This window comes from Chrysemys picta, chromosome 17 (genome assembly GCF_011386835.1).
Source record: "Chrysemys picta bellii isolate R12L10 chromosome 17, ASM1138683v2, whole genome shotgun sequence".
NCBI lineage: Eukaryota > Metazoa > Chordata > Testudines > Emydidae > Chrysemys > Chrysemys picta.
The window spans coordinates 19,615,121-19,685,324 of NC_088807.1; the positions used below are offsets into that span (position 1 = coordinate 19,615,121).

The 70,204-nt window shown below is 55.9% G+C and overlaps 1 protein-coding gene and 1 long non-coding RNA gene across 2 annotated transcripts; both read right to left on the bottom strand.

The window, feature by feature from the left end:
- Positions 1-18,152: 18,152 nt before the first annotated feature.
- LOC135976201 (uncharacterized) lies at positions 18,153-20,800 on the bottom strand. The gene is made up of 3 exons (XR_010593402.1): positions 20,754-20,800; positions 18,899-18,936; positions 18,153-18,602 (listed from the first exon to the last, which is right to left on the bottom strand). It is a non-coding gene; the product is annotated as an uncharacterized LOC135976201 (long non-coding RNA).
- A 1,079-nt stretch (positions 20,801-21,879) lies between these two features.
- Positions 21,880-26,957, bottom strand: LOC135976425 (immunoglobulin superfamily member 1-like). Its single transcript, XM_065571887.1, has 5 exons — positions 26,743-26,957; positions 26,598-26,633; positions 25,196-25,993; positions 24,316-24,600; positions 21,880-22,566 (listed from the first exon to the last, which is right to left on the bottom strand). Exons 1-5 carry the CDS (start codon positions 26,771-26,773, stop codon positions 22,094-22,096), a joined length of 1,623 nt encoding a protein of 540 aa, XP_065427959.1. The 5' UTR covers positions 26,774-26,957; the 3' UTR covers positions 21,880-22,093.
- Positions 26,958-70,204: the final 43,247 nt, after the last annotated feature.

Genomic DNA, 70,204 nt, shown 5'->3' on the forward strand with positions numbered 1-70,204 from the left:
ATTATTGAAGAGATTAACTCCTCAGAATGGGTTTCACCTACAGTGGTGATGCAGAAGAAGGGTGGAGGCATTAACCTTTGTGTGGACTGAAGGGAGCCAAATTAAACTATTGTGATTGACAGCCATCCTCTTCCTCACATAGAAGAAGTATTTGCAGAATTCCATGGAGCAAAGATGTTTTGGACTCTTGATTTGCAGAGCGCATACCACCAGGTTATGTTGCATGAAGACAGCAGAGACCTCACAGCATTTATTACCCATGAGGGACTATTTCGTTTTTAACCTGTTCCATACGGTCTCTCGTCAGGCCCAAGTGCCTTCCAAAAAATGATGTCATTGATTCTGAAGAATCAACATGGAGTTCAGTGCTATTTGGATGAGATTATCGTGTTTGGAAATACTACTGAGGAGCATGACAATAACCTGCAGTCTGTACTAAACTGCATCAACAAAGCAGGCCCCAAGCTCAATAGGTCCAAATGCAAATTTAGACAAACTGAACTCTCCTTTCTGGGGCATACAATTTCACAGGATGGACTAAATCCTGATCCAGATCGTATCCTGGCAATTTCAAATGCTCCTCCTCCAACAGATTTACAAACCTTACCTTCCTTCTTGGGTCTTACCTCCTGGTATGCAAAATTCATTCCCAATTATGCCTCTGTCATTGAACCCTTACGAGAATTACTACGGAGAAGTTCAACCTTAGTGTGGACAACGGATGCATAATTAGTTTCGAAATGGTGAAAGACTTGATTGTACATAGTCCAATACTTCCACTATTCAGTCTCACATTACCCACAATTGTAACTAATGATGCTTCTGATTATGGACTTGGGGCTGTCCTCACACAAATTCATGAGGACAACACAGAGAGGACTGTTGCATTTGCTTCAAGGACACTAAATAATGCTGAGAGAAAATATTCTGCAGTCAAAAAAGAAGCACTTGCTTGCGTCTGGGCTACTGAAAAATGGAGAACTTACCTGTGGGGCCGCACGTTCAAGTTACGCACAGACCAGAGCCCTTTGACGACGTTGCTCACCACGAAAGGACTGGGAAGAGCAGGATATCGTATTGCTAGCTGGTCTGCAAGACTACTCTCTTTCAATTATGAACTGGCAGCTCTCTCCTGGGTGGCACTGTCTGCTCCTCCCCCCTCACACCCCCAAACAATCCTGCCCCCCAGCTCTGACCTTTGCGGGGACCCTGTCTCCCCTCAAACTCCGGTCCCCATCCCGACCCTTCTGCCCTCAATCCCCTTCCTCACACCCAAACTACTTCCCTCAAACTCCTGGCTCCCCCCATCTGGCTCCCCCGAAAACACCCGCCATGGGGGGCCCAGAAGCGATGGCGGCTAAATCACTCTGCGCCCTGTTGTGTTCATGGAGATGCCATAAAGGGCCCAAGGTGCGAACATGCCCCAGCCCCTGCCCCACACCAAACAGGGTTAAACATGGGCCAGGGCGGAGTCCAGAGCCCGCAGTCTGCTCAGCCCCACGGCAAACCCCCCATTGACCCCTGGGACCGGCTGTTACAGACCCAGCAGAACAGGAACCAGGTGAGCCGTGGCAGGCGCCATGTGAAACGAGGGGATTGTTCCGGCCCCGGCCCCATTCGCTGGAGCGAGTCTCTAGCTGGAAAGTCCCCCGGGTTTCGGCATCTCCCTGCTGGCCCCAGAGACGCTAGTGACTGTCCTAGGGGGGCAGAGCAGCCGGCAGAGCTGGGCTGGAGCCGGTGTCACCACGGCTGCAGTTAAAGTCTGACCCCATTTCCTCCGGGTTGGGGGTTCAGCTGGGGGAGGGGTGATGGTGTCGGGGTCCCTCTCTCCAGCTGCTTTGCTCAGGACGTCTCTGCGGAGTAGGGTCCGGATGACCCGGGGGTCCCAGGAGATGGGGGGTGGCAGCCACGACTCTGAAGTGAGTCTCTTTTTTAAGTCCCATCACCGAAATATCCACCAATGAGGCCTCGTTTCCAACACCCCAATTTTGGGTCACAGATTTCTTCTCCCCCACTTCTCCCGCATCCCAGGCGGGCCCCAGCCCGGCTCGTGGGTTCTGTCCAGCAGCCGTTCGGGTTGGACTAATCCCGTCTTTCTGTCTCGCCAACTTTCTCCCCAGCGTTCATTCGTCCAGGTTCTTGTGACGCTGCCTGAACTTCTCACTCACTCACCCAGGAAGCTCTGGGGGTTTGTACAATAGAAATACAGGGCAGGGGAGGTCTATGGAGAAAGGAGGGAGAAAAAAGGGGCTGGGGTACCGCACTGCAGAGAGAGGAGGAGGAGGACAGTCACTGGGGGGGCAATAAGTGCCTTTATTCCAGCACCAGGGCTAGACGCAACACCCCACACACAGGGGCCAGGGGCTCTGACTCGGGGCACTGGGGTGTGTGCGATTCTGTGGGATGTGGGGGTCCTGGCTCGGGGCTGAGCGATGAGCTCTGGTGGTCCTGTGGGATTTAACTACCCAGTTGCCTGTTGGGAACAGGTGCAGCCCGTCACCAGTCACTGGGGTATCCATTTTCCAGGCCATTGGCTGGGGTCCCAAGTTCCTTCGCTGGTCCTCTCCCCTCACCTCGTTAAACCAGGAACACACAGGGAAACTGAGTCCCACTCCCTCTGCATGTAAACCATTGGAAAAACCAAGAAAATCCCCCACTTTGTCCCGGGGGGGCTCAGTGCTGGGGCAGGGGATTCGGGATCGGGCTTACCTCGGGCGGCTCCCGGTCAGCAGCGCAGCAGGGGTGCCAAGGCAGGCTTCCTGTTTGTCCTGGCACCGTGGACCGCACAGCGCCCTGGAAGCAGACAGCAGCCCCTTCTCTCGGCTGCCTGCTGTCTCTCCGCCTCTCTCTCTCTCTTGCTCCAGCAGCTTCTGCTGCCTCTCTGGGTATGTCTACACTACGAGATTAATCTAAATTTATATAATTCGAATTTGGGAAACAGATTGTATAAAGTCGAATGTATGCGGCCACACTAGGCACATTAATTCGGCGGTGTGCGTCCAAGTACTGGGGCTAGCGTCGATTTCTGGAGCGTTGCACTGTGGGTAGCTATCCCATAGCTATCCCATAGTTCCCGCAGTCTCCCGCGCCCATTGGAATTCTGGGTTGAGATCCCAGTGCCTGATCGGACAAAAAACATTGTCGCAGGTGTTTCTGGGTACAGCCTCACCCTTCCCTCCCTCCCTGCACGAAAGCAACGGACGGCAGATAACCATTTCACGCCTTTTTTCCTGGGTGAACACTGCAGACTCCATACCACGGCAAGCATGGAGCCCGCTCAGCTCAAGACAGCAGTCATGAACATTGTAAACACCTCGCGCGTTCTCGTGGAGTTTATGCTGAGCCAGGACCAGAAAAACGAGGCGAGGAGGCAGCGGCGGCAGCAGCGCAGCGACAAGCGTGATGAGGACATGGACATGGACACGGACACGGACACAGAATTCTGTCAAACCGCAGGCCCCGGTGCTTTGGAGATCATGTTGTTAATGGGGCAGATTCTATCCATGGAACGCCGATTCTGGGCAAGGGAAACAAGCACAGACTGGTGGGACCGCATAGTGTTGCAGGTCTGGGACGATTCCCAGTGGCTGCGGAACTTGCGCATGCGTAAGGGCACTTTCATGGAACTTTGTGACTTGCTGTCCCCTGCCCTGAAACGCCAGAATACCAAGGTGAGAGCAGCCCTCACAGTTGAGAAGCGCGTGGCGATAGCCCTGTGGAAGCTTGCAACGCCAGACAGCTACCGGTCAGTCGGGAATCAATTTGGAGTGGGCAAATCTACTGTGGGGGCTGCTGTGATGCAAGTAGCCAAAGCAATCACTCAGGTGCTGCTACGAAAGGTAGTGACTCTGGGAAATGTGCAGGTCATAGTGGATGGCTTTGCTGCAATGGGATTCCCTAACTGTGGTGGGGCGATAGATGGAGCCCATATCCCTATCTTGGCACTGGAGCACCAGGGTACCCAGTACATAAACCGCAAGGGGTACTTATCAATGGTGCTGCAAGCACTTGTGGATCACAAGGGACGTTTCACCAACATCAACATGGGCTAGCCGGGAAGGGTTCATGACGCTCGCATCTTCAGGAACACTACTCTGTTTAAAGGGCTGCAGCAAGGGACTTACTTTCCGGACCAGAAAATAACCATTGGGGATGTTGAAATGCCAATAGTTATTCTTGGGGACCCAGCCTACCCCTTAATGCCATGGCTCATGAAGCCATACACAGGCAGCCTGGACAGGAGTCAGGAGCTGTTCAACTACAGGCTGAGCAAGTGCAGAATGGTGGTAGAATGTGCATTTGGCCGTTTAAAAGGTCGCTGGTGATAGTTACTGACACGCTCAGACTTCAGCCAAACCAATCTCCCCATTGTTATTTCTGCTTGCTGTGTGCTCCACAATCTCTGTGAAAGTAAGGGGGAGACCTTTATGGCGGGGTGGGAGGCTGAGGGAAATTGCCTGGCTGCTGATTACGCACAGCCAGACACCAGGGCGATTAGAAGAGCACACCAGAAAGCGCTGTGCATCAGAGAAGCTTTGAAAACCAGTTTCATGACTGGCCAGGCTACAGTGTGAAATATCTGTTTGTTTCTCCTTCATGAAAACCCGCCCCCTTTATTGACTCATTCTCTGTAAGGAACCCACCCTCCCCCTTCCCCCAGCTTGCTTTCAAACCAAATAAAGTCACTATCGTTTAAAAATCATTTATTCTTTATTAGTAGATTATAAAAAGAGGGAGGGAACCCAGGTGGGGTTTGGGAGGAGGATCAGTGGGAAGGAAAAGGCCACTAAAAAGGGTTAAAAAAATAACAGCCTTTTGCTTGGGCTGTCCACTGGGGTGGAATGGGAAGGTGTACGGAGCCTCCCCCCCGCGTTCTTACATGTCTGGGTGAGGAGGATATGGAACATGGGGAAGGGGGAGGGGGGTTATACAGGGGCTGTAGCGGCACTCTGTTTTCCTGCTGCCGTTCCTGAAGCTCCACCAGACGCCGGAGCATGTCTGTTTGCTCACGCAGCAGCCCCAGCATTGAATCCTGCCTCCTCTGATCTTCCTGCCGCCACCTCTCATCTCGAGCGTCTCTCCTGTCCTCACGTTGGTCCCTCCTGTCCTCACGTTGGTCCCTCCTGTCCTCACGTTCACTAGCTTCTTTCCTATACTTTGAAACCGTGTCCTTCCTCTCATTCAGATGAGCTCTGTCACTGCGGGTGGATTCCATGATTTCTGCAAACATCTCGTCTCGTGTCTTCTTTTTCTGACGCCTTATCTGTGATAGCCTTCGGGACAGAGGAGGGAGGCTTGAAGAATTTGCAGCTGCTGTAGGGAGGGAAAAAAAGAGAGAATTTTTTTAAAAGATACATTTTGCAGAACAATGCTTATACTGTTTCACGGTGAACAAGACTATTCACATTACATAGCACATGTGATTTCTGTGCAAGGTCACATTTCACCTCTTAATATTGAGTGCCTGTGGCTTTGCTGCTAGAGATCACAGGTCCGGGCAACAGAATTCGGCTTGCATGCGGCCATGGTAAGCCATTGTCTTTCGGCTTCTGCGCCCTCCTTTTCCACATACCAAGCAAAGCCCGTTGAGTGCTGCAGTTTTCCTGTTAACATTCAGCAGCAGCAGAAAACAAACTAACCACCCCCCCCATCCAATTCTCTGGATGATCGCTTTATCCCTCCCCCCACCACGTGGCTGGTATCAGGGAAGATCCCTGCAGGAACCAAACTAACCCCCCCGCCCTCCCCTCCCGCCATGAATTCTCTGGGATGATCGCTGTACCCCTCCCCCCACCACGTGGCTGGTAACAGGGAAGATCCCTGCTAGCCAAACGCGAAAAGCTCAGGGCCAATTTCCCCCCCTGTGCTTGGCTAACTGCAGGGAAGGATTTCTTTTCAGCCACAGGCAAACAACCCAGTAGGAGCGGCCACCTCTGTCCCTTTAATTAAGTTCCCGTATTTCAACCAGGTTACCATGAGTGATATCACTCTCCTGAGGATTACACAACAAGATAAAGAACGGATGTTGCTTGAATGCCAGCAAACACCGGGACCATACGCTGCCAGGCTTTGTCAGGCAATGATACCAGATTACTTGCTGCAAGCATGGTGTGATCAAGTGTCCTACCATGGAGGACGGAATAAGGCTGCACTGCCCAGAAACCTTGTGGCAAGGCTTTTGGGGTACCTCCAGGAGAGCTTCATGGAGATGTCCCTGGTGGATTTCCGCTCCATCCCCAGACACGTTAACAGACTTTTCCAGTATCTGTACTGGCCGCGAATGCATCCCAAGTCCACAGGGCAAAGTAATCATTAAAAAACGCTTGCTTTTAAAACAAGTTTTATATTTTAAAAGGTAAACTCACCTGAGGTCCCTTCCATGGGGTCATGGTCTTGGGTACTGGCTTGGGAGGGTACTTCAGTCAGGCTGAGAAAAAGATCCTGGCTGTTGGGGAGAATGGAGTGCTGTGTGCTCTCTGCAAGCGCGTCCACCTCCTCCTCCTCCTCCTCTTCCCCATCCGCAGAATCCTCAGGTGTAGCTGATGAGACTATCCCCGACCCGGAATCCACGATCACAGGTGGGGTAGTGGTGGCAGCCCCCCCCTAGAATTGCATGCAGCTCGGCGTAGAAGCGGCATGTCCACGGCTCTGACCCGGAGTGACCGTTTACCTCCTTTGTTTTTTGATAGGCTTGTCTGAGCTCCTTGACTTTCACGCGGCATTGATCTGAGTCCCTATTGTGACCTCTCTCCATCTTGCCCTTGGAGATTTTTTCAAATGTTTTGGCATTTCGTCTTTTAGAACCAAGTTCTGCTAGCACTGAATCCTCTCCCCATATAGCGATCAGATCCAGTACCTCCCGTACGGTCCATGCTGGTGCTCTTTTTCGATTATCGGCCTGCATGGTTACCTGTGCTGATGAGCTATCTGTGGTCACCTGTGCTCTCCACGCTGGGCAAACAGGAAGTGAAATTCAAATATTCGCGGGGCTTTTCCTGTCTACCTGGTCAGTGCATCCGAGTTCAGATTGCTGTCCAGAGCGGTCACAATGGTGCACTGTGGGATAGCTCCCGGAGGCCAATACCATCGAATTGCGGCCACACTAACCCTAATCCGAAATGCTAAAATCGATTTTGGCGCTACTCCGCTCGTCGGGGTGGAGTACAGAAATCGATTTAAAGAGCCCTTTATTTCGAATTAAATGGCGCTGTTGTGTGGACGGGTGCAGGCTTAATTCGAATTAACGCTGCTAAATCCGATTTAAAGTCGTAGTGTAGACCAGGCCTCTGTGATTCAGCCCAGCGGCCAGGTTACAGCACGCTTTTCCCCCCATTCAAAGTCTCCCTCCGCACCGGGGTCTCAGGCAGTTTTCCCTTCACTGCCCAGCTAGTGCCACTCCCTTAGCGGCTGGCAGTGCATGGACGCAGCTGGCTGCTCTGGTGCCACGGCGGCCTCCGGTGGGCAAAAGGCAGAACTGCAGCACTTCTTGGGCAGAATATATTTTATGCATGAAAAATCAAAATTTATACGGGACAGATTAATTCTGCCCATTCGCAGATGCACAGAATTCCCCCAGGAGTAAACAATGGTGAATGGTTCCAACACTGGTGTGATGGTTGCCCTCCACTCTGGGGATGCCACCTGATGTACTGGGGTAACACTGAGCCCCCCCATTCCACCAGCCTGGGCTCCCTCATGCTGTCCTGCTGAGCCAGGCCCTCAAGCCTCCTTCAGCACACACACAGGTAGGGACACACCCAGCTGCAGAAAGACACAGACACTGAAACCAGCTCTGCGTGGGAAGGCTATGTTGCATGAAGATAGTAGAGACCTCTTTCAATTATGACCTGGAAACAAAAATGTGGTAGCTGATTGCCTTTCTCACCTGCCTTTGTCTTCACCAGATGGTCCACCGGAGGATGAGGATGTAATAGTTGAGCTTATTACAAACACTCTTACTTCAGTTACAAGAGAACAGTTTCAAGCTGTTTGTTCAGTGTGTCCAATTCAACAAAAACTACGGGAATTTCTGACAAAGGGATGGCCCAGTAACCCTAAAAACCTTGACCCAGTTTTCCTGCCTTATTTTAGAGTTCGGGGTGCACTTTCTTTGCTCGATGCCTGTGTGCTACGAGGAACACACCGGCTACTTGTGCCAGAAGGATTACAGTCAAAACTCATACAGCTGGCACACGATACTCATCAAGGAATTGTCCGAACCAAACGACGACTACGGGATCTGTAGTGGTGGCCAGGGATGGAGTCTCAAACTGAAGCACTCATAAAATCCTGTGTCACTTGCCAACTGCATGCTAAGACAGCAGTGACATGTACCCCTCCATTACAGCCTGTTCCTCCTCCTGAATCTGCATGGGAAAAAGTGGCGATTGACATTGTAGGACCCTTTGATACTGCTCCAATTGACTGCCGTTACGCCATCACTTTAATAGACTATTTCAGTAAATGGCCCGAGGTAGCGTTTACATCGCAAATCTCTTCTGCTACAATAATTAAGTTCCTCTCTTCAGTTTTTAGCAGGGAAGGTAACCCCAAAGAACCGGTTTCCGATAATGGTAGTCAATTTACTTCCCTGGAGTTTGAAACCTTTCTAGCAGAGAGAAACATTTTACACAGAAGGTCATCCCTATATTACCCTCAAGCCAATGGGGAAATCGAACAGTTGACCAGAAGTTTGAAAGAGAGTTTGCAAACGGCTAAACTGGAAGGGCGATTGTGGATACCCTTCACTACTGATTTCTTGCAAGGCTACACGACATGCCACAATGCAAAGATCACCAGCAGAGTTACTGCATGGCGAACAGATGAATACGAAACTGAACATTGCTGGATTGTGAAAGGCACGACCTGATGCCCCAACCGAAGATGATGTGAGAAAAACAGTTGAAGAGAACCAAGCAAAGTTAAGTAGTATCTACAGTGTTTCCAGTGTAATATTTCTGCGAATAGTATAGTCTCGTTTCCTATTTGTTCCTGTGGGTTAGAACAACAATGTTTATTTTAACTGGGAGAGGTTCTTACGAGAGGAGGGAATGTGGTGTTTAGATGCTGCTGTAATGATTAGAACTGGGAGCACTGGCTGTTGGGAGTCGGAAAGGAGGGGGAGGAGTTGAGGAGGCGAAGTGAGGGTTACAGGGGGTGCAGGAGCAGCAGTTTGGTAAAGAGGTTTCCACTGTAAAAATAAAGTCCTGTTGCAGTGTGTTAGTACCTTGCCTGGTTGATACACAATGTGATAGCAGACTCGGGCCACAGGGCAGAACGGAGGCAATGGGGACATGAGAGGACATGGGACGGGGGTGGGGTTGGGGGGATGTGAATGGGGGAGAGGACGCAGGCCAGGGGGCTGAGGGGCCCAATGCGTGAACGTTGGGGTCGGGGGTGAAGGACAAATCAGCTGGGGAGCCAGAGCTGGGGCATCTGCTGGGGGGGGGGCAGTTTCTCTTGAGCTCTGTCCCTGTGTTCTTCCCCCCTCCCCTTTCTGGGGGGCTGGTCGGCTGCCCCCTCCCCCCATCTCTCTTTTGCAGCATCCTGAGGTTGGAGAGGGAAACTCGGCTCAGCCGTCAACCCCTGTGAGCTCTGCCCTGGGCCCTCAGCTGTGCAGACCCACTGCCCCGGGGATGGGCTGGGGAAGGGGACACGGGGCCTTTCACCTCTAGGGGGCTGGCGCTAATCTGTGTCCTTTTCTCTAAACCAGGGAGAGAACCCAGGAGTCTTGGCTCCTAGCCACTCCCATGCCCCAATCACTAGACCCCATTCCCCTCCCAGAACTGGGGTATATAACAGGGTAGCTGCTGGGGCATCAGGTTTACACAGAGTTTCACTGGCAGTAGCAGAAACAGGAAGCGAGCGCTGGCTCTGAGCAGACTTCCCCTTTCCTGGATTTATTGACTGCTCCTTTAGCAACTCAGGATCTACATTTATCCCTCCCTCCCCCACTCGCGGGGGCCAGAAACCACAATGCCTCAAACCGCATCCTGTCTCTGTGCCACATCACTGAGCTAAACGACGATGCAGGGACACTACCTGGGAAGGAGGTTGGCCAGGCCCCTCCACCCTCATGCTCCAGGGTGGGCGCTGGGCCCAGCTGGGTCAGGAAGGAACCTCTGCCCTGCTCCATGGGAGAGGGTTGCTCTGTGGGGGGCACTGAGTGTTTGTGTGGGGAGCCTTCCTCTACTCTGAACTGCAGCTCCAGGGAGGCTAGACGGGCCTGTTGGAAAAGGTCAGGGCAGCCTGGGCATCTCTTGACACCTCCTGAGATTGCCCCGTTCCGAGCTTGTCCCCGGACTAGGTAGCTCCCATGTGGGCCTGGGAGGTGATGGGGGTGGGGTCCAGGCAACTGGGTGAGGGGATGTGGTTTGCTGGGCATTGCAAGGAGCTGGCTTTGCTCTGACCGTGGTAGATTTGGTCTCGAGATTGCAGAGAAACCATCTGATGGGAAGAAAGGGGCCGAGCGCATCACTGGCTTCCTGGGGCTGCAGCCCCCAGTGCCGTTCCTCATTCTGCTCACACTCTGGCTTCAGGCTCAGTGGAGCTCAGCACTGGGGTGTTGGTGGCAGCGCTGAGGGACCCCTACTGCCTCGTCATGGCGTCTGCTCTCACCATCCTCCTCCTCGGTGAGTATCAGAGACAGCCAGGGCGTGTGCCCATGGGGGAGGGATCTGAGACCAGGGTGTAAGATCCAGATGCTCTGGGATCTGGTCACTAATGAGCTGTCTCCTTTCCAAGCTGCTGACTGGCCGAGCACAGTGTGGTGTGGGGAGGTGGGGAGGACGGTAACATCAACGTCGGGGGAGGGGATGCATGGGGGGGGGAAGAGGAACGGAGCCCTGAACCTTCCCCAAAACGCAATCCAAACTCCCCCAGTGAGCTCAGTCCCGGCCCCATTCTTCTGTGCCCCCCACACCATGAAGTAACTAGGAGCCGAATGTGACTCCCAGGGTCTGAGGAAGCAGACAGGAACCATCCCGTGGTTCAATGTCCTGTCCCCCGAGGCTGTGAGGATCGGAGGGGGTGGGGGCGGCAAATGGATTTATTTCAGCTCATACAAATGCTAAGAGGGCCCGTCCATGGGCTCTAGATCCCATCAGGGAACCGAAACGTTCACGGTCAGTGCAGCCGTGCGGGAGAAACCCCCCAGATCAACCCCCAGATCAACCCCCAACAGCTCCCTCCCCTGCACTCACAGCCCCCCTGTTCCGAAGGCCTGGGGAAAGGTGGGTCTTGTGTGACTCCCATGGGTCACAGACTCTATTTCCAACCCTGGGGTGGGGGGCAGAGCTGCAGGGGGCTCAGGGCTCAGGCTCCCTGGCTGGCTTCAGGCGGGGCCGGGGAGGGCAGGTGATCTGTCATGCAGCTGGGACCTGAGCTACATCTGGGTGAACCTCCTGCCCCCAAGCCCCATGGGCAGGCAGTGCCAATCCTGGTAGGGACAGACTCCTAGAAAGGCCGAATGAACTGAATTGGGGTGGGGGGAGGTGGGGGGCTGTGTCTCCCCTGTTTAACTCCTGTCTCTTGTTGAAAGCTGGGTGAGAATACCCCAAACCCACCATCTCGGTGAGCCTCAGGTGGGTGGTGGTGCTTGGGGGAAGCGTCACCATCCGCTGTGAGGGTCGGTACCGATCCATGAAGTTCTTTCTGCGTAAAGCTGGACACCCGAACCAGCAGGTGCGGATGCTGCCTGATGGGACCGTGGCTGAATTTCCCATCCCCAGTGTCAACCGGGAAGATGGAGGGAGCTACACCTGCGAATACCACTCCATAATGGAACAGAATCGCTGGTCGGATCTTAGCGACCCTATCGAGATCATTGTAGGAGGTGAGGGAGGGGCCCAGCTCAGTGTCCCAGCTCCCAGCCCCACACCCAGCCAGATTCACAGGGGGTCTCTGCACTGATGGGATGCTCAGAGCCAGGCTCTGCCCTGATCCCTGGGCCCAGCAGAGGGGACGCCCGGCTGGGGAGCGGGGACAGAGTCACTGGGGGGCTCCCCAGCCAGGGGGGAGCAGCAGCCACTGGAGATTCAGGGCCAAGGGAGTTGGGATCCCGGCTCTCAGGGGGAGCTGCAGAGCAGGGGGCCTATCCCAGGGGATGCTCCCCAAGTTGTCCCCACTCTGGGGATGCACAGAGGAGTCCGGACTCAGGGGCTGCCGAGCCGGCACCATCCCCAGCCACAGACCCCCCTCCCTGGACTGACAGTAACGATCGATGCTGAGTCATGGGCAGAGGTGGAATAAGGTTTCCTGGGGCCCTGGGCCAGAGCAAGGGGGATCCCTCCCCACCCCTTCCACCTGCCTTGCCTCTCCTGTTCCGACTCCTCGGCCTGCAGCCCCGCCCACAGCCCCACCCCTTCCGCCCCTTCTCCGGGGCCCAGCCCCATTCCACCCAGAGTTCCGCCCCATTCTGTCCCCCCACTGCAGCCCCGCAACACACTTGCTCCTTTCTTCCCCCCCCACCGCGGCCCCAAGAACGGAGAAGCTCTGTTCCCACGCCCCTGCCCCGAGGTGCAGTGGGGAGTGAGAGCTCCCCCAGCGCTGAGGCCGCAGCAGGTAGTGAGAGTCCTCCCGTCCCGGGGCTGCAGAGATCCCGGTGCTAAGACTTCCCCTGCCCCCACCCCCCATGCCTCTGCAGGGACCAGGGTCGGAGTGGTGGGGCTTCTCCCGTCCTGCTCACCCAGCTGCCAGGGCTCTGGGGCCCCCCACTTGGCCAGGGCTCCTGGGCATGGGCCCCGTCGGCCCAGTGGCTGATCCAACAGTGGTTGGGGAGGGTGGGGGGTGATCTCTGAGTTGGTGTTTGAGGCCCTTCTCCCCCCCCGATAGATGCTGGTTGTTTACTTTTATCTTTTGCTTTATCAGTATATTTACAATAAATGTGGCATCTTTGCCTTATCCCTCTTAATAAGATCCTGCTGGTTTTTATTCTATTGGTATAACATAACATTGGCACTCCCCCTCACATGGATCACCTCCATGTCATACCCCTGGAGGAACAGGCTCCATCTCAGCAGCTTGGCATTAGCCCCTTTCATTTGATGCAGCCACGTCAGGGGTGAATGGTCGGTGCACACGGTGAAGCGCCACCCAAATAGATACGGCTGCAGTTTGTTAAGGGCCCACCCCATGGCCAGGCATTGCTTCTCTATGGCCGCATAGTGCTGCTCCCGGGGCACCAGCTCCTTGCTCAGGTACACAATGGGGTGTCTCTCCCCCTTAGTATCAGTCTGCATCAGCACCGCACCCGCCCTGTGTCTGAGGGGTTGGTGAACACCAGGAAGGGTTTGTTAAAATCCGGGTTTACCAGCACTGAGCCCTGGATAAGTGCCCCCTTCAGCGCACCGAGAGCCCTCTGGCACTGCTCAGTCCAGACCACCTTGTCCGGCTTTCCCTTCCTACACAGCTCCGTGAGGGGTGCTGCCAGGGAGCTAAAGTGGGGTACAAACCTCCAGTAGTACCCTGCCATCCCAATGAAAGCCTGGACCTGCTTCTTAGTCTGGGGAGTGGCCAAAATCCTGGATTGCCTCCACTTTGTTCGGCTCTGGCTTCAGGTGGCCTCCCCCCACCTTGTGACCCAGGTAGGACACCTCTGCCATCCCCACCTTGCACTTTTCAGCTTTTATGGTCAGTCCTGCACCCTGGAAGCGACCCAGCACCCTCTTCACCTGGGACACACGCTCTTCCCAGGTTTGGCTAAAGACACAGATATCATCAATATATGCCAGAGCAAAGTCCTCCATCCCCCTTAGCAACTGATCCCTCAGGCGCCTGAAGGTGGCAGGTGCCCCCTTGAGGCCGAAAGGCAGGATGAGGAACTTGAAGAGCCCTATTGGGGTGGTGAAGGCAGACTTCCAGTAACCTTTGGCAAGATCCATGCTAGTGAGGAACTGGGCGCCCCACAACTTATCTAGGATCTCATCGGTCCTAGGCATGGGGTAGGCATTGGACACGGTGATGGCATTGAGTTTCCGATAGTCCACACGGAACCGGATCAACCCGTCCTTCTTGGGGACCAGCACCATAGGTGAGGCCCAGGGGCTGGCGGACGGCTGGATCACCCCTAAAGCCAGCATATCCCCAACCTCTCTCTCCAGGTCCTGGGTTTTTTCCCAGTGACCCTGAATGGAACACCTGCCAGTGGACAGCCAGGTTAGTGAGCCGAGGCCGGTTGGAGAACAGCTGTCGGTATGAATGCAGCACCTCTCTGATCTCTGCCTGCTGGGCAGGGCTTAGCTGGTCTGAGAGGGGAATTGATTCCAGCGAGGGGTTAGCCCCAGACACAGGGAGGAGTCCCACCAGGGGGTCCTCTCCCTTCTCCTCCCACTGCCCACACACAGCCAGCACCAACTTCTCCCTGTCCCAATATGGTTTCATCATGTTGACATGATATCCCCAGGGGCTGTGTGCCCGGCTGGACAGTTCCACTAGATAGTTCACCTCATTTACCTGTCTGATGACCTTGAAGGGGCTGTCCCAGGCTGCTTGCAGCTTGTTCTTCCTCATGGGGATGAGGAGCATCACCTGGTCCCCGGTAGCATAGGCACGGGCACGGGCTGAGCGGTCGTACCAGACCTTCTGCTTCCTCTGGGCCCTTGCTAGGTTTCCCCTAGCCAAGCCCATGAGCTCCATGAGCTTTTCACGGAAAGTCAGTGCATACTCCATCAAGTCCAGGGGCCCCCTCACTCTCCTCCTATACAGCAACGAGGAAGGGGAAAACTCTGTGGATTCCTTGGGCACTTCCCTGTATGCGAACAGCAGGTGGGGTAAATACTTGTCCCAGTCCTACAGGTGCTGGTCCATAAAGGTTTTCAGCATCATCTTTAGGCTCCCATTGAACCTCTCCACCAGCCCGTTGGACTGAGGGTGGAAGGCCGAGGCCTAGGTGTGTCGGACCCCACACTTACCCCACAATCACTGGAGCAGGGTCGACATGAAGTTAGACCCCTGGTCTGTAAGGACCTCCTTGGGGAACCCCGCTCTGCTGAAGATGGTCAGCAGCATGTCTGCCACGGTGTCTGCCTCGATAGAGGACAAGGCCACCACCTTGGAGTAGCGCGCAGGGAAATCTACCACCACCAGGATGTATTTCTTCCCTGACTGGGTCACCCTGCTGAAAGGCCCCACTATGTCCACGGCCGCCTTCTGGAAAGGCTCCTCTATGATGGGCAAAGGTCTCAGCGGGGCTTTACACTTATCCCGAGCCTTCCCCACCCTCTGGCATCACAGGACCTGCAATACTGTTGGACAGCATCAAAGACCCCGGGTAAAAGTTCTGCAACAGCTTTTACCGGGTGCACCGAATACCCATTTCAAGTGTCTCCTTGCTACAGGCACCTTGACGGGGGGCCCAAACACTCCCTTCAGAGTCATGTAGGCATCGGGCACTAGCTGGTCTGGGCCCACCACCTTGGACCCCGCCAGCGTCACCTCTGCACCCATGTCCCAGAACCCTTGAATGCTCCTTCCCCCCACCTCAATGGGGATGATGTCACGATCGTCCCCTGGGGCCTGTCCCACGCTCACCCGGTGGAGTGAGTATGGGCACTCCGGACCTGGGGCCCCACCTTCCCCTGCTGGCCTGGCCTGGCGGTCCCCTCCCTCCGGCACAGCCCTCTCGACTGCCGCCTCCTGGACCAGCTATGCCCCCTCTCGGTTCCACCCAGTTAACATTCCGTGGGTTCTGCTTGGCCATTTTCTTCATCTTCAGGCATTGTACCACCTTGTGTCCCTTTTGGCCATGGTAAGTACATTTCAGGTCCCTCAAGTCCCATGATGGGTTCGGCCCACTCCAGCATTCCCAGGCACCCCTGAGTTGGGCTTCCTGAAGTCCCACCTTTGATAGGTCTCTGGGTGACTCCCCTTCTGAGTCCCCGATGTGGGTCTCCCTCTTGTCCCCTATCTGCTGTCCACAAACTCATCCGCCAGTGCACCAGCACTGCGCAGATCTTTGGGCTTCCGGTCCACTAGCCGCATCTTAAGGTCCGGAGGGCAGATGTCATACAGCTGCTCCAACCCCACCAGGTTATACACATCCTCTGTGGTAGTGGCCCCTGTGCCCTTCCCCCACTTGCGGAGATATTCCCCCAGCAGATTGACGACCTCCTTGTAAGTGACACCTGGGGTTTTGCGCACACCCTGGAATCGTTTCCTGTACGCCTCGGGGGTCAGTTCAATCTTCAGCAGCAAAGCCTCTTTGAACAGGTCGTAGTCCCCTGTCTCAATCCCATCCATTTGGCTGAATGCCTCTTTGGCCTTGGGACCCAGCACGGGGGTCAGGCAGCGAAGCCTGTCTGCGGGATCAATCTGGTACAGATCACTAGCCTTCTCACCCCCCCCTCCTTGAACTGGGGCAGCAGTTTGGTGGATCTGGAGTCTGTTCCTCAGACGGGTCATTCTCTACAAGCTGAGCAATCAGCCGCTCCTTAGTGAGCCTCCCCACGCTCAGCCCCCTCTCCCTGCACAGACGTGCCAGGTCCCTCTTACGGAGCTGGTTCTAGGCCATCTCCAGTCTTGTTCCTTTCAATTCCCTGGTTTTATTGCTAGCCACCACTCTCTGCAAAGCGCCTGCTACCACGTTGTCATGGACTCACAGATCGTGCGCACTCTTGGCCCCGTGTGGTCCGTGGAGGGAACCCCCTTCAGGGCAACAGCCCTTCTCGGGGGTCCACTCTCTCCCGGAGGTTAAGCCCCTCCATCTCCTCGAACCGCACCTCTCTGAGCCTTAGCATGTCTGTCTCTTGCCGTGGGCCCCCTCAGGTACTCCATTCACTCTGGACCTCTGGGGCCTCCACTCCCAGAAGGAATAATGCCACCCTGTTCTCTAGACTGGAGTGACTCTCAGCCTGTGTAAAACAGGAGGGGTTATTGAGCGTCTGAACACAGCACAGGAAACTCTCAGGGCCTCAGGCCTGGCCTCTCTCAGCCCAGCACATCCCAGTCTCCCTGCATCCAGGTGGGCTCTGCCTGCTCTCTCTCTCCAGCCCAGAGCCCCTCTGTTTTCCAGCTGGGCATCTGAGATCCCCGGCCCGAAGCCCCGCCTCTGTCCATTGTCTTCTCTCCAGGGAAACAGGTTGCCTGGGCCTCCTCGCCTCTCATCCGTCCTTTGTTCCCCACTGACTAGAACCAGCTGGTCAGGTTACCAGGGTCCTCTCTCCGCAGCCCATTCTCCTCCCACTGGCGAGAACTGGCTGCAACTCCTGAGCTGGGCCTCCCAGTCAGCCGTCGCTGGGGTATCCATTCTCCAGGCCGTTCACTGGCCCTCTGTAAAACAACCCCCCTCTTCCACCACCTCGTTAAACCAGTAACACCCAAGGAAATTGAGTCCCGCCCCCTCTGCATGCAAACCATTGGAAACAACAAGAAACCCCCCTGCTTGTTCACATTGCCACCAACACCCGGTGTTGAGCTCCACCCAACCTGAGGCCCGAGTGAGAGCGGAATGAGGAACTGCGCTGGGGGCTGCAGCCCCAGGAAGCCCGTGATGCACTCGGCCCATTTCTTCTCATCCCTGCAATCTCGAGGGCAAATCTACTTGGTCAGAGCAAAGCCAGCTCCCTGCCATGCCCAGCAAACCACAGCCCCTCCTGCAGCTGCCTGGTCCCCTGCTCCCACCATCACCTCCCAGCCCCACATGGGAGCTGTCCACTCCGGGGACGATCTGGGAAAGGGGGAATCTCAAGATATGTTAAGAAGTACCCAGGCTCAGGCTGCCCTCACCTTTTCCAACAGGCCCATCTAGCCTCCCTGGAGCAGCAGCTTAGAGCAGAGGAGGGCTTCCTCCCCACCTGTCCCCTGAAAGGAGCGACCCTCTCCTATGGAGCAGGGCAGAGATTCCTTCCTGACCCAACTGGTCCCAGTGCCAACCCTGGAGCATGAGGGTGGAGGGGCCTGGCCAACCTCCTTCTCAGGTACTATTGCTATAGATACTGTTCTTAGCACAGTGGTGTGAGACAGAGACAGGACAGGGGGTAGAGGTTTCTGGCCCCCACAATGGGACGGGGGAGGGATAAATTTAGATCCTAAGTTGCTAAAGCAGCAACCGAAATATCTGTGAAAAGGAGAAGTGTGTCCAGAGCCGGCACTCGCTTGCTAATTCTGCTACTCCCAGTGAAACTCAACATAAACCTGATTCCCCGGCAGCTCCCCATCTCCCCCAGGTGTGACACACTCCCCTGGCGCCGGGACAGGGGTTGGGGGCTGCCCGGGGGGGCTGGTTTAATGATCTGTGTTTATTACAAAGCTGGAGGTTAACAGGATGCAAAATAACATCAAAGCTGCCTTGATGCGTCTCCTACCCATCCCGGTGCTGAGCCCCCCCTTCCCCCCACATGTGGGTCTGCGTGGGGCAGGGGGACAGAATCTTGATGGGACAGGGCTGCAGCGCGGGGAGGGCAGCGTCCCCCCTAAATCTTCCCTAGATGCAGAGTTCTCTGGGGCTGGCGCTGTTGGGGCGTGAGGCTGTTGCCCCCTGGGGTCTGGCGCCCCATGGCTGCGGGGGGCTCTCACTCCGGGACTCCCTGGTTCACGTTGATCACACCATACACACTGGGCTGCAGCGTCTGGCCGTCCAGCTCGGCGTAGGTGTCGGGTTCGGGATCCTTGGGATGGGAGGGGAGAGAGTCATTCATGTGTGTGTGTGTGCGCGCGCACGCATGCACCAAACACCCCGCCACACACATACAGAGCAGGGCCCATCCCCTCCAACAAGGGGCGACAGGGAAACACACACGCACACCCTGCAATCCCAGCTGGTGATCCCATAAGCCCACCCTCCTCCCTATAGCCCGACCCCCACCCCAAACCACTGAGTGTTCCAGGAAAGTCTGGGAGGGGATGTGAGAGGCCTGCTGGGGCCCTTGGGGGTCAGGCCCATGGGGGAACAGGGGACACTTACCAGGGTCTGTGGCTCTTTCCCTTCGTCCATGGAGGCGTCTGCAGAACAGAGACACCGGCTGAGCTTCACCCCCGGCCGGTCCCGAGCAGAACCCCAAACCCAGCTCTGACGCCTCTGTCCAGCCAGTGCGGTCAGAGCCCGGCACAACCACCCCTCCTCCGCCCCACAGCATGGGCCAGGGTCATTAGCCCCATGTTACAGAGAGGGAAACTGAGGCACAGAGACGATGGCAGAGTCTAGGGCAGGGGTCAGCAACCTTTCAGAAGTGGTGTGCTGAGTCTTCATTTATTCACTGTAATTTAAGTTTTCGCGTGTTGGTAATACATTTTAACGTTTTTTAGAAGGTCTCTCTCTATAAGTCTGTATATAATATCACTAAACTACTGTTGTATGTAAAGTAAACAAGGTTTTCAAAATGTTTAAGAAGCTTCATTTAAAATTAAAATAAAATGCTGATCTTAAGCCGCTGGCCTGCTCCAGCCCACTGCCGGCCTGGGTTCCGTTCATCTAGGCCAGCAGCGGGCTGAGTGGGGCCTGCGGCCGGAACCCCGGCTGGCAATGGGCCGGCAGCCAGAACCCCAGGTTGGCAGCGGGCTGAGTGGGGCTGGTGGCTGGGACCCCAGCTGGCAAGAGGCCGGCAGCCAGAACCCTGGGCAGGCAGCCAGAACCCCAGGTTGGCAGCGGGCTGAGTGGGGCCGGCACCCCAGACCAGCAGCAGACTGAGCTGCTCAGCCCGCTGTCAGTCTGGGATTCCATCGGCTGGCTCCTGCCAGCCAGGGTCCTGGCTGCCAGCCCCGCTCAGCCCGCTGCCAACCTGTGTGGGGAGTGCAGGAGTCAGGGCAGGGGGGGTGGGGGGTGGGTATGTGTGGGGAGTGCAGGAGTCAGGGCAGGGGGTGTGGGGGGAGGGAATGTGTGGAGGGTGCAGGAATCAGGAATGGGGTCATGGGGGGATGAAGGGGGCTGGAGTGCAAGGGGGTGCAGGGGTCAGGGCAGAGGGCTGGGGGGGTGGGCTGGGATCAGGGGGGTGCTCCCAGCCCCCTGCCCTGAGCAGCTGGAGGCTGGAGCAGGGGGCTGGAGGGATGCGCTCTGCTCCTACCCTCTTCCCAAGGCCCTGCTCCTGCCTCCTTTCCCCCGCCTCCTTACGGGTCTGAGCAGCGCGGGCGCTGGGTCTGCTCTTCCCCCCTCCCTCGCAAGGGCCATCGGCAGCAGGGGGGGAGAGGAGGCGGGGCTCCCCGCACACGCTGGGGGAAGAGGCGGGGGAGGGGGAAGCTTGGCTGCGGCGGAGCCTGCCCTACAGCAGCAGCTGGCAGGCCCCCTGCTCCCGCCAGAGAGAGCGGTAGGCGGGGTGGGGGCGGAGAACAGTGGGCTGGGTCGGGCAGGATTTTTAATGGCCCGCTGCTGCCTGCCGGGGTCTGGCTCAGCCCGCTGCTGGGGTTCGGCAGCGGGCTGAGCGGGACCCGAGCAGGCAGCAGCGTGCCATTAAAAATCGGCTCGCGTGCCGTCTTTGGCATGCGTGCCATAGGTTGCCGATCCCTGGTCTAGGGGGTTACGGTGGGGTGGGAGGGGGGCTGGGAGTCAGGATGCCTGGGTTCTCTCCCCGGCTCTGGGTGGGGAGTGAGGTCTAGAGGTTAGAGCAGGGGGCTGGGAGCCAGGAGTGGATGGGGATTCCCTGTAGGTCACTGGCTGGGAAGATCCGATGGAGATTTGAAAGGGGGGACACAAAACCCCCCGGCCTGGAGGGAAGAATGGGGGGCACACAGAGGGAGACCATGAACTAGAGGGGGAGCCCCCAAAAGCCCCTCCCTTCCCCAGGGGTCATGCCCCACTCTGGTACCCCCTTGGGCGTGTTACTCACAGATGGGGTCTTCCTGAGCCGGGGCCTTCAACACCCCCAAAGGGCTGGCATTAAAAGAGAGAAAATCCCTTTGTAAATGTCATATCCACCCATCTGCAGGGAGATTCCCCAACACAGCCAGAGAGCCCCCCATCCTGCCTCACACTGAACCCTGTTCCCTAATTCAACCTTGTCCCAACCACTACACCCCACTCCCCTCCCAGACCAGGGAGAGTCCTGGCTCCCAGCCACCCTGTTCTAACCACTTGCCCCCACGCCCCTCTCCAAGGTGGGACAGAACCCAGGAGCCCTGTGACCCCGGCAGGCCGATCGGGAGGGGGAGGAGCTGGGTTCCTACCTGCTCGGTCTCGGTGTGGCTCCTTTTCCTGCAGAGGGAAACAAATCAGAATCCCCCATGAGCCGATCAGGATCCCCCAGTTCCAGTGCCCGGCCACTCACCCCCCACAGGGGAGCAGGGATGGAGGGCCTGGGGGGGTTCCCTCTGCTGCTGGTGCTGAGCCTGGATCCCTCCTGGGCTGGGCCAGACCATCAGGGGGCAGCACAACACCAGAGCATGCACCGGGGGGAGGGGCAGATTAACTCGGGGGCTTTTCCTGTCCCCAATCCTCCCTCGTTAGTGACTTGTTATAACAAACCTGATCCAGGCCGGTCGGTTCCCCTGGCACCCCATGTACCCGAGAAGCTCTTTATACAGGGACCCTTAGCCCGGCACTGAGACGCAGCCACCTCTGGGGTGGGACAGGTGCGTGTGTACAGGGATTACACATGCAACAGTGTCCTCTGCTGAGCCCCCCACACTCTTTGACCTTCCCTGCACAGTCCCCCATCCCAGCCGTGACCCCATCCCGCCCTTCTTAGTGGCAGGTTTAACCCTTCCCTCGCTGGGTGGGGCACTCACTGGCTCGGGTTTTTCTGAAGCAGACGAAGGCCACGAGGAGGAGGAGGAGGACGGCGGCTGCTGCGCTCACCCCGGCGATGATGCCGCTGGTCGGTGCCGGCGATTCCGATCCGCCTGGGAAATTGCAGCAGCCTGAGTGCCGGGAGCAGCTGGTCTGTCCCCCCCCCGGCCCCTCCCACCCCAGGTGGCGCCCAAGGGCAGCAGAAAATTTTATGGGGAGGATGTCAGGGGCCCTGAGGAATCAAGTGGGGTCAGAGCCAGCAATATTTGACGGATTTAGGTGCTCGGGACACTCGGGTGCAGGGGGCTCAGTAGGGGGCGCTCTCCCCCGGCAGTCAGGCCTTGCCCCAATGCCCCAGTGTGGCACTAGGGGGTGCTGTCTGAGTAACCATTTCCAGTCTCGTCCCCCGCACCTCCATGCTTCACGGTGCCATGGCACCAGTCAGGCCTGGCCACACCGATTCAGCTCTGGCTCTGAGCGTCCCGTCAGTGCACAGCTCCCGCCCCCCCAAGGGTGTGGGGCTGGGAGCGGGGACACTGAGCCGGGCCGCTCACCTCCTACGACCAGCTGCACAGGTTCACTGGGCTCTGAGGAGATGAAGGGCTCTGATCGGGGCCGGTAGCTGCAGTTGTAGCTCCCTCCGTGCTGCCGGCCCACGGTGGGGATGCGGAACTCGGCCCCGTCCCCAGCAGGGTCCATGTGTCGCGGCGGGTTCTGGTCTCCAGCCTTGTGCAGGAAAAAGCTCACGTCCCGGCGCTGCCCCTGACACCGGATGGTGACGTCTGCCCCTGGGGCGGTGACCCCAGTGGGGCTCAGAGATATGGAGGGTCTGGGTAAGCTGGGATCTGCGCACAGGAGACAGGCTGTGAGAACCAGACCTGGGCACCCACCCAGCCCCGGCCTCCCCGGCCGGCCTCAGCCCCAGGCAGATCCAGGGTCCCCAGACAGAGATTCTCTCCCAGATTGCAGAGTTCCCCCCACCCAGAATCCCGGCCCTGCGAGCTGGGCACCCAGCCCCACAGACAGCGAGCCGCAGCTCCCTAGTGCTTGGGATCCTCATATACCTGTATCTGATCCCTGCCTCACTCACTGCGTCTGGCCTGCCCTGGACAGAGCGACTCATGGGCTGGTCTCTGGCGCCCGGCACCGCAGGGCCCAGGGTTGCCGGTGTCCAGTTTTCAGCCAGAAAGTGGGTTGAAAAGGGAACATGGCAGTGCCGCTGACCGGACACTGTCTCATTCCCTGCAGTACCCAGCCTCTGCCACCAGGGGGCGGGAAGAGCAGCAGCTGCTGGAGCCTGGAGGAGCAGTGGAGCTACTCAGCAGGGGCCCTGCCCCCTCTCTGTCCCCCTCACCCCCCCACCGCCACAGCGTGGCTCCCCCTCCCTGCCACATTCATCCCCAGCCACCCCCTCCCGCACCCTGACCCACTCACCCCCGGAGAGTGGCTCCCCCTCTCCCACCATCCCCCCACCCTGCCCCACTCACCCCCACCCGCTCCCCCTCCCCACTCTACCCCCGCCCCCAGAGCTCGGGTCCCCTCCCCTGCCCAACTCACCCCCACCCCCAGCCCGGGAACGTGGCTCTCCCTCCCCTGCCCCTCTCACCTCCCCACCCCTGGAGCATGGTTCTCCCTCCCCCACCCTGCCTCACTCACCGCAACCCCCAGAGCCTGACTCCCCCTCCCCCACCCTCAATCCTGGAGCGTGGCTCACCTGGCATGGGGAGGGTGGTGGAGAGAGCAGCGAGTGACAGTGGAGGTGGGGGGGAAGAGAAGCAGGGGGCGGGACCTTGGGGAAGAGGCGGAGCAGGGGCTGGGAGAGGTTCCCGCACTCAGTGTCCGGTTTTCACAAATTGAAAAGTTGACCACCCTAGCAGGGCCTGAGCCTCCCATAGGAAGGGAGTCACACCCCTGGGAGGCAGGGAGGGGTCATTATCCAAATTCTACATGGGGGGAAACTGAGGCACAAACAGATTCACTTTCCTCAGTGAGCTCCCAGGGGCAGGGACTATCTCTTCACTCTGTGTTTATGCAGCGCCTGGCACAACGGGGCCTTGATCATGGCAGGGGACCTACATGCTCCCCCGACACAGGGGATCCCGCTCTATTGAGGCCAGTATTTGCAGAGGTCTCTACTAACTCTGGGCGTCTCGGTTTGTGGGCGCTCGGCCTGAATCCCCCAAGATTGAGGCCCCCACACAAGGAAGGACACTTTTGAAAACCGCGATGGGGTTCCATCACACAGTGTTTGTGACCACGCCAGGAGCTGGGCCAGATCTCCTGGGTCCCAGCCAGCGCCTGGTCCACCAAGCCACCGCTTCTCCTGCAGCCCCTGCCTCATTCAGCCCTGGCCGGGGCATTGCCTGGTGGGGCCTGGAGAACAGGGGGGATGGGATCACGGGATTAAATAGCGACTCACGGTTCCTACGAACAAGGGGCAGCGTTAAAGTTGCCTCCCTGCCCCAAACATCCAGGGGCTGCTGCTTCCCCTGGGCTGGGGAACCCCCCAGTGACTCCGTCCCTGCTCCCCGGCCGGGCGTCCCCTCTGCTGGGTCAGGGCTCAGGGCAGAGCCTGGCGCTGAGTATCCCATTGGCACTGAGACCCCGTGAGGGTCTGGCTGGGGGTGGAGCTGGGAACGGGGACGCCGAGCCGGGCCCCTCACCTCTCACCACCAGCTCCACGGGGTCGCTGGGGTACGACACAGCGAATGGCTTTGATCTGTTGTGATAGTAGCAGCTGTAGCTCCCGCCGTGCTCCCGGCGCACGTTTCTGATGGGAAACACAGCCTCATTGTCGTCTGTATCCACAGGTGGGAAATGGAATCGCTCTTTATTCAGCACGAACCGCACACCCCGGCGCTGCCCCCGACACCAGAAGGTCACGTCTCCCCCTAGGGAGACCCCCCCGCTGGGGCTCAGGGAGATGCTGGGTTTGGGGTAGCTGGGCTCTGCAGGGGGAAGCAGACAGGCCGTGAGACGCAGGCCCCGTCACTCAGTCCTGGGGCCCATCCTCACCACGCGGCTTTAGTGGTGGGTCAGACCCGGCGGCCCTGGGGATGGGCTCCTGGATGCCTTTCCACAGGGGCCAGAGTTTCCTCTGAGCCCTGGGCTAGCAGCATGAGACACGGAGCAACCCCAGCCCCTGGGGACCCAGAGCTCTGCTCCCTAGCGGGTGACAGGCCAGGACAGTCTCCAGGGTCCATTCACTCCCTGGTTTCTCTGCTGGGAGGGCTGGGGGCCAGGACTCCTGGGTTCTGTGCACAGCACCACCACTGACTTGTAGGGGACTGTGCAAGTCTCTACTATACACTGAGGTTTATAACCTTCAGCTCCGCCCATCACCCCATAACCGATGTGTTGCCTGGGAAAGGCCCCTCTGCTCTGCAGCTCCCTTGGGGGCCTGAATCCCTCAGCCCTGAATCTCCAGTGGCTGCTTCTCCCCCTGGATGGGGAAGCCCCAAATGACTCTGTCCCTGCTCCCCGGCCAGGCGTCCCCTCTGCTGGGCCAAGGGTCTGTCTGGGTGTGGAGCTGAGAGCTGGGACCCCCAGCCTGGTCTGGATCCGAGTCATGGGGATAATAGGAGGTGTTGCTGCCTCCGTCTGCCCGGCTCGCTTTGGGGATGGGAAATTTGATCCCAGCCGAGTCCCCGCCCGGCGCTGCTGCGTTCCTGGCCCCAGCCTTGTCCAGAACAAACTCCAGACCCCGGCGCTGACCCCGACACCGGATGGTCACGGCTCCCCCCAGGGTGACCCCCCCGTGCTGGGGCTCAGGGAGATGGAGGGTTTGGGGGAGCTGAGCTCTGCAGTGGGAGGGAGATGGGGCGTGAGACAGACCCCGGCACGGCCACTGTGCCCCGTCCCCAGCATGGAGCGTCAGTGATGGGGCAGAGACAGGGTCAGGGTCTCCCCTGGGATCCAGGTCACCAAAGCGCCACGGGGCTGAGATATCCCCCCTCCACCCAACCTTCAGTGCTTGGGCTGGACGTCCCATCTGCTGGGGCCTGGCTGGGTGTGGGGCTGGGAGACGAGGTGCTGGGCTGGGCCCCTGACCTGCTACAATGATCTGCACAGGGTCGCTGGGCTCCGAGTAGGCAGTTTGTATTGTTCTGTTGCTATAATGACAGGTGTAGCTGCCACCGTGTTCCCGTCTGGCGCTGGTGATGGGAAATTCAGCCATATAACCAGCAGGGTCTTTGTAAGTCAGATTGTTCTTATTTTTATTCTTGTAGAGGACGAACCTCAGGCCCAGATGCTGATGCTGACACTGGATGGTGATGTTTCCCCCCACAGGGATCACCTCACCGGGGCTGACGGAGATGGAGGGTTTGGGGTAGGACCCCTCTGGATTCACAAACAAACAGGCAGTAAGTGGGGGTGACACAAATCGCGTCCGTCTGATTCAATCCTCTGCCCATCTGTCGCTCCAGCGTTTCACCCCCGCCTGTCCCTGGGGTGCAGGCCCAGCCCCGCGGCTCACAGCCAAGGAGACACACAGCAGGGCGGAAAGGAGATTTCCAGTCTCAGATTCCTTTAGTCAATTCAGCCCTGCCCCCGCTGCAGTCACGGGGTGACTCCTGATTAACCCCAAAGAGCTAAGATCAGAACTTGTCCCTGCCCCTGCCCCTGCCCCTGCTCCAGTCAGGCAGTGGGGGGATTGGGATCTACCCTTTGGGGTTCCTGGTCCAAATTTGGGTTATTTGAGCAAGCGGTTCCCAGGACAGCCCCCTCAAGAAAACATGTTTACAAAATCCCCCAGTTGTTCTAACAGGTGCCCATCCCTCTAATGAGTGGGGCGAGGTCTCTGTCCCCACCTCTGGGTGTGGGAGGGAGCGTGTGTCTGACAGGATCATCTCTTTCGGGGATCTGTGCCCCTCACCCCCCACCCAGATCCCTTCTCCTTAAAGCGGAAATTCCCCCAGCTGCCCCATTCCCCACAGATACTCACGTCCCGACACCCCGCTCCGCCTGGCCAGCCAGCAGCCTGGAGAAGAGACGGGTCATTAGTGACCAGATCCCAGAGCAACTGGATCCTACACCCTGGTCTCAGATGCCCCCCATGGGCACATGCCCTGGTTGTCTCCGATACTCACTGAGGAGGAGGACGGTGAGAGCAGACACCATGATGGGACAGTGGGGGACCTCTCAGCGCTACCACCAATGCTATGGTGCCCAGCTCCACCCAGTCTGAGGCCCGAGTGTGAGCGGAATGAGGAACTGCACCGGGGGCCGCAGCCCCAAGAAGCCCGTGATGCGCTCGGCCCCTTTCCTCCCCATCAGATGGTTTCTCTGCAATCTCCAGCCCAAATCTACCGCGGTCAGAGCAAAGCCAGCTCCCTGCAACACCCAGCAAACCACATCCCCTCCAGCAGCTGCCTGGTCCCCCAACCCCCCATCACCTCCCAGCCCCACATGGGAGCTGCCCAGTCCGGGGACCAGCTGGGAACGTGGGACTCTCAGGAGGCATCAAGAGGTGCCCAGGCTGCCCTGACCTTTTCCAACAGGCCCTTCTAGCCTCCCTGGATCAGCAGCTCAGAGGATGCCCCCCCCACAGTGCCTCTACAGAGCGACCCTCTCCCATGGAGCGGGGCAGAAATTCCTTCCTGATCTGGCTTGGCCCAGCACCCGCCCTGGAGCATGTGGGTGGAGGGGCCTGGCCAACCTCCTTCTCAGGTACCGTTGCTGCAGACGCTGTTCTTACCTGAGTGACGTGGCACAGAGACAGGACAGGGAGATGGGGGTTGTGGTTTCTGGCCCCCGTGAGTGGGGGAGGGAGGGATAAATGTAGATCCTGAGTTGTTAAAGGCAGGGTTACCATTCGTCCAGATTCTCCCGGACATGTCCGGCTTTTTAGATTAAAAATAGTGTCCGGGGGGGGGGGGGGGGGGAATTTGTAAATATCTTAAAATGTCTGGCATTCTCCGCCCCTGCAGAGCATGGCGCGGGTGATAGGGTGGCCGGCTGGATTGAGCCACTAGCATGGGGCTCTAGCAGCCAGAGCATCTCCTCCCCTTCCCCGTTCCTCTCCCCTGCAGCTTCAAATCACTGGCCAGGTGGCCTCCGGCAACTCTAGAGCTCCTCCTCCCCCTCCTCCTCCCCTGCTGCCCAGCGTGCCGCTCCCTGGGGAGAGAACCTGCTTTTGCAGGGGGGAGAGAACCGCCCCGCAGCAGGGAAAACAGAGGGTTTAGCTCCTGTCTGGAGCCCAGGTGTCCCTTTCCTCGCAGGGCGCTGGTCGTGTCCCCGCTGGAACGGAGCAGGGGCAGGGGGAGGGTGACTGTGGGGTACATGACCGATGGAAAGGAAGCCTGGCAGCAGTAGTCATGCCCAGCCTGGTGCTGGGCGCTGGGGGATAGATTTTGGGGAAGATTTAAAAAAACCAAGTCCCAGACAGATGATGGTTAGAGGCCTTGGGGGGGTCCCCCCCATTAATGTCTTCTGAAGTCTCCCCACCCCCAGGACCTCTGAGCCAGTTGTGGCTGTGTCCAGATGCCCCCTGGAGTGTTCTGCGGAGCGGCACGGTAAGGGAGCCAGGGGGGTTGGAGAAGGGGCAGGGGAGTTCTGGAGGGGGCAGTCAAGGGACAGGGAGTAGAAGGGGTTGGATGGGTTGGAGGTTCTGGGGGGGCCTGTCAGGGGACAGGAGTGTGGAGAGTGGTCGGAGCAGTCAGGGGACAGGGAGCGGGGGGGGGGTAAGATGCGTTAGGGGTTTTGGGGGGGCAGTCAGGGCACAGGGAGTGGTTGGATGGGCATGGGATCCCAGGGGTCTGTCTGGAGGTGGGGGTGTGGATAAGGGTCGGGGCAGTCAGGGGACAGGTAGGGGGTAAGGTCCTAAGGGGGCAGTTAGGGTGGGGGGGTCTCAGGAGGGGGCAGTCAGGGGACAAGGAGCAGGGAGGCTTAGGTAGGGGATGGGGTCCTGGGGGGCAGTTAGGGCAGGGGTCCCAGGAGGGGGCAGTCAGGGGACAAGGAGCGGGTGGGGAGTTCAGGATTCTGAGAGGGGCAGTCAGGGGGCGGGAAGTGGGAGGGAGTGGATGGGGGCATGGCGGGGGTGGGGCTAGTGCGTAGCTAGGGTGTCCTCTGTTTTGATTGTTGAAATATGGTAACCCTATTAAAGGAGCAGTGGATAAATGCATGAAAGGGGAAGTCTGCCCAGAGCCAGCGCTCGCTTCCTGTTTCTGCTACTGCCAGTGAAACTCTGCATAAACCTAATGCCCTGGCAGCGACCCCCTGGCAGGGCAGTGGTTGTCTAGTGATGGGGGATGGCTAGGAGCCAGGACTCCTAAGTTATCTCCCTGGCTCTGGTTTGGGGGTGGGATCTGTTGCTTAGAGAAAAGGACACAGATTAGAACCAGCCCCCTAGAGGTGAAAGCCCCCTTGTCCCTTCCCCAGCCCATCCCCGGGGCTGTGGGTCTGTGCAGCTCAGGGCCCAGGGCAGAGCTCACAGGGGCCGACGGGCCGAGCTTCCCTCTCCGACCCCAGGATGCTTTGAGATTCCCACCTGGCCACGTGAATCCTGGAGCTGGGGCTTTAAGAAAAGCACCGAATATCGCCAGACCTGCGGTAACATTGCAGGAGTCGGCAACCCCGTGAGCCCAGCCTGCCAGGAATAACCCTGTGAAGCGTGTTCTGTATGCCAGGGATAAAAGCAAGGGGAGGCTGGCCGAGTCCCGTGCTGGAGGTGAGTGAGCAGGGTTCTCAGACGGCCACACCAGCTCCTTACCCACAGACTCACCGTTGGCTGGAAGGCAGAAGAAACCCCGGCTGCACCCAAACACAGATGATGTGTTTAATTAACAGGAGGAAATGAAACCTGACAAGAAACCTTTTGGATAAAGCATATTCCAGTTACATCATATTCACACAGAGAAAAATATTTGTATAAAAATATGGAATGCAACGTTACACCAACCCCATTTCCTCCCAGGCTGGGGGTTCAGCCAGGGGAGGGGCGAAGGTGTCAGGGTCCCTCTCTCCAGCCGCTCTGCTCAGGACAGCTCCACAGAGTAGGGTCCGGACGTCCCGGGGTATTACCAGATTTGCCTGTTACTTAGGGTTTTGCTCATTTATTAGGGTGACTCTTCTGGGGGGTGTGGGGAGGGTCTGTACTTCTATCAATGTGCTGCTTGTGTTCTCACAAGGAGACCTACTTCTCCCTGCTGCAAGTCCCCTCCCAATGGAGCCACCCTGCAGGGCCTCAGTTCCCCTGGGCTTGGTTCCTCCAGAACCAGACACACACACACACACACACTCTAACTAACTAACAGAGCAAGTCTAAATGGACGGGGTCAAGCAGCACTTCCAAACTGCCACCCTCGTATGTCCCAGGTTCAGAATGTCCCTATCCCCACTTTCATATCACAATTGTCCTGGCAGTAACCCACGTGATGAGCAAACCGCACAGTATTTTTGAGTGCTACAGGGATCTTTAGCTTAGGTAAGAGGAGCGTTGCTGCAGAGTAAATGGGGAAGCTAAAAACACAAAAGAGTAAAGTTCAGAGAGAGAGAGAGAGAGAGAGAGAGAGAGAGAGAGAGAGAGAGAGAGAGAGAGAGGCAACCAGCTTAACCATAGAAGTTATTTATTGAATAATAGTGTTAACCACATAAGGAGCCTAAACCAACATAACAGTTACATTATTAAAGGTTACAAAAATCATATATAGAAAACTCTACCTGCCTGAGATAGAAAAGAAAATAGAGAGAGAGAGAGAGAGAGCGCTGGGATCTCACCGTTCCATGAAGCTTGAACTGGTCAGGGTTCCCAGGTGATGGTGGTAGCTCAGGGTCCTGGGTGCTGGAGACAGGCAGAGCCCCCAGCACGATCAGTCAGGAGAAGATGAAATCCCAGTGGAACTGATGCAGAGTTTGGATCCATGCAGCACAACACTTACTTGGGCGTGGGTAGGGGTTTTTGGTAGGGAAACAACAATGGTTGAAGGGAGAACACTAGATTTGTTTATGGGTAAACTGATCACTCAAGGGTTTTCTTTAGGCTAGACAATAGGAGCTGATCACTCTTGGTTATGGACGATGTTCCTTCCAGGGAGATCACAATGCAATTAGGGAGCTTCAGTATTTTGGATACCAAGCAAGGATTCATTACTAGAATTGGTCTGATAACTGCTGAGCTGGGGGTGTGCAGGTGTGGGCTCATTAACATCTGGAGGAGAGATCCCCCATGATGCCCTGCTTCCCTGCTTCACTGGTCCCAGAGTTCCGTACCGTTCTTGCTTTGGAATCTCTGGTCTCCAGTCTGTATGCTAATGGAGATGCCTCCTTTTTCCATCTTTGATGCAGATGAGGCCAGGGGAGTTGCCTTAATCTTGTCCTCCTTGTTAGGAGGGGTCTAGGTGTGTCTCCCATGACCTTTCAATTGCTTTCTGTAAGTCTTTCTTCTGATCGGTTTTGGTGCAAGCGGAGGCTGGGAGGTGAAGGTCTTTCATGAGTCAGACAGGCTGGATACTGTGCCCTGGTTCCCCAAGAACACAGAGCTGACTGGTATCAGGGGGTCCAGGAGACGGGGGGTGGCAGCCACGGCAGCAAAGTGAGTCTCTTTCTTCAAGGCCCACAAAGGGTGGTGGGAGGCACAGCCCGTCCCCTCAGTATTTTATCCAGCAATGAGGCCTCATTTCCAGCACCTCAATTTTGAGTCACGGATTTCTGCCCCCCAACTTCCCCCATGTCCGAGGTGGGCCCCAGCCTGGCCCGTGGATTCTGTCCGGCGGCTGCTCGGGTTGGACTAATCCCGTCTTTCTGCCTCGCCAACTTTTCCCCCAACGTTCATGTCACGGACTCACAGATTGTGCCCACTCTTGGCCCCGTGCGGTCTGTGGAGGGTGCCCCTTTCAGTGAGACAGCCCTTCTCGGGGGTCCACTCTCTCTTGGGGTCAGGCCCCTCCACCTCCTGGAGCCACACCTCTCTGAGCCCTAGCACACCTGTTTCTCGCCGTGGGCCCCATCAGGGAGTCCACTCGCTCTGGACCTTCTGGGCCTCCACCCCCAAAGAGGTTGATGCCACCCTGTTCTCTAGACCGGAGTGACTCTCAGCCAGCATGAAACAGGAGGGTTTACTGAGAGTTGAACACAGCACAGAAAACTCTCAGGGCCTCAGGCCTGGCCTCCCTCAGCCCAGCACACCCCAGTCTCTCTGCATCCAGGTGGACTCTGCCTGCTCCCCCTCTCCAGCCCAGAGCCCCCCTGCTCCCAGCTGGGCATCGAGATCACCGGCCCCAGGCCCCGCCTCTGTCCATTGTCTTCTCTCCAGGTAAACAGGGTTGTAAACCGGGGCCTCCTCTCCTCGCTTCTGTCCTCTGGCTGGAACCGGCTGGTTCAGTCACTATGTCCTCACACTGCAGCCCATTGTCCTCCCACTGGCCAGAACCAGCTGAGTCTCCTCAGCTGGGCCTCAGGTTCACCAGGTCGCCAGGTCACTGGTCGCTGGGGTATCCATCCTCCCGGCCATGGGTCCCAAAGTCCTCTCTCCGGTCCTCTGCAAAACAAACTAATTCCCGCCCCCTCCACATGCAAACCATTGAAACTCCACAGAAAACAAGAAACCCCCCCACTCCGTCACATCTCTCCCCCCTTCGAGGCTGAACGGAGCAGGGTCACTTAGCCAGTGACCTGGGGAAGTTCAGGGTCCCCGCCCCGCGATAAAGCATCCGCTATAACATTGGCACTCCCCCTCACATGGACCACCTCCATGTCATAACCCTGGAGGAGCAGGGCCCATCTCAGCAGCTTGGCATTAGCCCCTTTCATTTGGTGCAGCCATGTCAGGGGCGAATGGTCGGTGTACACGGTGAAGCGCCGCCCAAATAGATACGGCTGCAGTTTGTTAAGGGCCCACCCCATGGCCAGGCATTGCTTCTCTATGGCCGCATAGTGCTGCTCCCGGGGCAGCAGCTTCTTGCTCAGGTACACAATGGGGTGTCTCTCCCCCTTAGTATCAGTCTGCATCAGCACCGCACCTGCCCTGTGTCCGAGGCGTCGGTGAACACCAGGAAGGGTTTGTTAAAATCCGGGTTTACCAGCACCGAGCCCTGGATAAGTGCCCCCTTCAGCGCACAGAGAGCCCTCTGGCACTGCTCGGTCCAGACCACCTTGTCCGGCTTTCCCTTTCTACACAGCTCCGTGAGGGGTGCTGCCAGGGAACTAAAATGAGGCACAAACCTCTGGTAGTACCCTGCCATCCCAGTGAAACCCTGGACCTGCTTCTTAGTCTGGGGGGTGGGCCAGGCCTTGATTGCCTCCACTTTGGCCGGCTCCGGCTTCAGGTGGCCACTCCCAACCTTGTGGCCCAGGTATAAAACCTCTGCCATCCCCACCTTGCACTTTTCAGCCTTTATGGTCAGTCCTGCATCCTGGAGGCGACCCAGCACCCTCTTCACCTGGGACACATGTTCCTACCAGGTCTGGCTAAAGAGACAGATATCGTCAATATACGCTAGAGTGAAGCCCTCCATCCCCCTTAGTAACTGATCCACCAGGAGCTGGAAGGTGGCAGGTGCCCCCTTGAGGCTGAAGAGCAGGACCAGGAACTCGAAGAGCCCTATTGGGGTGGTGAAGGCGGACTTCGCCCTGGCCTCCGGGTCCAAAGGCACCTGCCAGTAGCCTTTGGTAAGATCCATGGTAGTGAGGTACCGGGCACCCCCCAACTTTTCTAGGATCTCATCGGTCCTAGGCATGGGGTAGGCATCGGACACGGTAATGGCATTGAGCTTCCGATAGTCCACACAGAACCGGATCGATCTGTCCTTCTTGGGGACCAGCAGTACAGGCGAGGCCCAGGGACTGGCGGACGGCTGGATCACCCCTAAAGCCAGCATGTCCCCGACCTCTCTCTCCAGGTCCTGGGCTGTTTTCCCAGTGACCCTGAATGGGGAACACCTGATGGGAGGGTTGGTTCCCGTCTCCACCCGGTGGACAGCCAGGTTAGTGAGCCCAGGCCGGTTGGAGAATAGCTGCCGGTATGAATGCAGCACGGCTCTGATCTCTGCCTGCTCGGCAGGGGTTAGCTGGTCTGAGAGGGGAATTGATTCTAGCAAGGGGTTAGCCCCAGTCTCAGGGAGGAGTCCCACCAGGGGGTCCTCTCCTTTCTCCTCCCACTGCCCACACACAGCCAGCACCAACTTCTCCCTGTCACAGTACGGCTTCATCATGTTGACATGATATCCCCAGGGGCTGTGTGCCCGGTTGGACAGTTCCACTACATAGTTCACCTCATTTACCTGTCTGATGACCGTGAAGGGGCCATCCCAGGCCGCTTGCAGCTTGTTCTTCCTCATGGGGATGAGGAGCATCACCTGGTCCCCGGTAGCATAGGCACGGGCACGGGCTGAGCGGTCGTACCAGACCTTCTGCTTCCTCTGGGCCCTTGCTAGGTTCCCCCTAGCCAAGCCCATGAGCTCCTCAAGCTTTTCCCGGAAAGTCAGTACATACTCTACCACTGATTCCCCATCGGGAGAGGCCTTTCCCTCCCACTCGGCCCTCATGAAGTCCAGGGGCCCCCTCACCCTCCTTCCGTACAGCAACTTGAACTGGGAGAACCCTGTGGATTCCTGGGGCACTTCCCTATATGCAAACAGCAGGTGGGGTAAATACTTGTCCCAGTCCTGCGGGTGCTGGTCCATAAAGGTTTTCAGCATCCTCTTTAGGGTCCCATTGAACCTCTTCACCAGCCCGTTGGACTGAGGGTGGTAGGCTGAGGCCCAGGTGTGTCGGACCCCACACTTCTCCCACAAGCACTGGAGCAGGGTCGACATGAAGTTAGACCCCTGGTCTGTAAGGACCTCCTTGGGGAACCCTGCTCTGCTGAAGATGGTCAGCAGCGTGTCTGCCACGGTGTCTGCCTCGATAGAGGACAAGGCCACCGCCTTGGGGTAGCGCGTAGCAAAATCTACCACCACCAGGATGTATTTCTTCCCTGACCGGGTCACCCTGCTGAGGGGCCCCACTATGTCCACGGCCACCTTCTGGAAAGGCTCCTCTATGATGGGCAAAGGTCTCAGTGGTGCTTTGCACTTATTCCAGGTCTTCCCCACCCTCTGGCAGGAGTCACAGGTCCTGCAATACTGTTGGACAGCGTCAAAGACCCCAGGCCAGTAAAAGTTCTGCAGCAGCCTCTGCCTGGTGCGCCGGATGCCCTGATGCCCCGAAAGGGGGATATCGTGGGCCAAGAACAACAGTTTGCGGCGTTACCTCTGGGGAACCAGCAGCTGCCTCCTGACCTTCCAAGATTCAGTTCGCCCTGAACCAGTCCATTCCCGGTACAGGAATCCCCCTCTCCCACAGGAATCGCTCCCGGCAGTCCTCCCCCTGGGACCCTGAACTGTCGCGGCTAGCCAGGGCCTTCAGTTTCTCCAGGGAGGGATCCACCTGCAGCTCCATTTGGAATTCAGCTGCTGAGTCTGAGGATGCAGCCCTGGCTGGTGGTGCCTCAGTTTTCCCACCTTCAGAAGGAGGCTCTGGCCAGCCCTGTCAAGCCCTACCCGTGGCGCTTCAGCCCCCCCCCCCTCGGGAGGTCCCGCATCCCTCGCTGGCTCTGGCTCCGGGTAAGGACCAGGGTGCTCTGAGTGCCATCCTGCCAGTTCTCCAAGTCATTACCCATTATCACCTCGGTAGGCAGGTGGTCGTGCATCCCGACCTCTTTGGGTCCCTCCTTAGCCCCCCATTTCAGGTGTATCCTCGCTACAGGCACCTTCACGGGCGACCCAAACACTCCCCTCAGGGTCATGTAGGCATCAGGCACTAGCTGGTCTGGGTCCACCACCTCAGACCGCACCAGCGACACCTCTGCACCCGTGTCCCAGAACCCCTGGATGCGTCTTCCCCCCACCTCAATGGGGATGATGTGGCGATTGTTCCCTGGGGCCTGTCCCACGCTCACCCGGCGGATTGAGTACGGGCACTCTGGGTCTGGGTCCACGTCTTCCCCTGCTGGCGTGGCCTGGTGGTGCCCTCCCCCTGACACAGCCCTCTCGACTGCAGCCCCGTGGACCTGTGGTGCCCCCTCTCGGGGGGTTTCCGCCCAGTTGACACCCGCGTGTTCTGCTTGGCTGCCATTTCCTTCATCTTCAGGCACTGTGCCACCTTCTGCCCCTTTTGGCCACAGTAATTACACCTCATGTCCCTCAAGTCCCACAAGGGGGGTCGCCCCGCCCCGGCAGTCCCGTGCACCCCTGGAGTCCCACCTTTGAGAGGGCTCAGGGTGACTCCCCTTATGAGTTCCTGATGTGGGTCTCCCACCTGCCCCCAATCTACTGTCCATGAACTCATCTGCCAGTGCCGCTGCACTCGCAGATCTTTGGGCTTCCGGTCCACTAGTCACATCTTAAGGTCCGGAGGGCAGATGTCATACAGCTGCTCCAACCCCACCAGGTTATACACGTCCTCTGCGGTAGTGGCCTCTGCGCCCTTCCCCCACTTGCAGAGATATTCCCGCAGCAAGTTGGTGACCTCCTTGCAAGAGACACCTGGGGTCTTGCGCACACCCCAGAATTGTTTCCTGTACGCCTTGGGGGTCAGTTCAAACTTCAGCAGCAAAGCCTGTTTGAACAGGTCGTAGTCCCCTGTCTCAACACCGTCCATTTGGCTGAACGCCTCTATGGCTTTGGGACCCAGCAGGGGGGTCAGACAGCGAAGCCTGTCTGCGGGATCAATCTGGTTCAGTTCACAAGCCTTCTCAAAGGCTGTGAGGTAGACATCAATATCCCCCACCTCCTCGAACTGGGGCAGCAGTTTGGTGTCTAGATTCCCCACACCACTGGTGTCTCGGGGCCCTTCCCCACTTACCCCACGGCAGGCCCTCTTGGCCTGCCTCTTGTCCAACTCCAACTCGTGCTTCCGCTGTTCTATACGGTCCGCTCCTTCTCTCTCTCTGTCAACCAGCCTCCGATCCTCTAGCTCCAGCTCCTTTGATTTCAGCTGCAGCTTCAATCTCTGCAGCTCCTCTAGGGAGGAACCTGACTGGGGTCTCCCTGTACTGACTGGGGAGTCAGGTCTGACCCACTCCTGGTCACTACACAGACTGCCCTCACGGCTACTCGCCAGCTCTCCGGGCACCCCGGGAGCTCCCATGGTGTCTGGAGCCTGCACCTCAGACGGGTCATTCTCTACAAGCTGAGCAATCAGCCGCTCCTTAGTGAGCCTCCCCACGCTCAGCCCTCTCTCCCTGCACAGAGGTGCCAGGTCGCTCTTACGGAGCTGGTACTAGGCCATGTCCAGTCTTGTTCCTTTCAATACCCTCGTTCTACTACTGGCAGCCACTCACTGCAAAGCGCCTGTGCCCGTAGCCAACGTCTACAGGGTGCATCCACGACATATCCCACTGCTGACACCACGTTGTCACAGACTCACAGATCGTACCCACTCTTGGCCCCGTGTGGTCCGTGGGAGGTGCCCCTTTCAGTGAAACAGCCCTTCTCTCGGGGTCAGCCCCTCCACCTCCTGGAGCCGCACCTCTCTGAGCCTTAGCACGTCTGTCTCTGCTGTGGGCCCCCTCGGGGAGTCCACTCGCTCTGGACCCCCAGGGCCTCCACCCCCGAAGGGGTTGATACCACCCTGTTCTCTAGACCGGAGTGACTCTCAGCCAGCATAAAACAGGAGGGTTTATTGAGAGTTGAACACAGCACAGGAAACTCTCAGGGCCTCAGGCCTGGCCTCCCTCAGTGTGACAAACTGGGACTGTTCTTACTGTGGTCTGTGAATGCTGACAGGGGAGTGTGGCTAGGATAGTCTGCATTGGGGGATGGGAGATTGCCCGAAGGAGAATACCTGAGCATGTAACATGAGAACCCAGGAAGGGGTTGGAGGCCAGGTGACACCTTGGCCCGGGAAACTGAACAAAGGCTGTGGGAGGGGTCGCTGAAGGCAGAGTGTTGGAAGCGGGCTGGAGAGATGGCTGGGAGGCAGAGATGGCTCTAACCTCCCAAGGGGGGGGTTGGGATGCCCTGGGACCCCAAGATGGACCTAACTGAGGGGGGCCCTGTTGTCTGTGCCTGCAAGACCTGTCTTGGACTGTATTCCTGTTATCCAAATAAACCTTCTGCTTTACTGGCTGGCTGAGAGTCATGGTGAATCGCAGGAAACCGGGGGGTACAGGGCCCTGAGTTCCCCCACACTCCGTGACACTCAGCCCAGCACATCCCAGTCTCTCTGCATCCAGGTGGGCTCTGCCTGCTCCCCCTCTCCAGCCCAGAGCCCCCCTGCTCCCTGCTGGGCAGCTGAGATCACCGACCGCAAGCCCCCCCTCTGTCCATTGTCTTCTCTCCAGGTAAACAGGATTGTGAACCGGGGCCTCCTCTCCTCGCTTTTGTCCTCTGGCTGGAACCGGCTGGTTAGGTCACAGGATCCTCACTCTGCAGCCCATTGTCCGCCCACTGGCCAGAACCGGCTGCGTCTCCTCAGCTGGGCCTCCGGGTCACCAGGTAGCCAGGTCACCGGTCGCTGGGGTATCCATCCTCCCGGCCATCGGCTGGGTCCCCAAGTCCTCTCTCCAATCCTCTGCAAAACAAACTCCCTCTCCCTTCACCTTGTTAAACCAGTAACACCCAGGGAAACTGAGTCCCACCCCCTCAACATGCAAACCATTGAAACTCCACAGAAAACAAGAAAACCCCCAACTTCATCACAGAGACAGCCCCCTAGATGTGAAAGGCCCCGTGTCCCCTACCCAGCCCATCCCCAGGGCAGCAGGTCTGCGCAGCTCAGGGCCCTGGGTAGAGCTCACCTCAGGATGCTGTGAAAGAGACATGCAGGGGGGAGCTGACCAGCCCCCTAGAAAGGGGAGGGGGCAAGAACATGAGGACAGAGCTCAAGAGAAATTGCCCCCCCCCCATCAGATGCTCCAGCTCTGGCTCCCCAGTTTGTTTGCCCTTCACCCCCAGCCCCAATGTTGACACATTGGGCCCCTCAGCTCCCCATTCTGACCCCTGGATTAAGTCCCCTCCCCAGTATCCTCATGACTCCCTCCCCCAATTCAGGTCCCCATCCCCCCAGTTCTGCCCCCCATCCCATGTCCCTTCATCCCCTGTCGTATCCCCTCATGTCCCATGTCCCCTTACCTATTTCTGCCCTTATTCCCTATCTCCTCCCACCCCCAGACCTCCCCTTTTTGCCCCATCCTGTACCCCTATACCCCTACTGTTCTGCCCAGAGCCCCTGGCCCCTTGGGTGCTCTGGGGCTGGAGCACCCACAGGGAAAAATTAGTGGGTGCTCTGCACCCACCGACAGCCAAACTCCTCTCACTCCCCCATGCTGAGCGTGGCATACCCCCGCTCCTCCACCTACCTCCCAGCGTTTCCCGCCCGGCCGCTGCCAAACAGCTGTTTGGCGGCATTAGCCCAGTCCGGGAGGGATGGGGAAGAGTGGGAACGTGGTGCGCTCAGGGGAGTAGGCAGAGCTGGGGTGGGGATTTTGGGGAGGGGGTTCGAAGAGGCGGGGCAGGGGCAGGGCCTCATGGAAGGGATGGAGTGGGGGCAGGGCCGGGGGCAGGCGGGGGGTCGAGTACCCATGGGAAAGCGGGGAAGGTGGCAACTATGCTTATGGCCCCCCACTAGCCAAAGCTGCCATCTCCCATTGCTCCCAAAGGGAAGGAAGCCTCTGGCTGCCCTCAGTTAACATGGCCCTGCCCTCTCCCTCTGCAGCCCTCACAGGGCGGCCATGCTGCCCCCTGGCTAAGATGGCCAACGCCTGAGCCTGGTGGTGGGGACAAGATTCCTCCTGTACTGGTGCAGTGGGTCGATGGCTGCATGGAAATGAGCCCCATAGCTTCGCTGACTCTAGACTGAACCCAAGACTGTGTCCCCCCAACTCCCATCCCTTGATCCTGCCCCGCGGCCATGTGTGATGAAGTGGGGTGTTTTCTTCATCTTTCCTTGTTTTTCCAATGGTTTGCATGCAGAGGGGATGGGACTCAGTTTCCCTGGGTGTTACTGGTTTAATGAGGTGATGGGAGAAGGAGTTTGTTGGTATAGAGGACCAGCGAGGGAACGTGGGACCCCAGCTAATGGCCTGGAGAATGGATACCCCAGCGACTGGTGACCTGGTGACCTGGAGGCCCAGCTCAGGAGTCACAGCTGGTTCTGGCCAGTGGGAGGACAATGGGCTGTGAAGAGAGGACCCCGGTGACCTGACCAGCTGGTTCCAGCCAGAGGGGGACAGAGGCCAGCTGTGAAGAGAGGAGGCCCAGGTTACCCTGTTTACCTGGAGAGAAGACAATGGACAGAGGTGTGGTTTGGGGCCGGTGATATCAGATGCCCAGCTGGGAAGCACGGAGAGCTCAGGACTGGAGAGAGGGAGTAGGCAGAGCCCACCTGAATGCAGGGGAGGAACGTGCTGGGCTGAGGGCCCTGAGAGTTTCCTATTCCGGGTTCAGAAGCTCAAAAAACCCTCCTGTTTTACACTGGCTGAGAGTCACTCCGGTCTAGAGATCAGGGTTGCATTATTCCCTCTGGGAGTGGAGGCCCTGGGGGTCCAGAGCGAGTGGACTCCCTGAGGGGGCTCACGGCAGAGACAGGTGTGCTAAGGCTCAGAGAGGTGCGGCTGCAGGAGGTGGAGGGGCTGAACCTACGAGAGAGAGTGGACCCCCAAGAAGGGCTTTCCCACTGAAGGGGGTTCCCCCCATGGACTGTACGGGGCCAAGAGTGGGCATGGCCTGTGAGTCCAGGTCAGGCCCCACTACCCCACTGCTGCACTAGGGGGTGCTATGCTGCAGGCAGCAGGAGGAGGGGCTCAGTAGAGGGGCGCTTTCCCCAGGCAGTCAGTGCTGGCCCTGATACCCCAGTGCACTGCTAGGGGGCGCTCTGCTGCAGGGAGTGGGGCAGAGGTCACTAGGGGGCGCTGTCCCCTGGCCATCAGGGCTGGCCCCAGTGCTAAGCAAAGTTCGAATTACTCCTGCAGAGAAAAATCCTACAAAAACCTGTGCAACAATTACAGCCGTGGCCATCTTCACATCCCACCGGTGTTCTCGGCTCCGATGGACCTCTCAATAGACAAGCATCACTAGCGGGGTGGTTCCTGCTGGGGTTTCCCTTGGGTCTGCCCTCTCTGATATTGTAGTTCTGACCACACCTAACACATAAGAATGGCCAGCCTGGGTCAGACCAAAGGTCCATCTAGCCCAGTCAGGTGCACCAGAGGGAATGAACAGAACAGGGAATCAGCGAGTGATCCATCCCCTGTCGTCCTCCCAGCAAACAGAGGCTGGGGACACCATCCCTGCCCATCCTGGCTAATAGCCATTGGTGGACCTATCCTCCATTAATTTATCTAGTTATTTTTTGAACCCTGGTATAATCTTGGCTTTCACAACATCCTCTGGCAAGGAGTTCCACAGGCTGATTGTGCGTTGGGTGAAGAAATACTTCCTGTTGTTTGTTTTAAACCTGCTGACTATTAATTTAATTGGTTCTTGTGTTATGAGAAAGAGTAAACAACACTGTCTTCTTTACTTTCTCCACACCAGTCATGATTTTATAGACCTCTATCATATCCCCCTTTAGTTGTCTCATTTCCAAACTGAAAATCCCAATCTTATTAATCTCTTCTCATATGGCAGCTGTTCCATACCCCTAATAATTTTTTTTGCCCTTTTCTGAACCTTTTCCAATTCCAATATATCTTTTTTGAGATGGGGTGACCACATATGAACACAGTATTCAAGATGTGGGTGTACCATGGGTTTATACAGAGGCAATATGATATTTTGTTTTGTTATCCAATCCTTTCTTAATGATTCCCAAACTTCTGTTTGCTTTTTAGGCTGCCGCTGCACATTGAGTGGATGTTTTCAGAGAACTCTCCACAATGACTCCAAGATCTCTTCCTTTCGTAGTAACAGCCAATTGAGACCCCATCATTTTACAGGTCTGGTTGGGATGATGTTTTCCAATGTGCATTGTTTTGCATTGATCAACACTGAATTTCATCTGCCTTTGTGTTGCCCAGTCCCCCAGTTTGTTGAGATCCCTTTGTAACTCTTCGCAGTCTGCCTGGAACTGAACTATCTCGAGTAGTTTTGTATTATCTGCAAATTTTGCCACCTCACCGTTTATGCATGAAGGTGTGTCACGCACTCACAGGCTCCCCCATGCTCTCTCGGGTCCATAGGGTCCCCAGGAGGAACTCCCTTCATTCTGACAGCCCTTCTCAGGGTCCTGGCTCTCTTGGGGGCTAAGCCTGGGGTCCCACCATCTCCTGGAACTGCACCTCTGAGTCTCCAGCCCACCTGGCTCCCTCTGGGAGCCCCCTCAGGGCGTTCCCTTGCTCTGGCCCCATGGGGCCGCCACCCCCAGAGGGAGTGATGCACTCCCAATCTCCAGCCTGCAGGGACTCTCAGCCTGCATAAAACATGAAGGTTTATTGTACCGCCAAACCCAGCCCAGGCAGTGCTCAGAGGCTCGGGTCTGGCCAGTCTCAGCACCGTCCAGATGGATCTGCCCCAGTCCTGGTGGGGCCAGACCCCTCTTTGTCCCCAGTCCAGAAGCGACTTCCTTCCAGCTGACCCCCCATATCACCTTCCCCACACCTCCTGCTCTGCCCTTTGTTTTTCTTCCGGGCAACCAGATCACCGGGGCCTTCTCTCTTCCATCCTTTGTCCTCCCACTGGTCAGAACTGGCCAGCTCCCAAGATGGGCTGGGCCTCTGGTCACTGGTTGCTAAGTTCTACCATATCCAGGCCATTGTCCAGCATCCAGGCTGCTGGGCGAGGTCAGACCTGGTCCTCTCTCCAGTCCCGAGATCCCCTGCTTCACATCTGGGCAACTGATATCACCTCCCCCAAGTCCTGCCTCTGACCCTTGTCTTCTCTTCAGGTAAACAGGGTGTCACGGAGTGTGGGGGGCTCAGGGCCCTGCACCCCCGGCTTCCTGCGATTCCCGATGACTCTCAGCCAGCCAGTAAAGCAGAAGGTTTATTTAGACAACAGGGACACAGTCCAAGACAGGTCTTGCAGGCACAGACAACAGGACCCCCTCAGTTAGGTCCATCTTGGGGTCCCAGGGCACCACAGTCCCCTTGGGAGGTCAGAACCATGTCTGCCTCCCAGCCATTCCACCAGCCAGCTCCTGAAACTCTCCCTTCAGTGACCCCTCCCACAGCCTTTGTTCAGTTTCCCGGGCAAAGGTGTCACCTGGCCTCTAACCCCTTTCTGGGTTCTCATGTTACATGCTCAGGTATCTTCCCTCGGCCAGTCCCCCGTCCCCCAATGCAGACCATCCTAGCCACACTCCCCTGCCTTCCCAGCCAACACTCCCCACTCAGCATTCAAAGACCACATTAAGAACAGTCCCAGTTCGTCACACAGGGTCACCTGGGACTCCTCTCCTCTCTTCTGTCCTCTGTCGCCCTCTGGCTGGAACCAGCTGGTCAGGTCACTGGGGTCCTCTCTTCACCACCCGTTGTCCTGCCACTGGCCAGAACTGGCTGTGATTCTGGAATTTGGCCTCCCGGTCACCATGTCACCAATCGCTGGGGTATCCATTTTCCAAGCCATTGGCTGGGGTCCCAAGTTCCCTCGCTGGTCTTCTGTAACAACAAATTCCCTCTCCCATCACCTCGTTAAACCAGTAACACCCAGGGAAACTGAGTCTCACCCCCACTGCATGCAAACTATTAAAAAAAAAAAAAAAAAAAAAAAAGCCTCCCCATTTCATCACATCTTTCCAAACTTCGAGTCTGAACTGAGCGGGGTCACTTAGCCAGTGACGTGGGGAAGTTCAGGGCTCCGCCCCATGATAAAGCATTGGCTCAGATGTGCTGGGCTGAGGGAGGCCAGGCCTGAGGTCTCTGAGAGTTTCTTGTGCTGGGTTCAGACACTCAATAATCTCTCCTGTTTTGCGCTGGCTGAGAGTCGCTCCGGTCTAGAGAACAGGGTTGCATTATTCCCTCTGGGAGTGGAGGCCCCGGGGGTCCATAGCAAGTGGACTACCTGAGGGGGCCCATGGCAAGAGACAGGGATGCTAAGGCTCAGAGAGGTGCGGCTCCTGGAGGTGGAGGGGCTTAACCCCCAAAAGAGAATGGATCCCCGAGAAGGGCTGTCTAACTGAAGGGGGTTCCCCCGAGGGACCGTATGGGGCCAAGAATTGGCCCGACCTGTGAGTCTGTGACACACAGCAATTTTGGGACATGGATTTCTGCTCCCCTACTTCTTCTGTGTCCCAGGCAGGCTGCAGCCTGGCCTGTGGGTTCTTTCCAGTGGCCGCTAATTTTTGACGAATCCCGTCTTTCTGTCTCGCCAACTTTCCCCCCAACGTTCATTCGTCCAGGTTCTCGTGATGCTGCTTGAATTTCTCACTCATCTCCATCGGCTGAACCCACCACGAGGGGACATTTGGAGGCTTCGGTATCACAGCCACCCTCTAGGGTGGGCAGATTTGGGGGGCAGGTGAGAAGGAAGTTCTGGGGGGTTGTACAATAGAAATACAGGGCGGGGGAGGTCTAGGGAGAAAGGGGAGAGAGAGAAAAGGGACTGGGGGACCCCGCTGCAGAGAGAGGAGGGGAACAGACACCTGCGGGGCAGTAAGTGACATTATTACATCACCAGGGCCAGATGCAGTGTCCCACACACAGGGGCTGGGGGCTCTGTCTCAGGATGCTGGGAGGTGGGGAGCTGGGATTCTGTAGTATGGTGCGGAGCCCGGCTCGGGGCAGGGTGATGAGCCGTGGTACTACTGGGGGAAATTTAGGGCCAAATGCACCCTGCCCAGTGAGGCCCTGGATGGACGGGGGATGACGTGTATCCCCGAGGAGGAGGCTGTAACCGGGGGCGACCAGTTTAGACTTGATAGTGGGCCCCCAGGCAAGAGCTGGCTGTGAAGGGGCAGGTGGCAGGCGGGTGGGGTGACCGTGGGTGTGAAATACCGGGTGCCCGGCCCTAAGGAAAGGGAGTAGGCACAGCGGGAATCTAGCTGGGAAAAGGTTAGGTATCAAGTGCCCAGCTCCACAGTGCCGCAGGCTCCCCACAGACACAGGCGGCACCATCCCTGTGATGCAGTGTGGAATTTGGGGGACACGTTGGGATATTATGAATACCAATATTGTAAAATCGCAATGAGTTATGATATGCCATGTAAGATATCTGCAAAAATGTTATAATTTGCCAGGTATGATAATCTCGTTTGTGTGTTTGTATCACCTTTGTATTGTAAGTTATATGTATGGTATGTCTGTAGTTCCAAACTTGTGCTGTGCATCTGGATGACACCCCCAGATAGCCTGGCATCAGCACTGCCTAGCCTGGCCCATTAAGTGCCATCAGCTATAGAATTGACCCATTGAGAGAAGGCCAGGGATGCACCTTATGACTCAGGAAGGAATGCAGCAGGGATTTCCCTACATGCCCCTCCTTTGAATTTCCCCAACACCGCCCCAATTGTGAACTAGTTACATGCAGTGTTGCCAATTTAGTCATTGGTTGCAATTTGAATTGAAATGGAAACATTAACACACACTTTAGAAGCGTATACAGTGTATGATAAAATACGTGTCTCTGAAAAAGTATCATAGATTTGGGAAGTGTGACCATGGACTAGCTTCCTTATACAGCTGCTGTTTTTTACGACAATGTCAGTGCATTGATTTCAGCAATGTTGGCCAACCTAATCATTTCAAATGCTGATTTGTAAACAAAGTCTAAATGAGCTCCCCTGATAACTAGTGATGAGCTGGGGGTTGGGGGGAAAGGCTTCAGGACCAGACTGTATTTACATTCACACCTAATCTGCCTAGGTATCCAGCAAACAGAGTTGTGTTGCCCAAGTGATAGATTTTGGCTGGGGTTGGGTTACAAATCACTTGACTGCAGGGGTAATGAAATGTTGTTCTTATTGTATGAGTAAAGCGCAGTAGAACTGTACTTAGCTTGTGCTGATTGAGGGCATCGAGAGAGGGTGGGGACAGATGCTTTGCTTGATGGTCTGCCTGAGTCACAAGTACTGTCTGACCTGCCCCTCTCCACTGTTTAAAGACAGAGCTGATTAGGCTCCATAGAGAGTCTTTTGTTCTGTTAAGTGACCACTACAGCTGAAATCACTGATAATCAGGTCTAAGTGCTTAGACCTGCTGTGAGACAGTGTTTCTGTGGAAGAGACAGCCCAGTCTGCACTAGCAGCGAGGTACCCCACTGTGAGCTCAGCTGAAATCTGGTGGAACCTCAAGAGAGCAACTCGCAGAGGTCACAGTGGCAGGTGGCAGCAGAAGGTGATGGCACAGGGCCATTGGCAACAGAGCAGTGGAGGGAACAGTGGCACCACGAACAACAGTGGCCAGAGCAAACAGTGAGCAGCTGGAGGAATGAGCAAGGTGCCTTCTTCCCCCCTGTGATGAAGTGGGGGATTTTCTTGTTTTTTCCTTGTTTTCCCAATGGTTTGCATGCAGAGGAGGTGAGACTTAGGCCTTGGCTACACTTACGCGGTAGTTCGGCGGCAAGCGATCGAACTTCTGGGTTCGACTTATCGCGTCTAGTCTGGATGCGATAAGTCGAACCCGGAAGTGCTCGCCGTCGACTGCGGTACTCCAGCTCGGCGAGAGGAGTACCGCGGAGTCGACGGGGGAGCCTGCCTGCCGAGTGTGGATCAAGGTAAGTTCGAACTAAGGTACTTCGAACTTCAGCTACGTTATTCACATAGCTGAAGTTGCGTACCTTAGTTCGAATTAGGGGGGTAGTGTAGACCAAGCCTCAGTGTCCCTGGGTGTTACTGGTTTAATGAGGTGATGGGAGAGGGAGTTTGTTGTTACATAGGACCGGAGAGGGAACTTGGGACCCCAGCCAATAGCCTGGAGGATGGATACCTCAGCACCTGATGACCTGGCGACCTGGTGACCTGGAGGCCCAGCTTGGGAGTCACAGCTGTTTCTGGCCAGTGGGAGGACAATGGGCTGTGAAGAGAGGACCCTGGTGACCTAACCAGCCGGTTTCAGCCAAGGGGCCCAGGGGACAGAAGAGAGGAGAGGAGGCCCAGGAGACCCTGTTTACGACCCTGTTTCCCTGGAGAGAAGTCAATGGACAAATGCAGGGCTTGGGGCCGGCTCAGGAAGGACAGACAGGGGAAAAAGGGAGGAGGTGTTGCCTTATATATTAAAAATGTACACACTTGGACTGAGGTAGAGATGGACATAGGAGACGGAAGTGTTGAGAGTCTCTGGGTTAGGCTAAAAGGGGCAAAAAACAAGGGAGATGTCATGCTAGGAGTCTGCTACAGGCCACCTAACCAGGTGGAAGAGGTGGATGAGGCTTTTTTCAAGCAACTAACAAAATCATCCAAAGCCCAAGATTTGGTGGTGATGGGGGACTTCAACTATCCGGATATATGTTGGGAAAATAACACAGCGGGGCACAGACTATCCAACAAATTCTTGGACTGCATTGGAGACAACTTTTTATTTCAGAAGGTTGAAAAAGCTACTAGGGGGGAAGCTGTTCTAGACTTGATTTTAACAAATAGGGAGGAACTCGTTGAGAATGTGAAAGTAGAAGGCAGCCTGGGTGAAAGTGATCATGAAATCATAGAGTTTGCAATTCTAAGGAAGGGTAGAAGGGAGAACAGCAAAATAGAGACAATGGATTTCAGGAAGGCAGATTTTGGGAAGCTCAGAGAGCTGATGGGTAAGGTCCCATGGGAATCAAGACTGAGGGGAAAAACAACTGAGGAGAGTTGGCAGTTTTTCAAAGGGACACTATTAAGGGCCCAAAAGCAAGCTATTCCGCAGGTTAGGAAAGATAGAAAATGTGGCAAAAGACCACCTTGGCTTAACCACGAGATCTTGCATGATCTAAAAAATAAAAAGGAGTCATATAAAAAATGGAAACTAGGACAGATTACAAAGGATGAATATAGGCAAACAACACAGGAATGCAGGGGCAAGATTAGAAAGGCAAAGGCACAAAATGAGCTCAAACTAGCTACAGGAATAAAGGGAAACAAGAAGACTTTTTATCAATACATTAGAAGCAAGAGGAAGACCAAAGACAGGGTAGGCCCACTGCTTAGTGAAGAGGGAGAAACAGTAACAGGAAACTTGGAAATGGCAGAGATGCTTAATGACTTCTTTATTTCGGTCTTCACCGAGAAGTCTGAAGGAATGCCTAACATAGTGAATGCTAATGGGAAGGGGGTAGGTTTAGCGGATAAAATAAAAAAAGAACAAGTTAAAAATCACTTAGAAAAGTTAGATGCCTGCAAGTCACCCAGGCCTGATGAAATGCATCCTAGAATACTCAAGGAGCTAATAGAGGAGGTATCTGAGCCTCTAGCTATTATCTTTGGAAAGTCATGGGAGACGGGAGAGATTCCAGAAGACTGGAAAAGGGCAAATATAGTGCCCATCTATAAAAAGGGAAATAAAAACAACCCAGGAAACTACAGACCAGTTAGTTTAACTTCTGTGCCAGGGAAGATAATGGAGCAAGTAATTAAGGAAATCATCTGCAAACACTTGGAAGGTGGTAAGGTGATAGGGAACAGCCAGCATGGATTTGTGAAGAACAAATCATGTCAAACCAATCTGATAGCTTTCTTTGATAGGATAACGAGCCTTGTGGATAAGGGTGAAGCGGTGGATGTGGTATACCTAGACTTTAGTAAGGCATTTGATACGGTCTCGCATGATATTCTTATCGATAAACTAGGCAAATACAATTTAGATGGGGCTACTATAAGGTGGGTGCATAACTGGCTGGATAACCGTACTCAGAGAGTTGTTATTAATGGGTCCCAATCCTGCTGGAAAGGCGTAACGAGTGGGGTACCACAGGGGTCTGTTTTGGGACCGGCTCTGTTCAATATCTTCATCAACAACTTAGATATTGGCATAGAAAGTACGCTTATTAAGTTTGCGGATGATACCAAACTGGGAGGGATTGCAACTACTTTGGAGGACAGGGTCATAATTCAAAATGATCTGGACAAATTGGAGAAATGGTCTGAGTTCAACAGGATGAAGTTTAACAAAGACAAATGCAAAGTGCTCCACTTAGGAAGGAAAAATCAATTTCACACATACAGAATGGGAAAAGACTGTCTAGGAAGGAGTACGGCAGAAAGGGATCTAGGGGTTATAGTGGACCACAAGCTAAATATGAGTCAACAGTGTGATGCTGTTGCAAAAAAAGCAAACATGATTCTGGGATGTATTAACAGGTGTGTTGTGAGCAAGACACGAGAAGTCATTCTTCCGCTCTACTCTGCTCTGGTTAGGCCTCAGCTGGAGTATTGTGTCCAGTTCCGGGCGCCGCATTTTAAAAAAGATGTGGAGAAATTGGAAAGGGTCCAAAGAAGAGCAACAAGAATGATTAAAGGTCTTGAGAACATGACCTATGAAGGAAGGCTGAAAGAATTGGGTTTGTTTAGTTTGGAAAAGAGAAGACTGAGAGGGGACATGATAGCAGTTTTCAGGTATCTAAAAGGGGGTCATAAGGAGGAGGGAGAGAACTTGTTCACCTTAGCCTCTAAGGATAGAACCAGAAGCAATGGGCTTAAACTGCAGCAAGGGAGGTCTAGGTTGGACATTAGGAAAAAGTTCCTAACTGTCAGGGTGGTTAAACACTGGAACAAATTGCCTAGGGAGGTTGTGGAATCTCCGTCTCTGGAGATATTTAAGAGTAGGTTAGATAAATGTCTATCAGGGATGGTCTAGACAGTATTTGGTCCTGCCATGCGGGCAGGGGACTGGACTCGATGACCTCTCGAGGTCCCTTCAGGTCCTAGAATCTATGAATCTATGAATATCAGACGCCCAGCTGGGAGCAGGGGGGCTCGGGGCTGGAGAGGCGGAGCAGGCAGAGCCCACCTGGATGCAGGGGAGACTGGGATGTGCTGTGCTGAGGGAGGCCAGGCCTGAGGCCCTGAGAGTTTCCTGTGCTGTGTTCAACTCTCAATAAACCCTCCTGTTTTACACTTACTGAGAGTCACTCCAGTCTAGAGAACAGGGTTGCATCATCCTCTTCAAGGGGTGGAGGCCCTGGGAGTCCAGAGCGAGTGGACTCCCTGAGGGGGCCCACAGCAGAGACAGACGTGCTAAGGCTCAGAGAGGTGCAGCTCCAGGAGGTGGAGGGGCCTAACCCTGAGAGAGAGTGGACCCCCGAGAAGGGCTGTCTCACTGAAAGGGGCACCCCCCATGGACCGCACGGGGCCAAGAATGGGTACGATCTGTGAGGCCGTGACACCCCCCACCTTGGAGGTGAACTCACGGGAAAGTACCTCTGAACTTTCAGTCATCACTGACCAAGGAGAACACTGGTGTGTGGGGGAGGGAAAACGGAGGAGCAGGTTATATGAACATTTGTTTGTTGGACTATATAAAGTTTATAACTTATATAAATATAAGTTTCCAGTAGGCCAAGATTTTTAAAAGGCATTATTTTCCAAGATTGTTTTCTCACATTGTTGCTATCTTGAGATGTCATTGTGTTGGGGAGTTTCTGTATTAAATATTTTTATTATTATAATTAATTTTTACATAAGAACAGCCACACTGGGTCATATCAAAGGTCCATCTAGCCCAGTATCCTGTCTTCTGACAGTGTCTGTGCCCGGTGCCCCAGAGGGAATGAACAGAACAGGGAATCATCAAGTGATCCATCCCCTGGTGCCCATTCCCAGCTACTGGCAAACAGGCTAGGGACACTCTGAGCATGGTGTTGCATCCCTCCCCATCCTGGCTAATAGCCACTGATGGACCTAACCTCCATGAACTTATCTAGTTCTTTTTTAATCCTGTTATAGTTTTGGCCTTCACAACATCCTCTGGCAAAGAGTTCCAGGGATTGACTTTATGTTGTGTGAAGAAGTACTTCCTTTTGTTTTTTATAAAACCTGCTACCTATTCATTTCATTGGGTGACCACTAGTTCTTGTGTTCTGTGAAGGAGTAAATAACATTTCCTTATTCACTTTTTTCACACCAGTCAAGATTTTATAGATTTCTATCATATCCCCCCTTAGGCTTGGTCTACACTAACCCCCCAAATCGAACTAAGGTACGCAACTTCAGCTACGTGAATAACGTAGCTGAAGTTCGAAGTACCTTAGTTCGATCTTACCTCAGTCCACACGCGGCAGGAAGGCTCCCGCGTCGACTCCGCGGTACTCCTCTCGTCTAGCTGGAGTACCGCAGTCGACGGCGAGCACTTCCGGGTTCAACTTATCGCGTCCAGACAAGACGCGATAAGTCGAACCCAGAAGTTCGATTGCCAGCCGCCAAACTAGCAGCTGGGTATAGACGTACCCTTAGTCGTCCCAATCATTTTAATCTCCCCTTCTGTTCTATACCCCTAATCATTTTAGTTGCCCATCTCTGTACCTTTTCCAATTCCAATCTATCTTTTTTGCGATGGGGTGACCAGATCTGCATGCAGTATTCAAGATGAGGTGTACCATGGATTTATATATATAGCGGTTCTATGATATTTTCTGTCTTATTATCTATCCCTTTCCTAATGGTCTTCAACATTCTGTTTGCTTTTTGACTGCAAATGGAGTGGATGTTTTCAGAGAGCCATCTACAATGACTCCAAAATCTCTTTCTTGAGTGGTAACAGTTAATTTAGACTCCATTGTTTTGTATGCATAATTGAGATTGTTTTCCAATGTGCATTACTTTGCATTTGTCAACATTGAATTTCATCTGCCATTTTGTTGCCCAGTCACCCAGTTTGGTGAGATCCCTTTGTAGCTCTTCGCAGTCTGTCAGGAATTTAACTATCTTGAATTGTTTTGTATCATCTGCAAATTTTGCCAACTCACCGTTTACCCCTTTTTCCTGATCATTGATGAATATGTTGAACAGTAATGGTCCCAGTACCGACCTCTCGGGGATACCACTATTTATCTCTCTCCATGCTGAAAACTGATAATTTATTCCTATCCTTTGTTTCCCAACTTTTAACCAGTTACTGATCCATGAGAAGATCTTCCCTTTTATCCCATGATGGATTACTTTTCAAAAGTCAATTCAAATATATTTTTTTAAATTTATATTTGTTTTAGAAATCTAGAACTGTTATGTGTTTTGGTGTAATTTGTATTATCCTTATGTTAAATTTGCATTAGTATAACAAAACATTTAATTTATTCATATCTCTTTTATATGTTGCAGATCAAAGTGAAAATGAAAAGACAAAAAACAATGCAACAATTATTCCACTCAAAGGCCTCAAAAACCAACCAAGGTGAAGAACACACCAAGAACCAAGAATATATCAACATGTCATCTGAAGGTTCAAGTGGTGTATCTACATCCGACCAGCCCGAAGCACAAATACAATTACCTACGGAAGAAACAGAATCTCCAAAACCTAAAGGCAGTTCCTGATGTTTGTCAGTCAAAGTGTTCCCATTTATTGAAGTTACAAAAGATGGCAACTGGTGCACCTCTTGCAAAAAAGCTTACAAAGACGGAAAGCTTCCCAATGCTGTAATTGGTAAAAATGGAGGAGCTTCGTTTGCCAGGCCGATCAGCAAAGCCAATGCTGACCAACTACGTGAAAAGGCAGCAAAACACCAGGGCTCTAGACTGCATCAACATGCATAAAACCTTATAAGCCCACTGTCAAAGCCAATTTTAGAAGTACTTAATGAGGCTGTTAAGAATGCTGGAGACAACACAGTTCATGCGAACAAACATGGCTGTGGCATCATACTTTCTATTTAAGCAAGAGATACCACACACTACAAACTGGAGGCCAATGTTAAGTGCACTGTCACTTGTTCATCCTGAAGTTGAACACTGGTGGTCCGGCAAATGCTCATTATCTTTCTGCAAGAAACTCAGCGACTGGTTAGAAGAACGTGGTGCAACAGTGAAAGGCTCAACAGTTGAAAAAGTGAAGAACTCTCCCACCACATTCAAAAAATTTGCATACATGGCTGATGAATGCACCTATGCAAATGGGCGTCAAGTATTAAGTCATTGTGTACGTTATCTTGATGTCAGTGGTAGGCCAGTAGATGCATTTCTAGATGTTCAAGTTATAGAAGACACATTGGTTGCATCTGTGACAACCAACTTCTTAGAAGGGTTAAATGTTTGTCAATTGGACCCCAAACAGATATCTGCTTGTGCATTTGAAACTTCTCTGGAAAACATGGTGGAGTACAAGCTTTGCTCAGAGAAAAGTGTTATAAAACCCATAATGTTACCCAAAATTGGGCCAGCTAATAAGCTTAGGGAGGACTAATGACCCACCAGAGTTTGGCAGAAAACAGCACGTTTATTATACTGAGAGCTAAGCTCAAAAGAAGAGGGGGGGCACACTCAGACTCGCATACTCATGCTCCCAGGACAGGCATGGCACTGGAGATGTCAGGCTCCTTCCAGGTAAGTGTCCCCCAGCGCAGTGATGGCCGGTGTGATGAAGGTAAGTCTTCCCGAGGCACGATGGAATGCAATGCGGCGAACCACTGGCCAGGCGGTCCGGGCGAAGGGCCTTCACAGGAGGTACTAACTTGTGAGTGCACTGCCGAGCATATGGCTCCTTCCCCTTTTAAGGACCTGCTCCTCATGGCCTGCGACTAGAGATGACTTGGCCACGTCTGGTTGGTCAGACTCCACCTCGGACAGTGTCCATGCAGTGTCCATTGGGTGTGTGATCGCTGCCTAATCAGAGTCCCAGACACCTTGTCTCTCTGGGAGCTCTTCTGATCTTCCAGCTGCTCAACCATCCCATTCATCCCACAAGCATTCCAAGGGGGAGGGAGAGGGATAAAGCCACTTCACAGGTATTCAAAGAGGGAGAGGAGACAAAACAGGGGGTGGAGGGTGGGGGTGGAAGGTGTAACAGACCTTTTGAACATACAAGTTATACAGATCATACAGATCACTTCTGGTCCTGCAACACTAACCTCTCCTATACACATTGCAGAGGCCATCTACTCCAACTAGCGCTAGTATGAGCTGCAGAATCTTCAAAAGATATTAAAAAAGCGATAAACTTAATTATCAGGGAGTAGCTGTGTTAGTCTGTATCCACAAAAACAACAAGGAGTCTGGTGGGCATAAGTTTTTGTGGGTAAGAAGAAGTGGGTTTTACCCAGGAAAGCTTATGCCGAAATAAATCTGTTAGTCTTTAAGGTGCCACCGGACTCCTTGTTGTTTTTATAAATTTAATGTCTTCATTATATTCTTTTTTCAGCAAGAGTCCAAAAAGACTGAATATCTTGGAAAATATAGAAAATACACTGGGACTGAAGTTAATATTAGTCCAACCTGGGAAAACCCGCTGGCTTTCTCATGAGCGCTCCTTGGCAGTTGTCTTAAAATTACTCTAGCCATTATTACTGGCTTTGGAAAGTATCTACCAAGATGGGATGGATCTAAGTAGTGAGGCTGGAGGATTACTTATGCTACTAAGTTCAGAGAAGACTATCGCCGTTCTCTCTCTCGTAAGTCTACTGTTGAAACCACTTGAGTTATTAAACAATGTCATCCAGGCATCTACTACAAGAATAGTAGATCTTTGTCCAGCAATAGAAGCTACCCTTGGATCAATCAGAGAGAGATCCATTGAAAATGTACTGGAAGAAGCAAAGACTTCAGTCCAGAAGTTGACTAATGAAGACATTTATATTGATTCCTTAAGTGAAGAGGACAAGAAGTGTTTGTTAACTCAGCTGAAAAAGTACACAGACTAGAACTTTACAAATCTACAACAGCAACTTCTAGATTCTACTCAACCTCTACGTAGCTTTTACAGATCCCTGTCTTATAAAACACCAGCAGTTAAGTGGAGAGCGGCACTACCAGCAATGGGGCTGACACGTGATCAGGACAGAACAGAGAATTTGAACACAGAGGGGAATATCATACGATGAATGAATGAAGACTTGACTTCAACTTCTTTTTTTATCATCACTAGTGGCTCAACCCGGTCTTGTGCTACGTTTCCTGGGATGAAAGATGTAGGAATTCATCTCTTTCTACTCCCAGTTACAATAGCTACAGCTGAGTGCTTTTCCCCCTCACTGAATAGGATTTTGTGTTCTGAGAGAAGTTGCCTTCTGCCTGATCATGTAAATGAACTATTGAGCATATCAACTGAAGGAATGGAAGTACTGGACACACGAGAAGCCACCGAAGATGAACGCACTGCATTCAAGAAGTTCATTAACAGAGTTGTGCAAAATTATAACAAGAAACCAAGAAGGATGTAGATGTAGTGCTCCATGGACGGCTGGAGTAGCCAACTTTAATTTGTGATGATTTTAAAACATGTTCAATCTAATAAAATGGTCATGAAACACTTTTCAGTTTTATTATGGTGCCATACAGCCCCCCGTTCACCTGCACGGTCTCCAACCTCATCGGCCTTGACAATCCCACTATAAATTTGAACTCCCCCCCCCCCATTTCAATTCCTGGGGAAAACACTGGAGGGACATGGGTTGGGAGGGGCAAAGGGATACGGGACCCCCACCCACTGGTGCAATGATAGTTGAATCTTCTTGTGCCTCTGCCTTGTGGCTGGATCGCAGCCAGTGACCCCAAAGGTGAGAGACCCCATGGCCCACCCCCCTGAGCCAGCCATTCCCCGGCTCTGTTACAAGGAGATACTCTGCTCCCAGCACCGGGTGTGTGTGACATCATCTGGACCGGTGATCTGCTCGGTCACTCCAATCCTCGACTCTGGGAGCCAGCCTTACCCTGCTTTGCTGTGACAGCCCCACTCCCGGGCTGTTTACGCACAGCCTCTGGCATGTGAGCTGCTCCCAGCTCCGGGAGTGAGCACTTTTGTCCAGCCGCTGCTTGGATTGTGCAACCAAATGACACTAGCCAATATCTCCGGTCCCAGACACAAACCTAGGAACCTCTGTCTTGCAATGTCCAGTTCTGCCCACTGGACACTGCAAGCTTATATGAGTTCGTCAATTTAACAAAAAAATTGATATGTACCAGGCTTGTTATCTCAAAGGACGTCTCTAACACACTTCAAACCAAACGCACTGTTTCAGGTAGCATAAACAAACAAATTTATTAACTACAAAGGATAGATTTTAAGTGATTATAAGTCAAAACACACAAAGTCTGATTTGGTCAAATGAAATAAAAGCAAAACACATTCTAAGCTGATCTTAACACTTTCAGTGCCCTTACAAACTTAGATGCTTCTCACCACAGGCTGGCTGGTTGCCCTTCAGCCAGGCTCTCCCCTTCGATCAGCACTTCAGTCGCTTGGTGGTGTTGTCTGTAGATGGAGGTGGAAGACAGAGGAAGAGCATGGCAAACCTCTCTCCCTTTTGTCATGTCCTTTCTTCCATCTTGGCTTTGCTCCCCCCCTCTTCAGAGTCAGGTGAACATTACCTCATCGCATTCGAGAGTCCAACAGATCCTAAGCCAGTGTCCTTTGTTCTTGTGAGGCTGGGCTGGGTTTTCCCACACATGCCCTGATGAGGTGTGAACTGCACCTCTGCTTCTGCCTGGTTTTTGCCTGGGCCCAGTGCCACGTGAGGGTTCCCTGTATAACCAGTGCCCCACTCCCAGAGGTGGCCGCATCTCAGTGCTGGGTGAGAGGTCCCTGTATAACCAGCCCATGCACCCCACCCCATCTCCACCAGGTGTTACGCACATTCCTAGGATGGGCACAGGGGGGCCGTGGAGTGCCCAGGTTGGGCTGGTTTGTGGTTCTGTGTTTATTACAAAGCTGGAGATTAACAGGATGCAAAATAAAATAAACAGCCACCTCAGCGATGTGATGAAGTTGGGGATTGTCTTGTTTTTTCCTTGGTTTCCAATGACTTGCATTCAGAGGGGGTGGGACTCAGTTTCCCTGAGTGTTACTGGTTTAACGATGTGATGGGAGAGGGAGTTTGTCATAACAGAGGACCAGTGAGGGAACTTGGGACCCCAGCCAATGGCCTGGAGAATGGAGACCCCAGCGACTGGTGACCTGGTGACCCGGACGCCCAGCTCAGGAGTCGCAGCTGGTTCTGGCCAGTGGGAGGACAATGGGCTGTAAAGAGAGGACCCCAGTGACCTAACCAGCCAGTTCCAGCCAGAGGGGTCCAGGGGACAGAAGAGAGGATTAGAGGCCCAGGCGACTCTGTTTATCTGGACAGAAGACAATAGAGAGAGGCGGAGCTTGGGGCCGGTGATATCAGATGCCCAGCTGGGAAGTAGGTGGGCTCTGGCCTGGAGAGAGGGGGCAGGCAGAGCCCACCTGGATGGAGGGGAGACTGGGATGTGCTGTGCTGAGGGAGGCCAGGCCTGAGAGTTTCCTGTGCTGTGTTCAGATGCTCAATAAACCCTCCTGTTTTACGCTGGCTGAGAGTCACTATGGTCTAGAGAACAGGGTTGCATTATTCGGTTGCATCCGAAGAAGTGAGGTTTTTACTCACGAAAGCTTATGCCCAAATAAATCTGTTAGTCTTTAAGGTGCCACCAGACTCCTTGTTGTTTTTGTAGATACAGACTAACACGGCTACCCCCTGATTATTCCCTTTGGGAGTGGAGGCCCCAGGGGTCCAGAGCGAGTGGACTCCCTGAGGGGGCCCATGGTGAGAGACAGGTGTGCTAAGGCTCAGAGAGGTGCGGTTCCAGGAGGTGGAGGGGCTTGACCCCGAGAGAGAGTGGACCCCCGAGAAGGACTGTCACACTGAAGGAGGTTAGCCCCATGGACCGCATGGGGCCAAGAGTGGGAATGACCTGGGAGTCTGGAACAGGCACATCCCCTCTCCTTCCCGGTGCTGAGCCCCCTACACCAGCCCCTACCTGTGGGTCTGGGCAGGGCTGAGGGACAGCAGCTTGATGGGACAGGGCTGCAGTGCGGGGAGGGCAGCATTTCCCCTAAATCTTCCCTGAAAACAGAGATCTCGGGGTGGGTGCTGCAAGGGGGTGAGTCTGTCACCCCCTGGGGGCCGGTGCCCCATGGCTGCAGGGGGCTCTCACTGCAGGGCCCCCCGTCTCACTTTGATCACGGTGTACACGCTGGGCTGGGCGGGCTTAGGGACCGGGGCCGGGCACCCCCGCTTGGCCTGCAGCGCCGGGCCATCCAACTCGGCGTAGGTGAGTCTGTCAGGCTCCTGGGGCTGGGAAGGGAGAGAGTAACTGGTGTGTGTGAATCCACCAACACCCCAACATACACACACCCCTGCAATCCCAGCTGCGATCCCATAAGCCCCTCACAGCAACCGAACCCCCACCCCAAAAAACTGAGTGTGCCAGATAAGGTGAGTGGGGCCCATGTGAGTCAAGGTTGGGGGTCAGACCCCATGGGGGAAGAGGGGACACTTACCAGGGTCTGCCGCTCTTCCCCTTCATTGATGGTGGCGTCTGCAGAACAGAGACACCCGCTGAGCTGCACCCTCGGCTGGCCCAGAGCAGAACCCCACACCCAGCTCCAACCCCTTTGTCCAGCCACGGGGCTCAGAGCCCGGCACAGCCACCCTTTCCCCGCCCCAGAGTATGGGCCAGGGTCATTAGCCCCGTGCTACAGAGAGGTAAACTGAGGCACAAAGATGTCTAGGGGGTTATAGCAGGGGAGGGGGCTGGGAGTCAGAACGCCTGTGTTCTCTCCCTGGCTCGGGGGGAGAGTGGGGTCTAGACTAGTGGTTAGAGCATGGGGCTGGGAGCCAGGAGTGGATGGGGAACTAGAGCGGGAAGGGAAGGTGGCCCCAGGGAGCTCCTGGGAGTCCAACACTCTGAGCTGACACCAGCTACCTCTGGGACCCTCTCCTTATTCCTGCCCAGCAGCAGCTGTGAATCAGGCCCTGACTCATATGGGTGGAGCCCCCACAAGCCCCTCCCCTCCCCAGGGGTCCTGCCCCACCCTGGTATCCCCTTGGGTGTGCTACTCACAGATGGGGTCTTGCTGAGTCGGCGCCTTTAATGCCACCATAGGGCTGGTGCTAAAAGAGAAAATCCCCTTGTCAATGTCATATCCTCCCACTCATGGGGAGATTCCCCAACACACCCGGAGAGCCCCCATCCTGCCTCACACTGAACCCAGTTCCCTAAACTCCCTTCCTGAACCACCAGGAACCACCCCACCCCGCTCTAACCACTAGACCCCACTCCACTCCCAGACTAAGGAGAGAACCCAGGAGCCCTGTGACCCCGGCAGGTCGATCGGGAAGGGGAGGAGCCGGGTTCCTACCTGCTCGGTCTTGGTGCGGTGCCTTTTCCTGCAGAGGGACACAAACCAGAATCCTCCATGAACCGATCGGGATCCCCCAGTCCCAGCACCCCGCCACTCACCCCCACAGGGCAGCAGGGATGGGAGGGCCTGGGGGGTCCCCTCTGCTGCTGGTGCTGAGCCTGGATCCCTGCTGGGCTGGGCCAGACCAGCAGGGGGCAGCACAACACCAGAGCATGCCCCGGGGGGAGGGGCAGATTAACTCGGGGGCTTTTCCTGTCCCCAGTCCTCCCTCGTTAGTAACTTGTGATAATAAACCTGATCCATAGGTCGGCTCCCCTGACACCTCTGGTACCTGAGAGGCCCGGTGCCAATGGCTTGTTATACAGGGACCCCTCTCCCAGGGCTGAGTTGTGGCCCTTCTGGGGCGGCACAGCTGTGTACAGGGATTACCCATGGAGCAGAACCCCCTGCTGAGCCCCCACCCCACTCCTTGGCTTTCCCGGCACAGTCCCCCATCCAAGCCGTGACCCCATCCTGCCCTGCTTCACGGCAGGTTTAACCCTTCCCTCGCTGGGCGGGGCACTCACTGGCTCGGGTTTTTCTGAAACAGACGAAGGCCACGAGGAGGAGGAGGAGGATGGCGGCTGCCGCGCTCACCCCGGCGATGATGGGGCTGGTCAGACCCGGAGGTGCCGGTGATTCCGATCCGCCTGGGAAACAGCAGCAGCCGTGAGTGCCGGGGGCGACTGGTCTGTTCCCCCCTCCCAGCCCCTCCCACCTCAGGTGGTGTCCAAGGGGCTGGGACACCGCAGGGCGCAGGCAGCAGAAAATTCTATGGGGAGGATGTCGGGGGCATCAAGTGGGGTCAGAGCCAGCAACATTTCGGGGATTTGTAGCACTAGGGGACGCTGGGCTGCAGGGCAGGGACTCAGCAGGGGGCGCTCTCCCCATCAGTCAGAGCTGGTCTCATTGTCCCAGCACGGCACTAGGGGGCGCTGTCTGATCCAGCCTGGCCGATATTTCTAAGGCATTTCAACCCCTTCCTCATGGCCACACCGGCTCAGGTCAATGGGCCCATCTAGCCCGGTATCCCGCCTCCCACGCTGGCTGCTCCTGGCTGCTTTACAGGGAGCTCCAGGGCACTGCCCCACCATGGCCACTGATGGGCCCAGCTGTCCCCAGAGGAAGCCTCCAGCTGGCCTGTTAGCAGCGGGTTTGTGTCTGAGCAGGAGGCTTCTCTCCCCTCCCAACTCCATCGGCAGTGGGAGGGGGGGAGTCACTGCCCCTGAGAACAGCCTCGGTCCCTCCCCCTGGGCAACCACTTGGGGAAGCTGCCTCATAATCTGTGACTCAATAGATTCCCTCCAGCCCCAGTACCTGGCACCGCGCTGCCCGGGCGGGTGGGAGCCGGCGCCGCTCCAGGCTGGGTCGGGTCGGTTCCCCTTACGGGAATAGAACCAGCATCTGTCGGGGTGGGGGAAGGGGCTGAAACACCAACTCAGAGATAGCTCCCCCACCCTCCGCAACCAGTGGTGGATCAGCCACTGGGCCTGCGGGGCCCGTCCCAGGGGCCCAGCCAAGTGGGGGGCCCAGGAGCCCCGGCTGCGCAGTGAGCAGGCCGGGAGAAGCCCCAGCACCCCAATCCTGGTCCCTTGCAGAAGCACAGGGTTTGGGGGGACAAGGAAAACCTTAGCACCGGTAGTTCCGGTATGGCCCCAGGACGGGAGGAGTCTCCATACGCGCCGCAGCGTGCGGACTGGGGAAGCTCTCACTCCCCGCTGCACCCTGGGGCCGGGGCAGGGGGACAGAGCAACTCCGGTTTTCGGGCCGCAGTGGGGGAGGCAGAAAGTAGCAAATGGGTTGTGGGGCTGCAGTGGGGGGGGGACAGAATGGGGCAGGGCCATGGGTGGAATAGGGGCAGGGCCCTGGAGAGGGGGCAGAAAAGGGTGGGACAGTGGGTGCCGACCTTCTGAGAGTGGGGCTGGGAGCGGGGACGTGGAGCTGGGCCCCTCACCTGCTACCACCAGTTCCACGGGGTCGCTGGGCTGCGAGGAGACGAAGGGCTGTGATTGGTGCCAGTAGCTGCAGCTGTAGTTCCCTCTGTGCTGCCGGCCCACGTTGGGGATGTGGAACTCAGCCGTGTCCCCAGCAGGGTCCATGTGTCGCTGCGGGTTCAGGTCTCCAGCCTTGTGCAGGAAGAACCTCACGTCCCAGCGCTGCCCCTGACACCAGATGGTGACGTCTGCCCCTGGGGCGGTGACCCCAGTGGGGCTCAGAGAGATGGAGGGTCTGGGTAAGCTGGAATCTGCACACAGGAGACAGGCTGTGAGAACCAGACCCGGGCACCCACCCAGCCCCGGCTTCCAGCTGCAGAAGAGAAGAGTGAGGGGGGATTTGATAACAGCCTTCAGCTCCCTGAAGGGGGGTTCCAAAGAGGATGGAGTTGGGCTGTTCTCAGTGGGGGCAGATGACAGAACAAGGAGCAATGGTCTCAAGTTGCAGTGCGGGAGGTCTAGGATGGATATTAGGAAAAACTATTTCACTAGGAGGGTGGTGAAGCACTGGAATGGGTTCCCTAGGGAGGTGGTGGAATCTCCATTCTTAGAGGTTTTTAAGGCCCAGCTTGACAAAGCCCTGGCTGGGATGATTTAGCTGGGGTTGGTCCTGCTTTGAGCAGAGGGTTGGACTAGAACCTCCTGAGGTCTCTTCCAACACTAATGTTCTATGATTCCCCGGCCAGCCCTAGGCACGGGCAGATCTAGGAACCCCCTGGCAGAGATTCTCTCCCAGATCCCAGAGTCCCCCTGACCCAGAATCCCGGCCCTGCAAGCTGGGCTCCCAGCCCCACAGACAGCAAGCCGCGGATGCCTAGTTCTTGGAGTCCTCATATACCACGGGTGGCCCCTGCCTCATTCACTGCATCCAGCCCCCTCGAGCACAGAGCGACTCATGGGCTGGTCTCTGGTTCCTGGCACTGCAGGGCCTGAGCCCCACACATGAAGGGAGTCTGCCCCCCGGGAGGCAGTGAAGCATCTTTATCACCATTCTACAGGGAGGGAAACTGAGGCACAGACAGATTCATTTTCCTTAGTGAGCTCCCAGGGGCAGGGACTGTCTCTTCACTCTGTGTTTATGCAGCGCCTGGCACAATGGGGGCCTGATCACACAATCATGGAGCAGGTCCTCAAGCAATCAATTCTGAAGCACTCAGAGGAGAGGAAAGTGATCAGGAACAATCAGCATGGATTCACCAAGGGCAAGTCATGCCTGACTAACCTAATTGCCTTCTATGAGGAGATAACTGGCTCTGTGGATGAGGGGAAAGCAGTGGATGTGTTATTCCTTGACTTTAGCATAGCTTTTGATACGGTCTCCCACAGTATTCTTGCCAGCAAGTTAAAGAAGTATGGGCTGGATGAATGGACTATAAGGTGGATAGAAAGCTGGCTAGATCGTCGGGCTCAACGGGTAGTGATCAATGGCTCCATGTCTAGTTGGCAGCCGGTTTCAAGCGGAGTGCCCCAAGGATCGGTCCTTGGGCCGGTTTTGTTGAATATCTTCATTAATGATCTAGAGGATGGCGTGGACTGCACTCTCAGCAAGTTTGCAGATAACACTAAACTGGGAGGAGTGGTAGATACGCTGGAGGGTAGGGATAGGATACAGAGGGACGTAGACAGATTAGGGGATTGGGCCAAAAGAAACCTGATGAGGTTCAACAAGGACAAGTGTAGAGTCCTGCACTTAGGACGGAAGAATCCCATGCACTGCTACAGACTAGTGACCGAATGGCTAGGAAGCAGTTCTGCAGAAAAGGACCTAGGGGTTACAATGGACGAGAAGCTGGATATGAGTCAACAGTATGTCTTGTTGCCAAGAAGGCTAATGGCATTTTGGGCTGTATAAGTAGGAGCATTGCCAGCAGATCGAGGGACGTGATCGTTCCCCTCTATTCGACATTGGTGAGGCCTCATCTGGAGTACTGTGTCCAGTTTTGGGCCCCACACTACAAGAAGGATGTGGAAAAATTGGAAAGAGTCCAGCGGAGGGCAACAAAAATGATTAGGGGTCTGGAGCACATGAGTTATGAGGAGAGGCTGAGGGAACTGGGATTGTTTAGCCTGCAGAAGAGAAGAATGAGGGGGGATTTGATAGCTGCTTTGAACTACCTGAAAGGGGTTCCAAAGAGGATGGATGTAGACTGTTCTCAGTGGTAGCAGATGACAGAACAAGGAGTAAGGGTCTCAAGTTGCAGTGGGGGAGGTTTAGGTTGGATATTAGGAAAAACTTTTTCACTAGGAGGGTGGTGAAGCACTGGAATGGGTTACCTAGGGAGGTGGTGGAATCTCCTTCCTTAGAGGTTTTTCAGGTCAGGCTTGACAAAGCCCTGGCTGGGATGATTTAGTTGGGAATTGGTCCTGCTTTGATCAGGGGTTTGGACTAGAACCTCCTGAGGTCCCTTCCAACCCTGATATTCTATGATTCTATGATTCATGGTGGGGGGCCTACACCCTCCCGCAACACAAGGGATCCAGCGCTATTGAGGCCAGCGTTTGCAGAGTTCTCCACTAACTGATGGGTGTCTTGGTTTGTAGGCACTCGGCCTGAGATCCCCCACAAGGATTGAAGCCACCCTCCAATGAAGGACACTTTTGGAAACTGCAACATGCTCCCATCACACAGAGTCTGTGGCCGCGCCAGGAGCTGGGCCAGATCTCTTGGGTCCCAGCCCAGCGCCGTGTCCACCAAGCCACTGCTTCTCCTGTGGCCCTGCCTCATTCATCCCCAACCAGGGCACTGCCTGGGGCGGGGCCTGGAGCACAGAGGCGATGGGATCACGGGATTAAATAGGGACTCACGGTTCCTACGCACAAGGGGCAGCATTAAAGTCGCCTCCCTGCCCCGAGTCTCCAGGGGCTGCTGCTCCCCGCTGGCTGGAGAACCCCACAGTGACTCCATCCCGGTTACACTGCCAGGCATCCCCTCTGCGGGGTCAGGGCTCAGGGCAGAGCCAGGCTCTGAGCGTCCCATTGGCACCGAGCCCCCGTGAGGGTCTGGCTGGGGGTGGGGCTGGGAACGGGGACGCCGAGCCGGGCCCCTCACCTCTCACCACCAGCTCCACGGGGTCGCTGGGGTACGACACGGTGAACGGCTCCGATCTGCTGTGATAGGAGCAGCTGTAGCTCCCGCTGTGTTCCCGGCGCACGTTGCTGATGGGAAACACAGCCTCAAACCCGTTGAAATCCACAGGGGCGAAATGGTGTCGCTTTTTATACAGCACGAACCGCACGCCCCGGCGCTGCCCCCGACACCGGACGGTCACGGCTCCCCCCAGGGAGACCCCCCCGCTGGGGCTCAGGGAGATGCTGGGTTTGGGGTAGCTGGGCTCTGCAGTGGGAAGCAGACAGGCCGTGAGACGCAGGCCCCGTCACTCAGTCCTGGGGCCCGTCCTCACCACGCGGCCTCAGTGGTGGGTCAGACCCAGTGGCTCTAGGGACGGGCTCCTGGATGCCTTTCCACAGGGGCCAGAGTTTCCTCTGACCCCTGGGCTAACAGCATGAGACACGGAGCAACCCCAGCCCCTGGGGGCCAGAGCTCTGCTCCCTAGCGGGTGACAGGCCAGTCCAGTCTCCAGGGTCCATTCACTGCCTGGATTCTCTGCTGGGAGGGCTGGGAGCCAGGACTCCTGGTTTCTCTCCCTGGCTCTAGGAAGGGAGTGGGGTCTAGTGGGGAGAGCAGGGGAGATGGGGCCCAGGTCTCCTGGGTTCTGTGCACAGTACCACCACTGACTTGTAGGGGACTGTGCAAGTCTCTACTATACAATGAGATTTATAAACTTCAGCTCTGCCTATTACCCCCTAACTGATGTGTTGTCTGGGAAAGACCCCCCTGCTCCTTAGCTCCCCCTGGGGGCAGGGATCCCCCCTTCCTCTGCCCCAAATCTCCAGTGGCTGCTTCTACCCCCTGGCTGGGGAACCCCCCAGTGACTCCATCCCCGGCCAGGTGTCCCCTCTGCTGGACCCAGGGATCAGGGCAGAGCCTGGCTCTGAGCGTCCCATCGGTGTACAGAATTCCTGTGGGTCTGGCAGGGTGTGGGGCTGGGAGCCAGGACACTGAGCCGGGCCCCTCACCTGCTACAATGATCTCGACGGGGTCGCTGGGATCTGACCAGCGATTCTGATCCGTTATGGAGCGATAGTCGCAGGTGTAGCTCCCTCCATCTTCCCGGCTGACACTGGGGATGGGAAATTTAGCCATGGTCCCATCAGGCACCGACTGCACCTGGGGGTTCGGGTGTCCAGCTTTACGCAGAAAGAACTCCATGCCCGGGTACCGACCCTCACAGCGGATGGTGACGCTTCCCTCGAGCGCCACCACCCTGCTGGGGCTCACCGAGATGGTTGGTTTGGGGTATTCTCGCCCTGCTTTCAACAAGAGACAGGAGTTAAACAGGGGAGACACAGCCCCCCGCCTCCCCTGCCCCAATTCAGTCCATCCCTCATTCAGCCTCTCTAGGAGTCTATCCCCTACCAGGGTTGGCACTGGCTGCCCATGGGGCTCGGGGGCAGGGGGTTCACCCAGACGTCGCTCAGGACCCAGCTGCATGAGAGATCACCTGCTCCCCCTCAGCCCCACCACAGGCCAGCCAGGGAGCCTGAACAGTGGTCCCGCTGCAGCTCTGACCCCCACCCTGTTGTTGGAAACAGTCTGTGACTGGCGGGAATCACACAAGACCAACCTTTCCCCAGGCCTTGGGAACGGGGGGGCTGTGAGTGCAGGGGAGGGAGCTGTTGGGGGTGGTTCTGGGGGATAGGGGTGGATCTGGGGGGTTCTCCGCATGGCTGCACTGACCGGGAATGTTTCAGTTACCCTGGAGCCCTGACCACCGGGCGGGCAGGACAGGAGAAGGCCCAGAACCCCGACCCTGGTCCTCACAGAAGCACCATAGTGGGGACAGGGGAAGCCTTAGTACCAGGACCTCCGCGGCAGCCCCAGGACGGGAGGACTCTCGCTACCTGCTGTGGCTACAGGACTGGGGGACTCTCACTCCCCACTGCACCCCAGGGCCAGGGCAGGGGGACAGAGCTTCTACGGTCTCGGGGACGCAGTGGGGGCTGCGAGGCAGAAAGTAGAAAATGGGTTGCGGGGCTGCAGTGGGGGGATGGAATGGGGCAGATACGTGGGTGAAATAGGGGCGGGGCCCCAGAGAAGGGGCAGAAAGGGGTGGGGCTGTGGGAGAGGATGCAGGCTGAGGAGGCAGAAAAGGAGAGTGACCAGATGGGCAGCCCCTGGACCCTGACTCCTTTGAGTGCCCCCAGTGCAGGTGAAACCGGGGGAGCGTCCTCTGGAAAAGCCCCCCTGCTCTGCAGCTCCCCCTTGAGGCAGGGATCCCCCCTCCATCAGCCCTTAACCTCCAGGAGCTGCTGCTCCCCCCTGGCTGGGGAACCCCCAGTGACACTGTCCACGCATCCCATTGGCACAGAGCCCCCATGAGGGTCTGGCTGGGGTGGGGCTGGGAATGGAGACATCGAGCCGGGCCCCTCACCTCTCACCACCAGCTCCACGGGGTCGCTGGGGTACGACACAGCGAACGGCTCCGATCTGCTGTGATAGGAGCAGCTGTAGCTCCCACCGTCCTCCCGGCGCACGGTGCTGATGGGAAACACAGCCTCAAACCCGTCCGAATCCACAGGTGGGAAATGGCGTCGCTCTTTATTCAGCACAAACTGCACGCCCTGGTGCTGCCCCCGACACTGGGCAGTCACGGCTCCACCCAGGGAGACCCCCCGCTGGGTCTCAGGGTGATGTTGGGTTTGGGGTAGCTGGGCTCTGCAGTGGGAAGCAGACAGGCCGTGAGATGCAGGTCCCGTCACTCAGTCCTGGGGCCCGTCCTCACCACGCGGCCTCAGTGGCGGGTCAGACTCGGGGCCCTGGAGACGGGCTCCTGGATGCCTTTCCACAGGGGCCAGAGTTTCCTCTGAGCCCTGGGCTAACAGCATGAGACACGGAGCAACTCCAGCCCCTGGGGGCCCAGAGCTCTGCTCCCTAGGGGGTGACAGGCCAGTCCAGTCTCTAGGATCCATTCACTCCCTGGTTTCTCTGCTGAGAGGGCTTGGAGCCAGGACTCCTGGGTTCTCTCCCCAGCTCTAGGAGGGGAGTGGGGTCTAGTGAGGAGAGGAGGGAGGACGGGGGCCAGGACTCCTGGGATTTTGTGCACAGCACCAGCACTGACTTGTAGGGGACTGTGCAAGTCTCTACTGTACACTGAGGTTTATAACCTTCAGCTCCTCCCATCACCCCCTAACTGATGTGTTGTCTGGGAAAGGCCCCCCTGCTCTGCAGCTCCCCCTGGGGGCAGGGATCCCCCCTTCCTCTGCCACATATCTCCAATGGCTGCTGCTCCCCCCTGGCTGGGAACCCCCCAGTGACTCCATCCCCACTCCCCGGCCGGGCGTCCCCTCTGCTGGGCCTGGGGCTCAGGGCAGAGCCTGGCCCTGAGTGTCCCATTGGTGCAGAGACCCCCTGAGGATCTGGCTGGGTGTGGGGCTGGGAGCCGGGACACTGAGCTGGGCTCCTCCCTCACCTCCTACAATGATCTCGACGGGGTCGCTGAGATACGACGAGCGATTCTGAGCTGTTATGGGGCGATAGTCGCAGGTGTAATTCCCTCCATCTTCCCGGCTGACATTGGTGATGGGAAATTCAGCCATGGTCCCACCATACACCCTCCTCACCTGGGGGTTCTGGTGGCCAGCTTTACGCAGAAAGAACTCCATGCCCGGGTACCGACCCTCACAGCGGATGGTGACGCTTCCCCTGAGTGCCACCACCCTGCTGGGGCTCACCCAGATGGGGGGTTTGGGGTATTCTCGCCCTGCTTTCAACAAGAGACAGGAGTTAAACAGGGAAGACACAGCCCCCTGCCCCCCCACCCCAATTCAGTCCATCCATCATTCAGCCTCTCTAGGAGTCTGTCCCTTACCAGGGTGGGCACTTGGGGGCAGGGGGTCACCCAGACATCGCTCAGGACCCGGCTGCATGACAGATCACCTGCCACCCCCCTCCTGGCCCCACCTGAGGCCAGCCAGGGAGCCTGACCAGTGGGCCCCCTGCAGCTCTGCCCCTCACCCTGGTGTTGGAAATAGAGTCTGTGACCCACGGGAGTCGCACAAGACCCACCTTTCCCCAGGCCTTGGGAATGGGAGCAGGGGCTGTGAGTGCAGGGGAGGGAGCTGTTGGGGGGTGGATCTGGGGGGTTCTCCCTATGGCTGCACTGACCGGGAATGTTTCGGTTCCCCGAGGGGCTCTAGAGCCCACGGACAGGCCCTGTTAGCGTTTGTATGAGCTTAAATAAATCCATGTGACGACCCCACACCCGAGACTCGCAGCCTGGGGTGGGGGGCAGGACTTTGTACCAAGGGCCGGTTCCTATCTGCTTTGTCAGACCACAGGCGCCAGATTTGGCTCCTGGTTACTCCTTGGCGAAGGGTGGGGGGGGGCACAGAATAACGGGGACGGATCTGAGCTCACAGGGGGAGTTGGGTTGAGTTTTGGAGAAGGTTCAGGGCTCAGTTCCTCTTTTCCCCACTGTGACGAAGTGGGTTTTTTTCTTGTTTTCTGTGGAGTTTCAATGGTTTGCATGCAGAGGGGGTGGGACTCAGTTTCCCTGAGTGTTATTGGTTTAACGAGGTGAGGGGAGAGGGAGTGTGTTTTGCAGAGAATCGGAGAGAGGACTTGGGGACCCAGCCGATGGCCGGGAGGATGGATACCCGAGCGACCGGTGACCGGGTGACCTGGTGACCCGGAGGCCCAGCTGAGGAGACGCAGCCGGTTCTGGCCAGTGGGAGGACAATGGGCTGCAGAGTGAGGACCCAGAGACCTAACCAGCCGGTTCCAGCCAGAGGATAGAAGCGAGGAGAGGAGGCCTCAGTTTACAACCCTGTTTCCCTGGAGAGAAGACAATGGACAGAGGCGGGGCCTGGGGCCGGTGATCTCAGAGGCCCAGCTGGGAAGCAGGGGGCTCTGGGCTGGAGAGGGGGAGCAGGCAGAGCCCACCTGGATGCAGAGAGACTGGGATGTGCTGGGCTGAGGGAGGCCAGGCCTGAGGCCCTGAGAGTTTCCTGTGCTGTGTTCAACTCTCAATAAACCCTCCTGTTTCATGCTGGCTGAGAGTCACTCCGGTCTAGAGAACAGGGTTGCATCAACCCCTTCGGGGGTGGAGGCCCGGGGGGTTCAGAGCGAGTGGACTCCCCGAGGGGGCCCATGGCAAGAAACAGGTGTGCTAGGGCTCCGAGAGGTGCGGATCCAGGAGGTGGAGGGGTCTGACCCCGAGAGAGAGTGAACCCCTGAGAAGGGCTGTCTCACTGAAAGGGGCAGCCCCCACGTACTGCACGGGGCCAAGAGTGGGCACGATCTGTGAGTCCGTGACACCCACCCCACATAGTCCCTCCCCCGTCCTTGATGTTACCGTCTTCCCCACAGACTGATACTCACCTCCCCACACCCCGCTGTGCCTGGCCAGCCAGCAGCCTGGAGAGGAGATGGCTCATTAGTGACCAGATCCCAGAACAACTGGATCCTACACCCTGGTCTCAGATCCCCCCATTGCACATGCACGAGCCTCAGTTCCTGCCCCCCATGGACAGACACCCAGGTCTCAGATCCCATCCCCCCAAGGGACACATGCCCTGCCTTTATCTGATACTCACTGAGGACATTGAGAGCAGATGCCATGATGGGGGCAGCGAGGGGCCCCTCAGGGCCACCACCAACACACCGGTGCCCAGCTCCACCGAGCCCAAGATAAGGAACTCAGCTGGTGGCTCCGGCTACAGGAAGTCGACAATGTCTCATCTCTTCCTGCGTCCATCACACATTGTCTCTAATCTGCAGGCGAAATCTAGAGCAGCTAAAGCAAGCAGAGGTCCCTGCAAAACCCAGGAAACCCTGGGACCATGAGCCTGGCCAAGCATCATGCAGCTCCCAGCTTGTCTATGTCTCTGTGGGGACGGGGGAGAGGTCATCCTCAGTGCACCCTGCAGCATTGGGGAAGGTGCATCGGGCTGGGAGCCAGGAGACCCCAGGGTCTTGTCTTCAATCTTCCACTGACCACTACAGTAGAACCTCAGAGTTACAAACTGACCAACCAACCACACCCCTCATTTGGAAATGGAAGTGAGCAATCAGACGGCAGCAGAGATAACTTAAAAACACAAGCAAATACAGAACAATTCTGTGTTAACCATAAACTGCTAAACAAATAAAGGGAAAGTTTAAAAAGAAAGATTTGACAAGGGAAGGAAACTGTTTCTGTGATTGTTACATTTAAATTAAGATGGTTAAAAACAGCATTTTTCTTCGGCATAGTTAAATGTCAAAGCTTTACTAAGTCCATGTTCAGTTGTAAACTTTTGAAAGTCCAGTGTAACTAAGTGGGGGATTTTCTTGTTTTTACTTAGGTTTTTCAATGGTTTGCATGCAGTGGGAGTGGGACTCAG

Coding starts and splice junctions, on each gene's coding strand:
- LOC135976425 (XM_065571887.1), bottom strand. CDS start 26,773: ATGGTGTCTGCTCTCACCGTCCTCCTCCTCA. Junction 25,994..26,597: donor GCGGAGCGGGGTGTCGGGAC/GTGAGTATCTGT, acceptor TTGTGAATCCAG/AGGGGTCCTACCCCAAACCC. Junction 22,567..24,315: donor CGTGGAGCTGGTGGTGAGAG/GTGAGGGGCCCG, acceptor CCTGGGGCTGAG/GCCGGCCGGGGAGGCCGGGG.